This window comes from Capsicum annuum, chromosome 1, assembly GCF_002878395.1.
Source record: "Capsicum annuum cultivar UCD-10X-F1 chromosome 1, UCD10Xv1.1, whole genome shotgun sequence".
NCBI classification, from domain to species: Eukaryota; Viridiplantae; Streptophyta; class Magnoliopsida; order Solanales; family Solanaceae; genus Capsicum; species Capsicum annuum.
This window is the reverse complement of record NC_061111.1, coordinates 234,810,801-234,871,291: the sequence shown is the minus strand read 5'-3', so window position 1 is coordinate 234,871,291 and position 60,491 is coordinate 234,810,801. Positions and strand designations below refer to the sequence as shown.

At 36.0% G+C, this 60,491-nt stretch overlaps 1 pseudogene; it reads left to right on the top strand.

The window, feature by feature from the left end:
- The first annotated feature begins 19,258 nt into the window (after positions 1 to 19,258).
- LOC107841063 lies at positions 19,259 to 23,388 on the top strand (annotated as a pseudogene).
- Positions 23,389 to 60,491: the final 37,103 nt, after the last annotated feature.

The window sequence follows — 60,491 nt, the reverse complement described above, 5'->3', positions numbered from 1 at the left end:
AGATTTTCCATGTTTATGTTTATGCTTTGCTAGACCCAGGTGCATCTTTTTCTTTTGTTACTCCATACATAGCAAGCAATTTTGAAATCAGTCCCGAAGTCCTAGCAGAGCCCTTCTCAGTCTCTACCCCAGTGGGTAAAACCATCATAGTCCGTCGGGTATACAGGAACTGTTCGGTTATGATATCTCAGAAATCCACATCAGCAGATTTAGTGGAGTTAGAGATGACTGATTTTGATGTCATTCTCGGCATGTATTGGATTCATTCCTGATATGCCACAGTCGACTGTAGAAATGGGATAGTTCAGTTACAGTTCCCGAATGAGCCCATCCTAGAGTAAAAGGGTAGCATTTCAGCGTTCAGGGGTCAACTTGTTTCCTACCTTCGGACAAGGAAAATTATTTCTAAGGTGTATGTGTATTATCTTGTGCATGTTAAAGATTCTAGTTCTAAATCTCCCCGCCTCAAAATAATCCCGCTTGCTAACGAATACTCAGATGTCTTTTCCGAAGATCTTCCAGGCATTCCTCCCGAAAGGGAAATAGACTTCGACATAGACCTTCTTCCAAATACTCAACCTATTTCTATTCTGCCATACAGAATGGCACCAGCAGAACTCAAGGAACTAAAAAATCAGTTGAAGGATCTCTTAGATAAGGGATTCATTAGACCCAGCATTTCCCCATGGGGTGCGCTAGTATTATTCGTGCGCAGGAAAGACAGTTCTCTCAAGATGTGTATTAATTAACGTCAACTCAACAAGGTCACGATCAAGAATAGATATCCTCTTCCCAGGATTAATGATCTATTCAACCAACTTTAGGGCGCTAGTTACTTCTCCAAGATAGACCTCAGATCAGGTTATCATCAGCTCAGAGTTAGAGAATGTGACATTCTGAAGACAGCTTTTTGTACTCGGTATGGTCACTTCAAATTTTTAGTCATGTCATTTGGTCTTACCAATACCCCAGCAGCTTTTATGGATTTGATGAACCGTCTGTTCAAGCAGTACTTGGACATGTTTGTCATAGTCTTTGTAGATGATATTCTGGTCTATTCTCGCACAGAGCATGATCATGCAGACCATCTCAGGATTGTTCTTCAGACTCTCAGGGATCACCAGTTATTCTCTAAGTTCAGCAAGTGCGAATTTTGGCTAAGATCAGCAACATTCCTTGGTCATATTGTTTCTAGTGATGGAATTAGAGTAGATTCTCAGAAAATTGAGGCAGTAAGAAACTGGCCCAGACTCGTATCTCCATCAGATATTAGGAGTTTCTTGGGTTTGGCTAGCTATTACAGACGGTTTGTCGAGGGGTTTTCTTCTATTGTATCTCCCATGTCCAGATTAACTCAGAAGAAGATTTAGTTTCAGTGGTCAGATTCATACGAGAAGAGCTTTCAAGAGTTAAAGACTCGACTCACCTCCGCTCCAGTTCTAGCTATTCTAGATGGTTCAGATAGTTTGTAGTCTATTGTGATGTATCCAGAGTGGGTTTAGGTTATGTCCTCATGCAGCATGGTAAGGTCATAGCTTACGCCTCCAGATAGTTAAAGCCACATGAGAAGAATTATCTTACTCATGATCTTGGTTTAGTAGCAGTAGTTTTTGCCTTAAAGATTTAGAGGCATTATCTCTATGGAGTTCATGTAGATGTCTTCACAGACCATAAAAGCCTCCAGTATGTCTTTTTCCAGAAAGATCTCAATCTTCGCCAGAGAAGGTGGGTAGAGCTCTTGAAGGATTACAACATGAGTGTTCTTTATCATCCGGGTAAAGCTAATGTTGTGGCCGCCGCTCTCAGTTGACTCTCCGTGAGTAGTATTTCTCATGTTGAGGATAGTAAGAAAAAGATAGCTCAGGAGATCCATCAACTTGCCAGACTAGGTGTTCGTTTAGTCGATTCTTCATAGGGTGGTGTATGTGTTCATAGTTGTTCAGAGTCATCTCTAGTTTCCGAGGTGAAAGAGAAACAAATGAATTCACCAATTTGTGAATGAATATTTGTTGTCAATTACTATTTAATTTAAACTCATGGTTGTATGGTTTACCAGCATGCATGGTTGTATGGTTTACCAACATGCAGGTCATCAATGGCAATGATCACCCTCCAATTCAGCCAAGAATCATGTGACTAAGCTTACTGCTGCTTCTGCAACGTGTAGAAAATATGCCTAAAAAATAGTTGTCATGGGTCATGGCAAAACCCAGCTTAAATCAACATATCTGGTAAACAATTCTCCTATGTCTTTGCATGTTCAATGAGATTTCTTTTGATGATTAAGAAATTCATCTAGAGCAGATTATTTGGATCAGTCGTGACCATAGAAGCTCTAGGATAAGGGCTACGCCCTTGTACCTCCACTTAATTACAAAATATAATTCATTTACTAAATATAATTCTTCATTATTTGTTTGTTAGTTTGTAGTTGTTTATCAGAATGCAAGTAGTTTAATCCCTCAATGTTCTAACATATCTACACCTTTTGCAATTCATATTCTTAGTTGTAAGATAATTGATTGAGTTAAAAAATTTTTAATCGCATAAATGAGTATTTCAAATTGATTCTAATTCATTTCTCCTCTTCTTCCGCAGGTACTTTTTGTCAGATGCTACCTCTTAACACTATAAAGAAGACAAAATGAAGCACTATGTAATAGTGTAGGATGTAGATAAGTAATGTGAAAAATGCAACCAAAGGTAAATTAACGATTGCCAATCGTATAGTACCTCCGTGTAAATAAATATATATGCATTTATCTAGCAAAAGTATTTCAATAAATAATATATTCACATTAAGCTAGAGAAAAAGTCTCACCGTTGGGACATAGCAAAAATATTTTAACTTCTCATCCATGTCAACTGCATCAACCATGAAGGTGTTGACTTTCGTTGAAGTTGGAGAATTCGTTAAGTTCTCAGATTCTCCAAAGTTACAGACAGATTCAGACAGTTCATATGATAATTTAGATGCAAAGTTGCTCCATAAATAATATATTGGAGTTTAGCTAGGAAAAAGTTTTCAATGTTGGGCCCTAGCAAAAATTTTTCAATAAAAAATACATTGACGTGTAGCTAGAAAAAAAGTCAATCAGTGACGAACCCAAGATTTAAGGATTGTGGGTGCTTACAACAAAAAAAAATTCACCTCAAATTGGTTCGAACTTAGGGCACGCCTACTAATAGAGACCCTTAAGATCAATCTAAATGTTAATACATCCAACCAACTTCCTATTTTGGTGGATGCTTTTATATAATTTATATCTATTTTCGTATATCTTCTATGTAGTTATATCTATTCCGTATCGAATTTAATGGGTGTCAAGAACCCCGAAAATATGACCGCCCCTAGTCTCAATGTTGGGCCCATACCTAGTATGGAAATATGAGTTATAATTTCAACATGTCTGTTCTCAGAAAATGTTAAAAAAGCCAAGGGCATATCTGACCCTTCACATAATTGGTTACTTTACGTGTCTTTTACCTTGCAAACCCAATATCACGTATCACTTTCTCCCATCTTTGACGGCTACTCTATTCGATTCAGGTGCTTTGGATTTTGGCACATCTTTCACATGAACATTTATTCCACCTTCTAGATTTTCAAAAATTTCTCTCTTCTCGGCACTTCCAATCGTAAGCTTTACCAACTCTTCTTTTGATATTATTTTTCCTCTTCGATCCTCATCCTTGCCCCCTTTTTTGCTTAGTTTTATCTTCAAAAGTTAGATTGATTAAGTTTGATATCTCAAAACAAGAAAGTAGGATTTGACCACTTCATATTTTCCCTACTCAAGGTAATTCCATCCTCAAAGTTAAGTTAGTTTTTCTATCAATTTTATCACTATAGATTGAAACTGCAATCATACCGAGTAGAGTTTTGCAATTTTGGCCTAGGTGTTAAATATTGAATTATTTTTGTTCACTGTGGTGATTTCCTCTATTTGTGCATGTTCTGATTGGTTTTAAAAAACTTTTAAATATGTTGTGTGTATACTATCAAGATTGCCTCTAATGTTTGCTGCTGAATCTGCTTATAGGAATCAAATTTAATAATGACATATAGGTTAAGCATAACTACGCAAGCGAAGCTTCTTTATCAGCAACAAAAATCTACCCCTGCATTTTCTTATTTTTATAAGGATAATGATTGCTGATGATCATAAGAACCCTGAACTCAGTTTTGAAAATTAAAGAATTCCCAATTTTTCCCAACTTCGCTGCGTGGGAAGTGTAAGTGGAGTTAACAACTTCATTAGCTTAAGAAATCCATATCAACACATGAGGTTTTGTGCTTCAGGCCTTATGATTCCAATGAGTTATGAGTCCTTTCTGACCTAGAATATGTCAATTGATATTGATGGTGGAGCAGATAAAATAGATTACATGACTGATGTTGCCAAAGTACTTGCTGATAAGGTTGTGTAGGCTATAGTTTCTCAACCTCCAGCTATGAACGAGGTGAAAATTTTTGTAACTGATTGTTATTTGCCTGTGAAATCATTGATGTATTTGGTGAATTACAACCATATATTTATGGTGTTTAAATGATAAGAGTAAATGTTGTTGCCTCTAATTTTTCCTGTTATCACATCGTGGTGTCTTTTTATAGTACATTTGGATTGGCTTAGTAGGAAAGAGAAACAAGAGTATGGTTATCAACTTTTGATTATATTTAGGTAGAGAGAGTGATGACTAGATGTATAATCAACTTAATGTACTCTTGGCTTGGGATGGAAGGGGTGGAAGAATCATGATTTAACTCTTTGTTATTCTCGAAGTCCTTTTATTCAATATATATACATTTTTTAACTAAAAGACTTCATAGAACCTTCAAATAAAAAGGTTTAAGTTGAGGTTATCATTGGAATTTAGTAGCATCTCACATGTACTCAATTTGGCTTGCAGAGTTTGTTCTTTTATAATCTGCATAAACTTAGTTGGGCTCTGAAGCTGCAAATCTATTTCATTTAAAATACTTGAAATTGCATGGAGTTAATGTTGGTAGTGGTTGTAGGTCAAGGAAGTTGGTGACCTAATGACAGGGGAGTCGGTTAGACGATGAGCAAAGCCCTGGTAAGTGACGGTTGTAACTATAAGCAAAGCCCTGGTAAGTGACGGTTGTAACTATACTGGTAGTAGTTCTCGTTTGAGAGATATGATTAGAAGTTTGATTTTTGCATTTTAGCTGAATCTTTAGGACCTTTAGGTCCTTAAGAGTTACTCTCTCTCTCTCTCTCTCTCTTTCATTCTATCCACCTCACTTGCATCCAAATTTCTTTGTAATTCTTGTTTGTAGAAGTTAAAAATTATGTAATTGTGCTTTGTTAGTTATTAAGTGACGACTCTTGGGTCTTGACTTCAGCTTGAAAATTTGATGTTTTAGGTGGGTGTCCATAGTTGCCCCAAGTATTATGATTCGGTTATTCACTCTGTATCATGACCTGAGTCGAGACCCTGGCCGAGACGGACATCCCAAACTATTAATGCCCGAGAGACCCCTTAGGATGTAATTATAAGCATGAGCCATGAGAGATAAATTGCAGAAGATAAATGCAACATAGCAATCCCATTATTCAATATTAATACTTCAGGACATAACCCATAAGAAAAAAACCCAAATCCAAACTGAACAAGTCTACGAAGTCTCTACTGAAATGAAAATATCAACTTGTCAAAGCCAGGACAAGGTCCCCGACTGGACCATTAAGCCAAAACAAAATAACGCATGGAATAGATGCCTTCCAATGTAAGGGGGCTCATCAATCTCTGAAGTCTGGAAGTAATCTACTAGTTTGCAAGACCACGGGATTGGGCCTCAAAACCTAAAATATAGAGGGTGGTCAATACTCGAAAGTACTGGTATGTAGAATAATCCAAAAATATAATATAATTTGTATAACATTAGTGAGAACATTTCATAAATCAAGTTAGCATAGGACATTTGAAAATACATAGGCATGATTTGATAAGATTTAACCATTCTTGTAAAACACTGACTCAACTCATTATTTTACTTCTGAGCTAGATAGTATACCCTATAAAATAAGAATACCCACAGGCTATATGGATCCGCCCTTGATTCGGTGGCCAAACCCCCAATCCAAGTTTGCCGCAAGGATTGGAATATCATGAAAAAGTATGCCCAACTTGCCAACATACCATGTTATCCCACTTGTCGAATAGCATATATAAAATTTGTATCGGTAAAACACGGTTTTGAGCTAAGAGTTATCTAAACACAAGCCTTCTTCTGGTAACAAACTAGCTCTCTTTAAGCCCAATTTTAGTCCTTTAAAACTATGATTCATGCTTTTAAAAAGTTTATCTCTTTCATCATAAGGGCTTCCTTGATAGGTATCATCATATCTAGACTTGGAAGTCATATCATGTCATGTCATAATTGAAGCTCCTTTCACTCAAAATCAGGTAGATGGCCACCCAAAAGTTTAAAACATTACACAAGAGAGTCCTTATCTAAAAACACATAAAGGCATATGCAAAATCCCTTTTAATTAATTTATCATGTGGCAGCCAATCCTTTCATAAACACATGCAATTCTTTCCATTAATAGGATAGACCATGGTAAGTAAGAAAGATACCCTCTCATCGTATCACAAACAATGTCAATCCATAATAATAATAAAGCATTTACTCTCAAGCTAGTAATTCATGTATTTGAACAATCCACAAAACATTAAAGCAAAGGATTTTATAACAAGAGAGGGAAGTTCGTAAAATCTTGCTCTCATACAACTTGTCAAAACTCATAACATTCATACATATGAAAACAATTTAAGTTCAGGGAAAACAACCTCATGATTTATACCAGATTTCATCATAAAATGGATTCACAATGCACGCTCTTAACCATTTCAAAACCCATCTCATGTATGAAGTTGTATACCTTAAAAGCTTGATTAAATGAAAAATTTATGCCCTCGGAATTTAGGGTAGTCCCACATACCTTAAGCATTTTGATTTGTGAAGAAAACTTGAATCTTTTGGGACTTGAATGATGAATTTGTGAAAGGAACCCTATTCTATATGTTTTCTTAAAGATTCTAGAACTTGAAAGTTTGAAATCTTGGATCCTTGGGGAAAAATGTTTGAATTTTGTTCTTGGGAAGGATGAAGATTTACGTAAGGGTTTGGAGATGAAAAGTGGGAAAATAATGCCCTTTTGGGGGTCTTAAGGAACTTCACCAATCCTTCTCGTAATTTGATAAGGGCCTATATAATAAGGACTGAGCTTTCCTTTCTTTCCAAATCTCTTGACTTCCTTAATAAGGGAGACTTTTAGAAATACACAATCATCTACCACAAACTCTTAACTCTTTTCTCCTAAAATCAGCGTAAGACTTTTGGCAACTTTGATCTATCTTAAGTCGCTCTCTAATGACTTTCACCTTCTAAATCGCCTGATGAACAAGGTCAGGTCCAAAAAAATAGATTTCACCCACTTCATACTAACCAATCAGGGACCTACACCTCCTCCCATATAGAGCCTCAAAAGGAGCCATCTGAATGCTATAGTGGTAGCTATTGTATAGGCGAATTCAATCAATGGCAAGTGATCCACCTAACTACCCTTAAAATCTATCACACAAGCCCTCAACATATCTTCTGCGTTTTGTATGAACATCCGTTTGAGGATGGTAGGTGGTGATAAGGTTTACTTGTGTACCTAAACCCCTCTGAAAAGACTGCCAAAACTAAGAAGAGAATTGCGTACCTCGATTGGATATAGTAGATACTGGAGCCCCATGCAAATGAACTATTTCCTAAATATACAACTTAGCATAATCATCTCCTGAATAATTAGTCCGCACTAGAAGAAAATGGGTAGACTTGGTTATCCTATCTACAATCACCCAAATAGAGTTGTATTGGTTTCGGGATCTCAAAAGTCCTGTATTAATGTCCATGTTGATCATCTCCCATTTCCATAAAGGCAAAACTATCTCTTGGAAAGTGCCACCTTGTCTCAAAGGTCCACCTTAACTTGTTGACAAATTAAGCACTTAGCCACAATGTTAGCAACATCTCTTTTCATATTATTCTACCATCCTTGAGATCATGATACATTTACTAGAGCCAGGGTGAACCCATACCTAGAAGTATGAGCTTCATCAAGGATCCTTTCTCGCAACTCATCCACATCTGGTATACATAACCTACCTTGGTATTAATTGTAAAGGTCGTGACCTTTTGTTGACCAACATCTTCCTTAATCTGCATCAAAATGAGATTTCTAGTCTGCTTTTCCTTAACTTCTGCACAAATGGAAAATTTATCTACCTCTTGTATAAATACCCTTCTATCCCCAGAATCCAGGAGTCGGACTCTCAAATTTGCAAGCCGATGAATGTCCTTCACCATATTCCTTTTTCCTTTCTCTACATGAGAAAGACTGCCCATGGACAACCTGCTAAGGGTGTTAGCCACCCATTGGCCTTACCCGGGTGATCATGCAGGCTCGTGTCATAATCTTTCAACAACTCCAACCACCGCCTCTGCCTAAGATTTAGTTCTTTCTACGTGAAGACATACTTCAAAACTTTTGTGATTAGTAAAGATGTCAAAATGCACCCCCACAAAGATAATAATGCTAAATTTTGAGTGCAAACACCACAACCGCCAACTCTAAATCATGGGTGGGATGGTTCTTCTTATGCACCTTTAACTGTCACTATGCTGCATAAGTATATACCTAGTCCCACCCAGGACACATCACAAGTACACAACAAAACCCTTTGTGCCCTTAGGAAGGGTCAAGATCGGTGTAGTAGTCAACTTGTCTTTCAGTTTCTCAAAACTATTCTCACAAGAATCAGACCACAAGAATTTTACCTTTTTTTGAGTCAGTCTAGTAAGTGAAGCAGCTAGCGATGAAAAAATCTCTACAAAACTCCTATAATACCCTGCCAAACCCAAGAAGCTCCGGATGTCGGTTGGAGTCATGGGTCTGGGCCATTTTCTCACTGACTCAACCTTTTGGGGGTCCACTTAATCCTCTCACTAGAAATAATATGCCTAATAAAAGCAATAGTACTAAGACAAAATTCATACTTGGAAAACTTCACATACAACTCATGGTCCTTAAGAGTCTGAAGGATGATTTGGAGGTGATTGACATGCTCCTCCTTACTCTTATAGTAAATCAAGATGTCATCAATAAAGACTATGATGAATAGATCTAGAAATTAATGAAACACCATATTCATTAGGTCCATAAACGCTGCAAGGGCATTTGTCAGCCTGAAGGACATAACTAAGAATTCACAGTGACCGTATCAGGTTCAGAAGGCCGTTTTGGGAATGTCAGCCTCCCTAACCTTCAATTAATGGTACCTTGAATGAAAGTCTATTTTAGATAAACATTTAGCACCTTGGAGTTGGTCAAAGAGGTCATCAATTCTGGGAATAAGGTACTTATTTTTAATTGTGACTTTGTTCAACTGATGGTAATCTATGCACTTAGGGAGTGAGCTATCTTTTTTACACACAAAGAGCACCAGAGCACCCAGGGAGAGACACTAGGATGAATAAAGCCTTTGTAAAAAAGGTCTTTTAACTGTTCTTTTAACTCTTTCAATTCAGCAGGAGCCATTCTGTATGGCAGAATCGAAATAGGCAGGTTTCTGTTAATAGGTCAATGCCAAAATCTATCTCCCTATCTGGTGGTATCCTAGGGAGGTCATCAGGAAAGACTTTAGGGAATTTACTGACTACAGGGGCTGACTGGAGAGAAGGACTTTCAGTGCTATAATCTTTGACCCGAACAACATGATACAAACAACCTTTAGATCTAAGCTTACGAGCTCTAAGATTAAGATATGAACTTTTCTTTAGGTGCAAGAGAATACCTTTCCCACTCTATCACAGACTCATTTTGAAAAGAGAAAGTGACCTTTCTGGTTCTACAGTCTAATGTAGTATAACAGTAATGGATCCAATCCAATCATAGAATAGCATCAAAATTAATCATGTCCAGCTCTACAAGATCAGCTAGAATATCACGACTAGAAATAGACACCACACAATTTCTATAAACTCTCCTAGCCACAATAGGTTCCCCAACGGGGGTGGAAATAAAAAAGGGTTTAGAAATATTTTTGGGTTCAAAACCAAAGTTGGCTGCCATGTAAGGAGTCACATAAAAAAGAGTAGACCCGGTATCAAGTAACACATACACATCACGGGAGCAAATATGTAACATACCAACGACAATATATGGTGAAGACTCTGAATCTTGGCGTGTAACTGTTGCATACAACCAGTTACGGCTACCCCTAGAGAAAAAGTAGTGCCCTTAGCTGAAAGAGTTACTGGAGTAGTTTGGGTCTTCAAATTCTTGGGGTTCCTTCTGTTCACGAGATAAAATCTCTGGATATGGCCCACCTGACCATAATTATAGAACATATACTTCCGAGATAGCATCTCCCCAGTTGATTATTTCCACATAAACTACAACAAGGGTGTGACCTAGTAGGCTGAGTCACACTTTTGTGGGACTGAGTACCCTGAATTTTCAACCCACTGTTGGGTTAGAAATTATAAAACTGTTGATCGACTGGAGGCCTGGGCGTCGGGGCACTAGCTGAAGACTAAGCGTTGCTACAAAATTTCTTCTTATACCGCTTCTTATCCTATTTGCCACCTTACTGCTGACTGACATTCTGATCTATAGACCTAGCTCTTTAGCCTATCTCTCTCTTTCCCCTCTAGCTGCCTTTTCTTATTCTCTTCCACTTGGTGCATATGAACTGATAACCTAGAGATAGCCATGTCCTTAATCAGCATTGTCCCTTACATTCAAATAACAAATCATCCAAAACACCAGAAGTGAATTTTCTCATATGATCCCTCATATTGACCACCAATTCCAGGGCTTAACTAGATAACGGGGTAAATTTCAGCGCATATTCTTTGACGGTCAACTTCCCTTGCTTCAGATTAATAAATTCTTTAGATTTTGATTCCCCCAGGAGTTAGGAAGGCCTCAACATAGTCACCCCATATAGCAGGTTCCGCATCCTCACCCCTACAATTTTCCCATTCATTGTACCACTATATAGCTTCGGTCTTCAGCTGATAGGCTGCCAACTCAACCCCTTAACCTCACTAGCATGCATGACTCTGAATACTTTCTCCATTTCATTAATAAACCCTTGGGGGCCCTTCTTAACCTTGGTGCCCAGAAAGGTGGGTGGGGAAATAATAGAAAAAGAGTGCCATCTATAAATCTTTTGCATCAAAAGTCGAACCCATGTGATTTCAGATGAACTAGGCACAGAACTCACATCTCCAGAAAGATGAGACTGAGAAAACAAAAGTTGAGAAATCATATGGATGGGATGATGGAACTTGACATTTGAGAACTCTTAGAGGAGACTTATAACGACCCGAGACTACCCACTAGTTATCATAAGGTGCTTAGGACCACAAGTGATCCCAAGCTAACCCTTGTACTGGCATAATTCAAGAGCAACTGAAATAAATGCACGTCTGAAAGAATAACGCGGAAGATGAATCTTATATGAATATGATCAAGACAAACTATATTAAAATGATACAACTCTGATTATACAAAACAAACTGTAATCAAATATATCAACTTCTACTAACTGTCTATGAAACCTCTACTTGTATTGACTATAGGTATCCGGGACATGACCCCCCCGCCCTCCGCGCTATCTCAAATTAATATCACTGAATGAAGATAATAAAATACTGTACATTCTCTAATTGATGCAAGCCCTTGAATAGAAAGGACTCATCACCTGCTGACTTGAAGCTGCAACTGTCTGATTATGATGTGCATGCTACAACTTATACCTATATTATTAAACATTGTAGCACATAGACATATATGTGGATCAGTACTTTTGGAATGTACTGAGGGTGAATGCATAAGTAAAATAATAGATGCAATAATTCAAATAAACTTTAAAATAACATGCTAAATGTGAGTGACTCATAATGGCAGGAATAATAAAAACTGAGAAATCATAAGTCATGAGAAATAAGGCATAATGAAATTATTGTGATCCACCACACTTAGTGCAAGATAAGTGAAAAGGGCTCACTTTTATTAATCTTAACACTTTAATCTAAAATTTGATAACTGTAGTCTTTAAGAAAAAAAAACACTGTTTGAGTAAATTTGAGAGCCCTTACACTTTGTTTTCTCAAAACTGTTCTGACATTTTGATTTAAGACTTAGGGACTTTGGGAGGTTCTTCTAACCGACATAAACCATGTAATCCATCATGGAGTCCAACGTCTCATTCCCCTAAGGGAAAAACCTCACGTTGGGTAGAGGTGTCTTACTCTTGCCAAAGAGTATGACCTTCTCTTAGTGATCACTATCTTAGCCCAATATGGGCACTCAATATTAATATTATGGTGGCACATAGTTTTGGGGAATAAGACCTTAGAAACATGCCCAACTTGGTGCTAAATACTACTCTTATTCTTTTGCTCAGAACTTTAGGAAATCCATATTAAACTAGCACAAGTGTTTGTAATGAAAACCAATTATGCTTTTACTTACTTTAAATCATAAACATTCTGATTAATGTGGATTTCATAATCTTATATTGGGATCAAAAGATCTATTTTTTGCTTTTGAAGAACTTTTCAAAGCTTGTCTTCTTATAAACTCATCATTTGCAATTGGGACTTAAAATGTAAAGCTTTAATGCATCAATAATCATATTTAAACTTTATGCTCAACAATCATCTTAAAAGCTTTCAGCAATCTCAATCAAGATAGTAGAATATAACTCGTAATATGATTCTCATGATTTCCAACATGAATATATGTAAATCTTTTGCAATTGAAGCCTTAATTAACAGGATAATTTCGTAAACTAAAAATAATAAGAATTGGGTACTAACCCTATCTTCAATTTATGCAAAATTAAATTAAAATAAAGATTTGGGCACAATGGTGGAAGAAACCCCTCGTTCATACCCCACATACCATAATAGACTTGATTTGTGTACAAAACTTGAATTTGAAATCCTAGGAGATGATCTTGAAATCTTTCTTGAGATTCTTGAATTATGGAACTAAATTCTTGGTTTCTTTCTTGAAGAGGATGAATTGAATTCTTGGATTCTTGGGGAGAAACCCTAATCTTGACACTTTTCTTGGGAAATCTTAGATCAAAAGGCTTGAATTCTTGCCTTGAAGAAAACTCTAATTTCTCCTTGATCTTGAGAGTGGAGAGGATTATGAGTGATGATAAACTGATATTTTATTAGTTAATAGTGTTTAATGCTGGATTTAAGTCTTCGAATGTGAGGAAAAGAACAAAATACCACTCCGAAACTATTTAAGGGTGATGTAGATCGAGGGAGGTCATAGGTGACGACTTGGATTGATAAGTCATCACTTAGGTGATGGACCGTCACCCCAGGTCATCAATTGGAAGTTGCAATTGATGTTTTTATGCCCAAGGCTGATGACTCGGGATGATAAGTAGTCACATAGGTGACGGCCCGTCAGCTCTGGTCGTCACTTTGTTGATAGGCTGACATGCTAGAGTAAAATGGGTATAAATTTTTGCTTCGATATCAGATTAAGGTGAAACCAAATGCGTTGGAAATACGATTCAAATATATTTCATTTGATATAAGGTAGGACATTTAAATCTTTATGTACAAGGATTAATGGTTGTTTAAAGTTTACCCAAGATGAATCATTCTCTAATACTTAATCAACAGAAGTGTTCTCAACTCGTCTTTGAGTTAGGAGGATATTATGACCTCGATCATCATACAAAGATATTACCAAATCATATATATTTTATAATAACACATGTATATACATAGAATAACTGGTTTCAAGTCCATACGTATAGGAACAACGATTTAAATTCTAGCCCGAAAATGTGGGGTGTTACATTATCTCTCCCTTGGAATCATTCATCCTCAAATGATGGGTAGGAATTTGTTGAAGCATTAGAGGTATGGAATAACGTGGACAAGATATGTTTTCTAAGAAAGGATATAATTGAGTTAAAATGTTAAAACCTTTATCATGAAATTGATTTCTGAGCTGACTTGCCTTTACTTACTATAAGAAGCTAATTTATGCTAAGAGTTTAGAATTCGTTTGAAGGGTTCATGATACAGTCATACATATAGAACTGTGAAATGATAATTATGCAAGCATGAATCATGAGACAACGAGACTAAGATCGTACAACTGGTATTACATTATCTGAGCTGGAATACTTGGAAAACTAAGATCATTTACTAAACACTTATGAACTAGATCATGACTAAATATCTGAATCTAAAACTGATACATGATGCATGAACTGATCTAAATTTTTAATTTGCATAAATACGAACATTTTACCTCATGAAATGGCCTTACTCGTGAAACTTTTGGTAGTAAGAATAGATGGAAAGTTGAAAATCTATAAGAGCTTATCTGCTTGATTGCTAAACTAGATTGCAGGCTATACAACTAAATCACACTGAGAGATTATACTCAACTGGAGTATTTCTTTAACATTCTTTGCAAGAAGTTCTAATAAAATTTAGAGAGCAAAGAATTTTAGGCATGATCTGAATATAATATCTGAATAAGGAATCAAAACATTGATACAGCTCTCTAATATGGAACATAGACGTTTAACCCATAAGCTAGGATAGAATTACTAGGCTTTAGGAAATGCAACTTCTTACTTCCAAGTTCAAAAACACTTGTCAAATACTCCCTTAACTGTACTATTCCCCTTAAATATCATACTCATTTGATTCAACTTATAATTCTCACATGGGCATTGATAAATCCATCTACTAAAGTCTAAACTACACTAAATCCTCTCACCATGATCAAGCCTAACTCGAAATCACAAGGTACAACACATACCATAATACTAGTCTAAACCACATGATTCAATCTCCTATGTCTTTTTAGAGCTCACAGGTTAAGCATAAAATGCCTTACTACTTCAATGACTAACTCTGAACTTATACTATGGATTCACTAGCGCATACTGTATTCCTCCACTTACATCCCAATATGACATTCAAGCCTATCCTTATATCCATATATGAACTTCAATACAACCACCCATAAAAGCACTCTTTTTGTAATACCCCATATTTTCGTGCTAGAATTCTAACCGTCGTTCCTGTGCGTCTAAGCTCTAATCCAAGTGATTATCACATGAATACAAGTTTCATGATCATTATACTAGTCTATAGAGTAGTTTATAGGTGGAAAATATTTATAGCAATGACATAGAACAAGGTTGAGCTAAGACCAATTGATTCATCCAAAGTTTGACATTCGATTCTACAAGGGTCAACTTCAAATGTGAATATCTCTTAATATACATGGAATTTTTCATTCCAAGACCTATATAATTTTAGATAATTGAATTATCTTTCCAACAATACCAATTTTGTACAAAACAAACTGGAATTAAATACATCAACTTCTATTGACTGTCTATGAAGCCTCTACTAGTATTAACTATAGTTAGCCGGTACATGACCCCCTCACTATATCGAATTAATATGACTGAATTAAGAAAATAAAATACCACACAAACTCTAACTGACTCAACCCTTGAATCAAAAGGACTCATCACCTGCTGACTGGAAGCTGCAACTGTCTGATTATGATGTGTATGCTATAACTTATACCTACATTACTAAACAATGCAGCACATAGACGCACATGTGGATTAGTACTTTTGGAATGTATTGAGCATGTAGGGTTGAATGCATAAGTAAAATAATAAATGCAATAATTGAAATAAACTTCAAAATAGCAAGCTAAATACGACTAATAAAAATTGAGAAATAATAAGTCATGAGCAATAAGGCATAATGAAATTCTTGTGAGCCATCACACTTAGTTCTAATAATTTGTACTCTTGTTTTGTTCTTCAAATCATGCAAGCTAAGTGAAAAGGTCTCACTTTTATCAATCTTAAAACTTAAAGATGAAATCTGATAATTGTAGTCTTAAGAAAAAAAACACTGTCTAAGTAAATTTGTGAGCCCTTACACTTAGTTTTCTCAAAACTGTTCTGACATTTTGATTTAAGACATAGGTACTTTGGGAGGTTCTTCTAATCGACATAAACTATATGAGCCATCATGGAGTCCAACGTCTCATTCCCCTAAGGGGAAAACCTCATGTTGGGGAGAGGTGTCATACTCTTGCCAAGGAGTATGACCTTCTCTTAGTGATCACTATCTTAACCCACTATGGGCACTCAATCTTAATCTGACGGTGGCACATAGTTTTGGGGCATGATACCTTGGAAACATACCCAACTCGGTATTAAATACTACTTCCATTTTTTTTACTCAGAACTTTAGGAAATCCATATTTAAATAGCACAAGTGTTTGAAATGAAAACCAATTATGCTTTTCTTTACTTTAAATCATAAACATTCTGATTAATGTGGATTTCATAATCTTATATTCGGATCAAAAGATCTATCTTTTACTTTTAAAGCACTTTTCAAAACGTGTCAATAGATTTGTGATCATAATCTCCTTATAAACTTATAATTTGCATTTGGGACTCAAAATATAATGCTTTAATTCACCAATAATCATATTTAAACTTCATGCTCAACAATCATCTTAAAAACTTTCAACAATCTCAATCAAGATAATGGAATATAACTCATAATATGATTCTCATGATTTCCAACATAGATATATGTAAATCTATTTCAATTGAAGCCTTAATTAACAGGATAATTTCATAAATTAAAAATAATAAGAATTGGGTATCTATCTTTAATTTATGCAAAATTTAACTTAAAATCAAGATTTGGGCACAAGGGTGGAAGAAAACCCTCGTTCATACCCTACATACCTTAATAGACTTGATTGGATGTAGAGAACTTGACTTCGAAACCCTAGGAGATGATCTTAAAAGATTTCTTGAGATTCTTGGATTATGGAACTAAATTCTTGTTTTATTTCTTGAAGAGGATGAATTGAATTCTTGGATTCTTGGGGAGAAACCCTAATCTTGACACTTTTCTTAGGAAATCTTGGATTGAAAGGCTTGAATCCTTGCCTTGAAGGAAACCTTTATTTCTCCTTGATCTTGAGAGTGGAGAGGATTATGAGTGATGATAAACTAATATGTTATCAGTTAATAGTGTTTAATGCTTGATTTAGATCACGAAAGGTGAGGGAAAAAACTAAAATATCCCTCCAAAACTGTTTAAGGGTTATATTGATCGAGGGAGGTCATGAGTGATGTCTTGGGCTGATAAGACATAACTTTGGTGATGAACCGTCATCCCAGGTCGTCACTTGGCATCTAGAATTGATGTTTTTATGCCTAAGGATGATGACTTGGGCTGATAAGTCGTCACATAGGTGATGGCGCGTCAGCTCAGGTTGTTACTTTGTTGACAGGCTGGAGTAAAATGGGTCTAATGTTTTGCTCCGATATCAGATTAAGGTGAAACCAAATGCATTGGAAATAGGATTCAAAGATATTTTATTTGATATAAGGTAGGACACATAAATCATTATGTACAAGGAGTAATGGTCATTTAAAGTTGACCCAAGCTGAATGATTCACTAAACCTTAATCAACAGAAGTGTTCTCAACTCGTCTTTGTGCTAGGAGGATATTGTGACCTCGATCATTATAAAAAGATATTCCCAGTTCATATATTTGATTATCACACATGTATATACATAGAATAATTGGGTTCAAGTCCATATGCATAGGAACAATGATTTAAATTCAAGCCCAGAAATGTGGACTAGTTTGGACTAGAGAAACTCCTAGAGTAGAAACAGATTATGGTCTATTGGCTCTGTAACGGGTCTGCATCCCATGAGTAGGTCGAACATCATTCGCATGGGTGTTCTGCTCATTGGATCTACGGGGAGGCATGATCTGAAATATATAAAATCATTAGTTATGGAACATTTAGACTCTATAGCACGAACTATAACATGAAGAAAAGATAAATATTCCTAAATGTCAAGTAGTCTCTCCCTTATAAGTGTGACGCATTACACACTCATAAAAAGGACTCTATTCGACACGACTTCATAGACACCCTGGGACCCTAAATTATGCTCTAATACCAAGCTTGTCATGACCCAATCCAAGGCCCTGGCCAAGACGGGCATCCCGAACTATCAAGGCCCCAGAGACCCCTTAGCATGTAATCTTAAGCATAAGTCATAAGAGATAAAATGCAGAAGATAAATGCAACATAGCAATCTCATTAGTCAAACTTAACACTTTAGGACATAACACATAAGAAAACCCAAATCCAAACTGAACAAGTCTACGAAGTCTCTATTGAAATAAAAAATCATAATCTGTCTAAGCTGGGGCAAGGCCCTAGGCTGGATCATAAATACAAAAAAAACACATGGAATAGATGTCTTTCGATGTAAGGGTGGCTCACCAATCTCTGAAAGTCTGGAAGTAATCTATTGGTTTGTAAGACCATAGGACTGGGCCTCAAAACCTAAAATATAGGGGGTTAATACTCGAAAGTACTGGTATGTAGAACAATCCAAAAATATAATATAATTTATATAAAATAAGTGAGACCATTTCATAAAGCAAGTAAGCATAAGACATTTAAAAATACATGATCATGATTTAATGAGATTTAACCATTCTTGTAAAACACAGGTTTAACTCTTTATTTTATTTCTTAGCTAGATGGTACACCCTACAAAATATGAATACCCACGGGCTATATGGGTCCGTCCTTGACTCGGCGACCAATCCCTCAATATAAGTTTGCCACAAGGATTGGAGTATCATGAAAAAGTATGCCCAACTTTCTGACATACCATGTTATCCCACTTGCCGAATAACATATATAAAACCCGTATCGACAAAATACAATTTCGAGCTAAGAGTTATCTAAAATCAAGCCTTCTTCAAGTAACCAACTAGCTCTCTTTAAGCCCAATTTTAGTCCTTTAAAACTATGCTTCATGCTTCTAAAACATTTATCTCTTTCATGATAAGGGCGTCCTGTGATAGGTATCGTCATACCTAGAATTGCAAGTCATATCACGTCATGTTATAATCGTAGCCCCTTTCACTCAAAATCATGTAGATTGCCACCCAAAAGTTTCCAACATTACACAAGAGAGTCCTTATCTTAAAACACATAAAGGAGTTTGCAAAATACTCCTTTTTCATTAATTTATCATGTGGCGGCCAATCTTTTCATAAAACACATGCAATCCTTTCAATTAACATGATAGACAATTGTAAGTAATATAGATACCCTCTCATCGTATCACAAACATTGTCAACCCATAATGATCATAAAGAATTTACTCTCAAGATTGTAATTCATGCATTTGAACAACCCACAACACATTAAAGCAAAGGATTTTATATCAAGAGAGGGAATTTAATAAAATCATGTTCTCATACAACTTGTCAAAACTCATAACATTCATACACATGAAAACAATGCAAGTTTAGGGAAAATAACCTCATGATTTATACCAAATTTCATCATAAAATGGATTCACAATGCATGCTCTCAACCATTTCAAAACCCATATCATTTAGAAATTATATACCTTAAAAGCTTGATTAAATGATTAATTTATGCCTACGGAGTTTAGGATAGCCCCACATCATCTTAAGCTTCTTGATTTGTGAATAAAGCTTGAATCTTTTGGGACTTGAATGATGAATTTGTGAACGGAAATCCTATTCTTGACATTTTCTTGAAGATTCTAGAACTTGAAAGTTTGAATTCTTGGATCCTTGGGGAAAAGTGTTTTGTTCTTGGGAAGGGGAGGTTTACGTAAGGGTTTGGTGATGAAAAGTGGACAAATAATGCTCTTTTGGGGTCTTAATCCGTCACTTGGGTGCTTGGGGGCAAGGGAAAATGACTAAAATGCCCTTTGGGGTTGTATTTACGGATGTAGGAAATCCATCCTCTGAGTCGCGGATGTTGGCACGGTGACTTAAGCCCCCGTCGTAGGGCTATCACGACAGCCTAATACTTCTGACAAAAATGGTTATAACTTCTTGCTCGGGTGTTGGATTAAGGGAAATTGGTATCATTGGAAAGTTAATTCAATTATCTACAACTTGGTGGGTATTGAGATGCAAAATTCCATATATGTAAAAAGTTATGCACGTTCATCATTGACCCTTGGAGAATCGAATATAGAAATTTAACTGAATCAAAGGATCTTAGCTGAACCTTGTTCTAAGTGATTCCTATGAACATTTTTCACCTCATAAGCACTTCACACGTATTAAAATATAAATCATGGGACTGAATTTTACACATATAGGAATAACGGTTCAATTTTACTTAGCCAGAAAAAAATGTGGGTTGTTATATTCTTCCATTTATGATTAATCAGCTTAAGGCTACTTCAAAACTTACGGTAAGCTTATGTACTACATTTTGAGCTACAAAAACACTACATATTTCTCCTTCTTCATTTGATGTATGTGATGTTAAAATGATAAACTTATCAAATTCATTTTCTTTTCATTTATTAGGTGAGATATTAGCCAAATTGATCGGCTCCCTGATTACATGAAAATCAGTTACAAAGCACTTTTAGATCACTACAACGGTTATAAAACAGAGTTGTCAAAGTATTGCAGATCCAATGCAGTTTACTATGCAAAAGAGTATGAACCATGACTTGTACCAGTTAATTCAATATTATTCAGTTTATCAACCAGTTGTAAAGCTTTTTCTTCCATTTTTTTGCTTAAAATGAAATTTATTTTTTGAGTATGTACTGATGGTTGGATGTCTTTGCTTGTTGTTGATGGATAAAAGAAATAGTGAGAAACTACTTTGTGGAATAAAAATGGTTCATAAAAGGATGTGTTCCGCCTTTTTCCGAGCATCATAGCAATGCATTAGCATCTAGCACTTATTACTTGCTTACGATTACTTAGGTGTGAAGTGTGCTTCCTGTTGCTGTTTATCCTGACTTTCTTACCATATTTGGGTTTTTCTTTAGGTACCATAATTGGGTTTTCCTTTTGGGAAAAGGAAAATATATTCTCAATATTTGGCTAATCCTTATTCTCGTAGGAAAAGGTTATAAACTCTATAAACAGATACTCCTCTCTTCTAATTTTATAGCATTCACAATGTAGTCCTTGGGGTTTGAGAGTTTCGTTTGGGGAGAGATTTGTGAGACACAAGTGTTGCGGGATCGCTTGTGTGAGCCTCTTTTATTCTGAATGAATTGTGTGAGGTTGTCTCTCTTGACAGTTTGTACTCTCTTTTATATAGTGGATTGCTCATCTCCTTTTGTTGATGTAGGTCGACTGACTGAACTACGTTAAATTATTGTGTCTCTTTTGGTGAATTTCTCGTTTATCTTCTTATGTGGAGTCTTTCGAGGTTTGATTTGCTAGCTTCCGCATGACACCTGATTATTTCGGTCCTAACAAGTGGTATCAAAGCGAGGTTAAAATCGGGTGTTCATCTTGGCAGATTCAGTTCTAGTCACATCCTATTTGACGATAATGAAGATTTTAGTTTGAGAAATTTTATCAGAGTGTTACTCTATGTAGAAGCAAGAATTAATGGAGGAAATTTTGGGGATGGAAATTGAACTTATTGAAGACTACATGAATAAGGTGGAGTAAGTTTATTTTATCAGAAATTCAGGCCAAGGGAGAGAATTGTTAGTGTTAGTCCTAACTTTCTTACCCTATTTGGGTTTTCCTTTAGGTACCATAATTGGGTTTCCCTTTGAGAAAAGGAAAATATATTCTCTATATTTTGCTAATCCTTATTCTCATAGGAAAAGGTTATAAACTCTATAAATAGAGACTCCTTTCTTCTAGTTTTGTAGCATCCACAATGTAGTCCTAGGGGTTTGAGAGTTTCGTTTGGGGAGAGACTTTGTGAGACACAAGTGTTGTGGGATCACTTGTGTGAGCCTCTTTTATTCTGAGTGAATTATGTGAGGTTGTCTCTCTTGACAGTTTGTACTCTCTTTTATATAGTGGATTGCTCATCTCCTTTTGTGGATGTAGGTCGACTGACTGAACTACGTTAAATTATTGTGTCTCTTTTGGTGAATTTCTCGTTTATCTTCTTATGTGGAGTCTTTCGAGGTTTGATTTGCTAGCTTCCGCATGACACCTGATTATTTCGGTCCTAACAAGTGGTATCAAAGCGAGGTTAAAATCGGGTGTTCATCTTGGCAGATTCAGTTCTAGTCACATCCTATTTGACGATAATGAAGATTTTAGTTTGAGAAATTTTATCAGAGTGTTACTCTATGTAGAAGCAAGAATTAATGGAGGAAATTTTGGAGATGGAAATTGAACTTATTGAAGACTACATGAATAAGGTGGAGTAAGTTTATTTTATCAGAAATTCAGGCCAAGGGAGAGAATTGTTAGTGTTAGTCCTAACTTTCTTACCCTATTTGGGTTTTCCTTTAGGTACCATAATTGGGTTTCCCTTTGAGAAAAGGAAAACATATTCTCTATATTTTGCTAATCCTTATTCTCATAGGAAAAGGTTATAAACTCTATAAATAGAGACTCCTTTCTTCTAGTTTTGTAGCATCCACAATGTAGTCCTAGGGGTTTGAGAGTTTCGTTTGGGGAGAGACTTTGTGAGACACAAGTGTTGTGGGATCACTTGTGTGAGCCTCTTTTATTCTGAGTGAATTATGTGAGGTTGTCTCTCTTGACAGTTTGTACTCTCTTTTATATAGTGGATTGCTCATCTCCTTTTGTGGATGTAGGTCGACTGACTGAACTACGTTAAATTATTGTCTCTTTTGGTGAATTTCTCGTTTATCTTCTTATGTGGCGTCTTTCGAGGTTTGCTTTGCTAGCTTCCGCATGATACCTGATTATTTCGGTCCTATCACTTCCAAGGTAGATTTTGAATGGTTGGCCAAGAACCCTAAAATTCTTGAAGCCAATGTGACCTTATGCGGAGTCATTTGATGAAATAGCCACATATGAGGTATACATTGCATTGAATAAATTAAGATATATATGTTTACCTAAGTTGCAGCCATAGATTGATTTTATACTTATACCAACACATTTTGATGTCCAATCCAAGTTGAGAAGGGTAGAGGTCAGATTGGAACCGGAATTGAGTGTTACATGAGAGATTATGGTGTATCAATAGAATAGGCAATTGAAAAATGTCAAGAGATGGCTCATATAGAATGAAAGGATGTAAATAAAGGAATTCTACGAACAACTCCTGTCTCTACTAAGATTCTCACTCATATTCTCAATCTTGCTCGCATTATTGATGTCACTTGCAAGCACAGCCAAGATGAATACACTCATCCTGAAAAATTACTAAAACCTCATATTATAGCCCTTTTGGTGGACTCTATTGAAATTTAAATCATCATTTATTGTGTACATTTGGTCACTTAGTTCCCAGCCCATTAAATAAGCATTTGATCAACTGATTTCTTGTGTGTAAAAAAATAAATTTACCAAATTTTCTTGACAATCTCATCCACTTGTATTCTCTTACTTTTATTCCTACGAGACGAACATTCACAAGCGACTGTGTAGGTACTCCATCTTGCTAAATGCTGCCAAGAATCTGTACACACTACCCTCTTCTATATGTATATCTGTATAGCATGTGAATATATGATGTAAATAATGCATCATGTATGTAAACACTATAACACTTGCAACCATATATTATCCACGTGTAGGAATAATTTGTTGTTTAGTTAAGAAAAATGTTCCAACGTTAGGTCCGTGCCTAGTATTAATATAAGTACAAGGTAGGTTGGCAGCAGAGCCGTTATCATCACAGTACACAGTTAATTTTGTTGAAAAATTATAGTCATTTTACTAATGAACTGGCTACTTCAGTCTTACAAAAATAGTTCCCGCTTTGTCTATTTCCAATGCGCAGATAATAAAAAAAGGCAAAACTAGCCATTCTACTATAATACCGTAGCGTCTAGTCTATGTTTCTTTTTTAGCTAGGACATCTTCCACCTGATTTGCTTCCCCAAAAATATGTTGAATGGGGTGGGTGAGTAGGGGTGAGAGCAGATACGAATCTAGAATTTAAAGTTTATGGGTTCTTACGGAAAAAATAAAATTTAATATAGTGGTTGAAGGGGTTAAAACCCATAACAAAGAAGTTTACAAAGCTTTAGCATTCTCTTCTCTTCCACTAGACTAACAATACATTTTGTTTATGGGTTCCCAACTTATTATTCTTATATATTTCCTAAATTTCTTAATATAAATATGATATCCGCACGAAAGTTACCGGATTCTGAGGAACTCCCACTTATACCCCTAAATCCGCCCCTGGGAGAGGGAGAGGTCCTAGGCCTCACACAAGTTCCCTGCATTCAAAAATTATATTAGAGTAGGTTGGATGATCCAGTTGGTTAGTAATATGATTACCTTTGAACCAAGTTCAATTGTTAAGGGCCACAGAAAGCGTTTGACTACAATCCTTCGACCATATAGAAGTGTCATTAATTCTACTCTAAGGTTAGTATTTTGAGCATAGCTGCCCATATAGCCTAGCACCCAATTGCCATTTGAGCCACGTATTCCCCCCCCCCCCCCCAAATCTCCCCCAGCCCTCCTCGATGAAGATTGCCTAGGGAGGAGCCATCTGTATTAAGTTTTTATCCTATTATTGAAGAATTTCATTTAATGTACTGACAGGTGGAAGCTACGTAGTTCCAACAAAATTTGGTCTTAGGCTATACTAATTCTAGACAATACTTGAAAAATTTTGCCAAAAGTTTATACTCTTTGTGTCTCTACCAAATATCGTTAGGACTTGTGAAGTTTTATTGATTGACAAGAGGTCATGGAACAAGTAAGCGTAGTTGGTTCATGAAAAACTGCTTTAAAAGAATTTAACTTGCAAGAATACTTTTTGTTGATAAATTCATATGAGCAAAAATAAAAGAAAGAAATTATGTTACTTCAGATCTGCTACCAACATGGGCAAAAGGAAATTTGATTAATCTATTTGATCATAAGAAAGGACCCAAGCTTGTCTGGGTATCTAAAACTAGCCTTTGATTCAGTTGCAGGAAAAAGTGAGAGGAAGCAAGAAAAATTGGTACATGATAGTGCTTGCTCAAACCATATTCTAGAGATAAATAAAACTTTATCTCACTTACCAAAAAAAGGAATGAAAAAGGTAGCATGTGAAGAAGATTGAAGGATGAAGATGTTGACACTTAAATGAGTACACTGGAATAGGTTGTGTCACCTGTTTCACCAAATAAATAAGAGAAAATCTCATTGAGAGGGGGAACATCAAATCTATATGCAGGGTCACCAAGCACATCATCGCATGTTTACAAGAGTAACCCAGTACTTCAGAAGAAAGGGCATTAAGAAGACTGGAAACGTTATGATGAGGGGAACTATAAATGGAACATGTGATGAATCTAGTCTATTGAAGGAATCTAATTGGAGACGAATAAGATTACATGAGTGTCCCCCAAATATTGGTTAAAAAACACTGTACAAAATGCACATTAAGTTTAATTTTAGGTTCAGTCTTGTACATTTAGTTGTACATGTCTATACAATTTTCAAGTTCAAATAACTCATGCAATATAACATTATATTTGCCTATATTACATGAAAATGGCTTAAAACTAGAAACAAGATCAATTACTGGAATACTGATTGAGGTATGTGCACCAAAAGTTTTTTCAAATATAAAAAATATTATAAAACACTTGTACCTCTTTCTTTCAAAATGTCCAAAACAGACTGACTCCTATAAAAACTCCATAGCCATCACTTTTTTCAAAAATAAAAAGTCCAAAATAATGATAACCTTTTTATCAAATTATCAGTCTCATTTCATCACACCTCTTCTCAAAACCAGACTTGATTTATGACTGAAAAATTGTTCATATGAATAGTAATTCTGAGAGAGTAACTACTATTAGAATTATTGTAGACAAACGTGCTCTTATTGTGTATGATTGATAGAAAATTGAGGTATCAAGTGAAGGGGAATCGTCTGGACAGTGAATTAGGAAGAATGTGTCTATGAGACTGTTAATATTATTGGGGGAGTTAAGAGGGATGTATTTTGTCGGTGGAATATTTGAGTGACCTCATAGTTGAATTAGATTCATCTGTTGAGATCAATTTTATTGATGCATCTATTTAGGAGAAATTGTTTAAAGACCCCCCAGTAGAACCAAATTCTCATACAGAGCTCATTTTAGAAAGAGATTTAGGATTGATGAACAAGGATGGATAATTGAGGATTGGGTATGAAATATCTGCACATATGAAATAGATTGAGGCACCTGGTTCTTTTGTACCAGTGAACAAAGTTGGTGGAAATGGCACTATTATTTGCACATTAATTTTAAAACATGTGTTATCTCATCTCTTATAGAGGAATTTTAATGCCTTAAAGATGAACCAAAAAAAGGAAAGGCTACAAACTCTACAGTATACAAGGCTTTGACTGACTCAAGAAAGATTCACCTTCATATCTCATGCTCCAACTTTATCAAAAGCCTAAACCTCCTATCCTTAGACTTTTCCAAACCTTTTCTACTCTCATCACAAGTGATTTAATATTATTTTTAATTTTGTTAAGAATCTGTGGTCTATCTTATGAATGTTCAATAAAATGTTTGGTTTTAGTCTCTTGCTTTTGGCTATTTTTTTGTCTTTGCAATACTTTGCTATATCTAACTGAGTTTTTGGATTTTAAGTATTTGTATAGATAATAGATCATGTGGCCATGAGCTTTGAATTTCTAACTTGAGATACTTGCATTGTGTAATTGATGCAGTATTTTTTATGATTCCAAAAGGGGTAAGTGTGTATACTGTGTAATATTTATAACCCATGATTCTGACCTAGTTCATTTAATGTGTCTTTTGATACTTTGTTTAGACTTTAAACTGACTAAAATAGGTTGAGCACAGTACATAAGGTTCATTAGTTTGTCATCATCAAAAAGCGAGAAATTATTGAGCTCGTGTATATTTTAATGATTGACAAAACATTGAAACACACACATGAAACAGGTTTATCAACATGTTCCTGCATCTAGAGTCTAGTTGTATATGGAATTTTTTAAATAAATAAAGTCTCGAAAATAAAAGAACACAAAGTCTGTATAAAGCATATGTCATGACCCGAGACTACCCCCAGTCATAACACGGTGCTTGGAACCGCAAGTGATCCCCAGCTAACCCATGAACTGGCATACTGTTGAGCAACTGATTTAATATGTATGTAACAAAACATAATTTGTTGAGATGAAGCATAATCATGAGAAAATATATTTGAATGTAAAACTGACTAAGTTTACAAAATGATATATCTGAAGAAAGAACTTGGTTTACAATATCATGACTATGACTGACTATTTATGAAGCCTCTACTATATTGACTATAGATAGCTTGGACATGCCTCTAACTACCACTAATCAATATATATGAATAAATACAATATAGTACATAAATTACAACTGACAGGATTCCCCAAAATAAGATAACTCATCCCTTGCTGGCTGGAAGCGACAACTATCTTATTATGATGTGTAGGCTACAACTGGTACCTATATTATGAGAAAATATAGCACATAGACATGTATGTGGATTAGTACTTTGGAATGTACTAGGTAAGTGAGGGATGAATGCAATACGTAAAACTGAATAGGTACATAATCTTAAAAACATGCATGCTAAATGTTAGTAGACTCACAAAGAGACTGAGATAAACTAAACTGAAGTATCTTAAAACATGCATAACAAATATAATATGATAAAATGGTGAATCACTACTCTTAGTTTCTTAAAACTTCACATTTTCAAAATGAATAGAACTGAAGCTGGGAAGCGGTAAATCATGAATATTGTATATAAATCTCATGTAAAGCTGAACATATTGTAGAACTATACTAAGGATCATGTATGAATTCTGGGTCTGAAATTATGGGATGGAAACTGACATAACATGAGGATTTGAATATACTAATACACTGAGTATGAATGCATGAACATACAAAACCAACATAACATGTATTGAGCTGAATTGATTAACTAAATAACTGATGTCTGTGTGACAAAATAATTGAAATCTAAGTAAAGGGATAACTAATATTTATATACTGAGTAGCTGACATATGAATATGGACTAAATAATTTACGAACACTAAATAATTGATAAATGAATATTGAACAAATGACATTTGAATACTGATCAACTGACATTTTAATACTGATTAACTGATAACTAAATGTTGATCATATAATACTAAACTATACTTAGTCTAAATAACTGGACTTAAACTGTGGGAGGTATTATCTAACCGGCATGTCCCAATTTGAGCTAATCAGGGTCCAACCTATAACCCTAATTGGAAGGGTGTCTATACCGTGCCACAGGTACTAATATTAGTTGTATGGATCCACTAAACTATTGTTTCAAAGGACTAAGGAGTCACCCTCTTCTTGCAGGTACCCTAAAGGAGTGTCCACTCTCTACTGGCAGGAAGACCTCCCATACCAATGCTGACTACATAGTTTTGGAACTTACGGACTACTACTAAAGGTGTAATAGCCCAAAAGTACATCCTGAATGACACATGATACTTACGGTCACAAGTGACCACAAGCTAACCCATAAACATGTACCTATAGTGAGCACTGAATAATATACTGATAATAAAGACTTTTGTGAAAAGTAGTTGAAAATGCCAAAAGGTTTTAGGAACTGAAAAATATAATTGAAGTCATAAGTCTAAGAAAAAAGAAACATCTACAAAAATAGTGCAACATGACTGATAAAACTAATAAACTAATTGACTGTCTAAAATGTCTAAAAAATCTCTAAGACTAACTGACTGGGGAGTTGTTGGGACAAACCCCCAACTAACTCCGACTGACCATATAACTACACTGCTAACTCAACTGAATAAAGGTAAACTCATCCTCAAAGTTTGAGGACTCACCACTGCTGCTGATGCTCTCTAACGGATCCTATCTAGGTCCGATCGAGAAACTGAGTGTCCAAACCTATGATATAAGACATCATAGGGCAAAAATAAGTATGCAATCAGTATTTTGAATGTATTGGTATATGAGATGAGGTTAGGCTATAATGTATGGGTTAACTGAACATAAAGTAATGACTGGATGAATAACATGAGATAACTGTATAAGTATGCATGAAAACTAAAATACTACAAGTGCAAGGCCAGACATATAATGTTTCTAAAATGATCTGTAAGACTAACATACTGAAATACTAAAATACTGAAGTATGATAACTGAGTAACTGATCATATATATATGCCTTGGTCAAGCAATCTATACTGAATTCTTTACTGAGTACTGAACAAAGAATGTGGGATGTTATCATCTAACCGACATGCCCCATTCTAAGTTGATTAAAGTCCAACCTATGACCCTAGTTAGAAGGGTGTCAGTACCATGTCACGAGTACTAATAATGGTCGTATAGATCCACTAAGCTACTGAAGAACCAGGGTATCAAGCCTAAACTGACGGTTGATCCCTGGGCAGATTCAAGCCTAAATTGACAGTTGACCCTTGGGAGGTAGTTAAGCCTAATATGATGGGTGAATCCTCATAACCCATGTGACTACATACTGTTGGAATATAGGGACTGCTACTAATGACTTCGCCTAATTGATGGGGAAACAGCTATCCTGCATTCGCTCGGGGCTAAATCCTACTCCCAACAAAAAAATACTGATTACTGAACTAAATTGTGCTTATCTAAGATACTAATTGAATGAAAAGGCTCATGGTTTATCTGAAACCATTATGAAGATTCTTAAAAGTAGGTAAACAACTAAGTTTCGGATGTTCATAATCCCCAACACTGAATGAAAATAATAATAATAAAGGCATGTAAAAAGCCTCAAAACCATAATGGGGAAATCATTCTACAAAATCATTCTCTTTGGCATTTCATCAAACACTTGGAATTCATAGACTTGAGCATGGGAATAGTTAAAACATGTGCTACTAACATAATTGCAAAACTAAAATCCTAGTTTAAGGATGCAACATGCAAAAATCACCATTCAAATGTGTCACAGATAAATTCCAATGAAAACACATGGTAAACATGATTTGAAATCAAAGTTCATAATAGCTTCATGTAGATAATTTATAACAATATATAAAAATCATAAATTTAAACTTGAAAATGGATTCTTGGACTCCATGGGTGAAAAGGGTCTATGGATGAACATCACACATAGCTTCAATACTTAAATCTATAAAGAGAACAACTTTCTTGGAAGCTTTCTTAAATTGGAACACTTGAGTTCTTGGTTTTCTTGAAAGGAAGATAATTTAACTTGATAAATTTGGAGGAAGGTAAGGGTTCATTTGAGAGAGAAATTAGGAAATTTGAGCATATAATGCCCTAACAGCAGTTTAATCCTGTGTTTTTAGAAATTGGGGTACTGGAAAAGACAAAACTACCTCTCTGGAGTTTAAATTCATAACTGGAATGTCGATTGAAGCCTTGCTGCGATGCAATGAACCCTTCATCGCTATACCCACCGCGACGTAGAGTAATCGCATTGAGTTGCTAGAAACAAAATCTAAATGTGCCTTAATCCTCATCCGAGAAATCCAAAACTTAACTGAGACATGCTCCTAACACCCCTGAACATGAATGAACTCAAAAAATTACATCTCGGATTCGGGAAGGTCACTTTAAAAATCATCAAAGTTAAGGGGCCAAAAAGAAGGCTGTGTCCCCAACACGTAGCTAAATTTTTAGGTTTTAAGTCTCTTATGCATGCACTACGGGCTGAACTAAACTAGAAAAATATAGGGTATTATACTATCTCCCTGTTAGGAATATTTGTCCTAAAATAAGACTGATTAAGCTGAGAATACTAAGGAACTAAGATTACATACTAGACATGCATAACTGGAAACATGATTACATGACTGAGCTATAACATGGTACATGACTGAATTGATTAGTGAATTTATGTAATGTCATGAGTACAATTATATGGATGAAACTGAGAATGTAAAAGATACAACCCAGGGAGAAATTTTAACATAAGCTGTCTAAGTTTGCTGAGAAAATGTGAGGGTACTTGGTTTGTATATCTGTTTCTTCTTCCAAAGTGGCTCCCTCTACAGACTGATTTCACCAAAGAATTTTGACCAAGGAAACTTCTTTGTTCCTTAATCTATGAATTTGTTGATCGAGAATTTCAACTGGAATTTCTTCATAAGAAAGGCTATCCAGAACATCTATATTTTCTAAAGGAACAGCAACAACTGGGTCACCAATACACTTCTTTAACAAGGGCAAGTGGAACACTAGATGCACTGATGCCAAATCTATAGGCAACTTAAACTCTTAAGCTAGCTTTCCATAACGACTCAAGATCCTATAAGGGCCAACAAATCAGGGACTAAGCTTCCCCTTCTGGCCAAATATCTTCATTCCCTTCATGGGAGATATTTTCAAATAAACTAAATCTTTATCTGCAAACTTGAGATCTCTCATACGCACATCTGCATAGGATTTTTAACGGCTTTGGGCTATCTTAAGCCTCTCCCTAATTAACTGAACCTTCTCCATTGCAATAAATACTAAAACTGGCCCTATCAATATGGTCTCACCTACCTCAAACCAACCAATAGAAGATCTACACCTTCTTCCATAGAGAGCCTCAGATGGAGCCATCTGAATATTGGAATGATAACTGTTATTGTAGGCAAACTCAATCAAAGGCAGGTAATCATCCTAACCACCCTTGAAATCAATAACACATGCCCTCAACATATCCTCTAGGGTATGAATAGTCCTCAATTCTTGACCATCTTTTTAAGGGTGAAAGGTTGTATTGAGATGAACTTGGGTACCAAGACCGTTCTGAAAAGTTTTCCAAAAGTGAGAGTTAAACTGAGTACCTCTATCAAAAATAATAGACAACGAGACTCCATGCAATCTAAAAAACTCTCTAATATAGAGCTTGGCATAGTCCTCAGCTGTATAGGAGTATGAACTGGTAAGAAATGGGCTAATTTTGTCATTCTGTTAATAATAACCCATATTGAATGATGTTGACGATGCGTATGGGGAAACCCTGTCACAAAGTCCATGTTCACCATTTCCCACTTCCAAGTGCGAATGCTAAACTCCTGCATCATGCCACTAGGCCTCTGGTGCACAAGCTTAACCTGTTGCTAATTAGGACACTTAGCTACAAACTCTGCAATATCTCTCTTCATGCCACTTCGCTAGTAGATTTCCCTTAAATCATGGTACATTTTAGCGGCTCCTAGGTTAATAGAATAACTTTCACCATGCGCTTATCCCAAAATATGTTGTCTTAAACCATCAACATATGACACACACACCTACCCTAATATCACAACACGCTATCTCCACCTTGGGAGAAAACGTCTACTTTCTGATCTCTAATTGATTTCCTTAACTAAACCAAACTGGAATCCCTGTCCTAATTCCCATTTACTTTAGAAACCAATAAAGATTCTAAGCTATTCTAAACCCATACACTACCCTCAGCTGAATCGACCAAATAAATGCCTAATCTAGCCAACTGATGAACCTCTTGAACCAACTTGTTCTTATCATTCTCGACATGAGTAACACTACATATAGATAACCTACTAAGGATTTCTGCCACTACATTGGCCTTGCCAGGATAATACAACACACTCATATTATAGTCTTTTAACAACTCTAACCACCTTTTCAGGAGAAGATTTAAATCTTTCTGAAAAAATACATATTGTAAACTTTTATGATCTGTGAACACATAAACATAAATCCCATACAAATAGTGCCTCCAAATTTTAAAGGCAAAAACAATAGCTTCTAACTCAAGATCATGGGAAGGGAAATTTTTCATGGGGTTTAAGGTATCTAGAGGCGTAGGCTATGACCTTACCTCTCTGCATCAAAACACAATCCAAACCAACTCTAGAAGCATCACAGTAAACAACAAACCGATCTAAACCATCTGGCAACGTCAAAACTAGGGCTGAGGTGAGTCGAGTCTTTAACTCTTAAAAACTCTTCCCACAAGAATCTGACCACTAAAACTTGACTTTCTTCTGAGTCAATCTGGGGGATGCAATAGATGAAAACCCTTCAATAAACCATCAGTAATAGCCATCCAAACCCAAGAAAATCTTAATATCAGATCAAGAGATGGGTCTTGGCTAATTTTTCACTACTTTGATCTTTTGAGGGTCAACTCTAATTCCATCACTGGAAATAATATGGCCAAGGAAAGCTAAAAATCTTAGCCAAAATTCACACTTACTGAATTTAGCAAACAACTGATGGACTCAAGAGCCTATAATACGATTCTAAGATGGTCTGCTTGATTATTTTCACTATGGCAATAAACAAGAATATCATCAATAAAGACTATGATGAACATGTCTAAGTACTACTTGAACACTCGGTTCATCAAGTCCATGAAAGCTATTGCGGCATTCGTTAGTCCAAAAGACATAACTAAGAATTCAAAATAACCATACCGGGTTCTATTTTTGGAATGTCATATTCTCTGACTCTAAGTTAATGATAGCTAGATCTGAGGTTTATCTTAGAGAATAACTGGCACCCTAAAGTTGGTCAAACAATTCATTAATTTTGAGAAGTAGATACTTATTCTTGATTGTGACTTTCTTTAACTGAAGGTAGTCAATGTACATTCTGAGTGAACTGTCTTTCGTTTGCACAACAAGGGCTAGAGAGCCCCATGGGGAAATACTGGCCTAATAAATCCTTTACGTGAGAGATTTTTCAACTGTTATTTCAACTCCTTAAGCTCGACTGGAGTTATTCTATATGGCAGAATGGAGATAGGCTGGGTATCTATAAGGATGTCTATTTCAAAGCAATTCCCCTTTTGGGAGGAACTCTGATAAGATCTTCAAGGTACACATCTAGAAATTCCCTTACTACTAAAACTAACTCAAGACTTGGGGTCTCAGAATTAGACTCTTTGACTCGAACAAGATGATAAGCACAACCCTTGAAAATCATTTTTCTTGACTTAAGGTATGAAATAATTTTACCCCTAAGCACTGAAGTACCACCCCTCTATTCAATTACTGGTTCATTAGGAAACTAAAACTGAACGATTCTCTTTTTGCAACTAACTATAGCATAACATAAGTGGAGCCAATCTTTGTAGAGAATGACATCAAAATTAGTCATCTCTAACTCTATGAGGTCAGCTGAGGTGACTTTCTGGATATTATGACAGGATAGTTCCTATATACCTACCTGGCTACAATAGAGACACCTACTAGAGTAGATATTAATAAGGGTTCTACTAAAGACTTAGGACTAACACTAAAATTAACAGCTATATAGGGGGTTACAAAAAAAAAGCGAAGCTCCGGGGTCTAACAAAACATAAACATAGAGGTAAAAGACTTGTAATGTACCAGTAATCATATTAGGAAAACTTTCCTAATCTTATCGAGACTGAAGTTCCTAAAGCCTATTTTGAATCTATCTACTGGTGGTATTGAAAGTGGCACCCTACTGAGTTGGGCGACCTACTAGAGCTAAGGACTGGTTAGACTAACCTTTCTTTCCTTCTGAGAAACTAATTGACACTCTCTGAACTTGTGGCCTGGCTTTCCACATCAAAAAAATACATCACTGCTAGTTTTACACACATCTTGTGATTTCTACCATAGTTCTGGCAAAGAGGATTAGTGTGATCACTGTTCATACTACCCTGGGGCTTAGAGCCTAGCGCCCTATCCTGATTGTCATCCCTAAACTTTAGTACTAGTGTACCAGATGAAGATGGAGGTGGGGCTGAAAACTTCTGACAAAACTGAGAATGGTTACCACCCTCTGACTTCGGCTATGCAAAACTAAAGCTACCTGTTTTTTCTCTCTTATTCCTCATTTATTTCTCCTTAAAATTTTTCTCCTCAATCTATTGAGAATCTAACATAAGCCTTGATATGTCCATATCCTTAATCAACATCGCGGTCCTACACTCCTTGACCACATTATTAGATGTGTCAAACACAAAATTACTCATTCTAGATCAGTTATCAAACACCACATGAGGAGCACACTTTGCCAGCTGAGTAAACTTAAGTGAATACTCTTTGACACTCATATTTCCCTACTTTAAATTAATAAACTCTAGAACCTTAGCTTCTCTCAACTCTAAGGAAAAGAATCTATTTAAAAAGGTTATAGAAAACTCCTCCCACTCTTAGGACCTGTATTTGTGCCTCTATCCTCTTCCACTACTTAAACTAGATGTGAGATATATCCTTCAAATGGTAAGTAGCCAACTCTGCACTCTCACTAGATGTAACACCCATATATCAATCACCTTCTGAACCTTGTCAAGGAACTCCTGTGGATCCTCATCATACTTAGATCCCAAAAGCTGAGAGGGATCCATACAAGTGAAGTCCCAAATCTTAGTTGTGGTTGTATTAGCTACTAAAATGGATGGAATAACAACCTTCTGGTTGTTTTGAGATGCTACTGAATGGGATAAAGTTATGAACACTACTCTGAACTTGGCATGAGAGACATGCTCATTCAGGTGATCTTTATGAACAGGCGGAGGTGTGGGATAATTTTTGTTTCATTTTTTGTTAGTCTTTTTAGGAGGCATTTTCTATAATTAGAAGGAAGAGTAAATTATAAAGAGATTTATAATAGAGCTAATGCTCATTTGTACAACATGAATACTAAAAGAAGGGAAACTTTTCCTAATACGTCTTGAAGCCTCCTGTCCATGAGTGTGGCATGCTTCACACACATGATCAAGACTCTACTCAATGCGGCTTAAAACCTTAGGATCTTCTACTAAGTTTGTAATACCTTGGAAGTACACCCTAGATGCCACACAATGCTTATGGTTACAATTGACAAAAAGCCAACCCATGAGCTGGTACCTACTACGAGCACTGAATAATTTACTGATAATAAAGACATTTGTAGAAAGTTGCTAAAATGCCATAAGGTTTTAAGTACTGATTGATAAAACTAATAAACTAACTGACTGTCTAAAATGTCTAAAAAACCTCTAAGACTAACTGACTGGGGAGTTGATGGGATAAACCCCCAACTAACTCCGACTGACTATATAAATGAACTGCTAACTCAATTGAATAAAGATAAACTCATCCTCAAAGTTTGAGGACTCACCACTGCTGCTGATGCTAGCTAACTGATCCTGTCTTGGCCTGATTGAGAAACTGAGTGACCAAACCTATGATATAAGACATCATAGCGCAAGAAATAAGTATGCAATTAGTACTTTGAATGTACTGGTATATAAGATAAGATTAGGTTGTAATGTATGGGTTAACTAAACATAAAGTAATGATTGGCTGAATAACATGAGATAACTATATAAGCATCCATTAAACCTAAAATACTACAAGTGTAGGGCTAGGCATATAATGTTTTTGAAATGGTCTATAAGATTAACATACTGAAATACTAAAATACTAAAGTCTGATAATGGTGTAACTAATAATTTGTATGCCTTGGTCAAGGGATCTGAACTGAATTTTGTACTGAGTACTGAACTAAGATATGGGAGGTATCATCTAATCGGCGTGTCCCATTCTAACCTGATTAGAGTCCAACCTGTGACCCTAGTTAGAAGGGTATCAGTACCATGCCACGGCTACTAACAATGGTTGTGTGGATTGACTAAGATACTAAATAACTAGGGTATCAATCCTAAATTGATGGGTGATCCCTGGGAGGAGTCAAGACTAAAATGATAGGTGACCCCTTGGAGGTAGTCAAGCCTAATCTAACGGGTGATGCCTCATAACCCATTATAGCTATGTGGTTTTGGAATACAGGGACTTCTATTAGCGACTTCGCCTACCTGACCGAGAAGCCGCTGTTCTGCATTCACTCAGTGCTAAATCCTAGTTCCAAAGACACTGATTACTGAACTAAACTATGCTTATTTAAGTCAATAATTGAGCAATGATACTAATTGAATGACAAGGCTCATGGTTTATTTGAAACCATTTTGAAGATTCTAAAAACTTAGTAAATAGCTAAGTTTCCCGCAACACTGAATGAAAATAACAATAAAGGCATGCAAAAAGCTTCAAAACCATAATGGGGTAATCATTCTACAAAATCATTCTCTTTGGTATTTCATCAAACCCTTGGAATTCATAGACTTGAGCATGGGAATAGTTAAATCATGTGCTACTAACATGATTGCAAAACTAAAATCATGGTTTAAGGATGCATTATGCAAAAATCATCATTCAAACATATCACGGAAAAATTCCAAAAAAAAATACATGGTAAACATGATTTGAAATCAAAGTTCATAATAGCTTAATGTAGATATTCATAACAACATGTAAAAATCATAACTTTAAACTTTAAAATGGATTATTGGAATCCATGGGTTAAAAGGACCCATGGATGAACATCACGCATACCTTTAATACTTAAATCTAGAATGAGAACAACTCTCTTAAAAGCTTTCTTGAATTGGAACACTTGAGTTCTTGGTTTTATTGAAAGGAAGGTGATTTAACTTGATGAATTTGGAGAAAGGTTAGGATTTATTTGAGAGAGAAATTGAGAAATTTGGGAATATAATGCATTAACAACAATTCAATCTCGTGTTTTTATGAATTGGGGTGCTAGAACGCCGATTGAAGCCTTGCCGCAATGCGATGAACCCTGCATCGCTATACCCGCTACGGCGTGGTACAATCGCATTGAGCTATTGGAAAAAAAATCCCAACATGCCTGAATCCACATCTGAAAAATCTAAAACATACCCATGACATGATCATAACATACATGAACATGAATGAACTCAAAAACTTACGTCTCGAGGTATTAAGACTTATGCATGCACTATGGGCCAAACTTATCTATGAAAATATGGGGTATTACAAAAGTTCACACCTTCTACTGGCAGGTGAGCCCCCATCCCTAGGATTGCTCAGTGCTAAATCCTACTCCTAACTGAACTGACACAGGTACTGAACTAAACTAAGTTTAACTGAACATCATAATTGATAGTGCTCAACATGATCATAATGACTGAGTATAATGATAAGAATCATGGTTTAACAGACTTTTTACTTGAAAATCTAAAACATGAGTAAACACATAGGTATGAGGTGTTCATAGCCCACCAGAATTGAATAACACTTTAAATATGATAAAATCATCTAAAATATTTGTAGGAAGTTATAACTTGGGGAAACCAAACCATAATGCATTTAAATAACTAATAATCTCATAACTCACAACATGGAAGTGAGTGAACTTGAAAAGGGAATCATGTTTACAGGCTAAATACATGAGTTTAATGATTTGACTTGGTATTGACTAACCATGACATATAAGTTTGGGGTTTGAATCACATATAACCATAATTTACGTAATAAATCTAACAATATAGCTTGAATGTAAAATTAGTGAGGAAACATGGATATAAGTAAATCTTGATGCACTTAAAGCCTTTAATCTTATGAAAATATCATAATTCAAGAATATGGCTAATTATGTATGAACCCTAATTGAAAATCATGAACTTTAATCTTAAAATAAGTTTTATGCACAAGGATGAGAGAATCCTTGTTCATAAAACCCACATACCTCACTAGATGAATTCTTAAAGATTCCTTGAGGATTTCTTGAACTTGAAGCTTGAATTCCTTGTGTTCTTGAGAGCAAAAACTTGAAATTTTTGTATGGGGAAAAGGGAAGGGATTTTACATGAGTTTATTTTAAAAATATGGGCAAATAATGCCCTTTGGGGTGCTTTAATTCATGCTTTGGACGTTTAAGGTTGAGGGGAAAGGACCAAAGTGCCCCTTGACCCGTAAGGAGTTGAAACAATGTGGGAATATACTGGGCATCATGCCCCTTAACCTAAGTTCGTATCCCCCACAACGCCCGCCTTATTCTGGGGGAATAATTAGGAGGCGTGAGCATATTGCCTTCCCTTACTACCTCTCACAAAAAAGGCCATAACTTTTTACTTGGGTATAAAATTAAGGCAAAATTGGTATTGTTGGAAAGCAGACTGAATTATATATCATTTGGGGGGTCTTGATCTTAAAATTTTCACAGATATTAAATGTTATATACATTCAAAGTTGACCCTTATAGAATCAAATACAAAGATTTGGCTGAATCAAAGGCTCTTAGCTCAACTTTGCTCTAAGTGATTTCCAGGAACATTTTTCACCTCAAAAGAATTATTAAAACTAGGATAATGATCATGGCGCATTAATTCAAATATAAATCATTAGATTTGAGTTTACACGCGCAGAAATAATGGTTAAAATTCTAGCCCAAAAATATGGGGTGTTACAGTATATTCAATACAGGAGTCCAAAAATGTACAGACTCAAGCATCGAAGTAAGATGGGAGTTTGTCATGCAAGAGTTCTATTTAATTTGGACAAATCATATCCACATAAGGAATCCACAAACATGTAGGCTAAATAATCCAAGAAGATAAGAGTCCTTGTTCAAGCCCATAATTCTTTATCATCCATACGATAGAAATAGTTTTTTTATGATGCCAAAAGGAGAAAGATAAGGGTTGTGCAAATTTTATAATCTTGTTCACTAATCTAGCTCGTTCAATTGTTCCTTGTTTTAGCTTTCAAAGTCAAGATGTCTGTATTGAAATGGGTTGCACAAGAGCATGCGTTTTTATTCAACTATTCCATGCCTTAGTATTCACAAGTTAAGATGTTGATATCCTAATGAAATACACAAGGGCCTGAGTTTGTCATCATCAAAAAAGGATAATTGTTAGAACTTGTAAAGTTTTGATGATTGACAAGAGGCCATGGAATAAGTAAGCATAGCTGGTTCATGAAAAACTGCTTTAAAAGATTTCAACTTGCAAAAGGACTTTTTGTGGATAAATTCATATGAGACTTTTTAGATAAACATTAGGAAATCATCATGGGTTGAAAAGAAGAGTTAGTGTTTGACTAAAACACTCAACAAGAAAGTCCAAGAAGCATGAGAGTCCTTGTAGAGTAGAAAGTCTACTTGGTTGTGAAGAACAATAGAAGTTATAAATATTCAAGGACTTTCAAAATGAAATTCATGTACATATACTGGGAATAAAAAGGAGAACATGAGCAAATAAGTAAGAACAATTTTTGAGAGAGCTCTACCTAACTATCGAAGTATAGCCTAATATAGTGAACTATATTGAAGAACCCTTTTCATCTATGTGTTAAACAGTCTTCTATTCTAGCTATTATGTGTTTAGACGTTTATTGAGTTATAATTTTCATGCTTTCTTAGTGCCAGTATGTTATAAACTGATTTAGGAGTTTAGTTTTTGAGTTGGGATAACTCAAAGACTTGAGATCATAAACCTTGGGAGGTTTGTGTTATTAGGAACTAGAATTAGTTCCTAGGTTTACTGCAATTTTGTAATTTGATTTTCAAGCGGGGAAACTTTAAATGGGTTCCAATAGTCTGAGGAGATTGTTGAACATTAGGAATTAGAGTTTATAATTCCTTAGGTTAAAGAATTTGTAATTTTTTGTTGAGAGGCTCATTGTGTTAAGTGATTTTAAATCCTATAGAGGTACAGGTTGTGGTTTTTTTACACCTTTTGTGAGTCGGGGTAATTTCCACGTAAAACTATCATGTTCATTATTTGCTGTCTTCATTTCTTTTATTGGAACACATTAGGAAATCTCGTTCCATCCGTAGGAAGAAATCAATCATAACTCACGTGAGATATTAGGACGTGTAGAAATAACAATTATGTACTCGATCGCTCTGATAAATAAAAGGTGGATGGATGTATTAGTGTTAAGTTTGTTATGAAAATTGTCATTTCTAGTTTTATTGAGTTAAAATATCTATTTGGGACAACATATATAAGAGGTATAGTCTATGACTAATATTTGTTCTAAGAATCAGGCCCATTCAAATTCTTAGTTCACCAATATTGGACCCCCATATTATATTATTCATGTTCAGTTAACAAGTTCTGGGTGTGGAGGAAAGTGTTAAGAGTCCCACATCGAAAGAAGGATGGGTATATGGTCTCTTTATATGGACTTTGGCAATTCTCCCCTCATGAGCTATATTTTGGGGTTGAGTTAGGTCCAAGATCCATTTCTTAAGATGATATCAAAGCAGGTAGAGATCCTAGGATTGAATGTCACCGTCACTCATTACTAAAAAAAAATTTCCACGTGCTTGGCCCATGAAAATAAACTAGGCCCGCACATGAGGAGACGTGTTGATAATATAATTAAATAAAGATATATTCTCTCTAAGAACTTAAATTTTCTCATTATATGGTCGCACACTTCAAAACTACTAAATTCTTGACCCCTAGTGTCCTTTAGTACTCTTTGCCTTTTTCACAATATAGGAATATATGTTTGATGGTTTCAGTCCTACCACAACTATAGCAGATGGAGTTAATGTCTAGTACTATTGACTTTTTATAATTACAAATAGTTAATCTCTTATGACTACAAAGCCATGCAAAGTATTTAATCTTATCAAGGAAACAAAGTTTTCATATCAAGTTGAAGGAGTGGCCTTTATTGTTGCCTGTGTCATCAAAAGTTTTGATATGCTAGTAGGCTTAGGTTATAGAAAATAGTCTTGTGGATGTATTTTTCCATAAAGGTTTGTCAGCAGTAGCAGGGTGTGGTGCTATTTAACACCCAAAAATATTTAAGTAAGATTCGTATCATTCTTTAAATATATATATATATCTGAATCAAATGATTCCTAATTGTATATAGGTGTTAAGTTTAATTCTTTTGTGTGGAAAGATCTTTAGATATGAATTAAGGTCATAAGGAACCTATAGCACAAAGTTAAGTTGAAAGATTCTTTACCAATTAAGTTTTTGGTAAGTTCTTACTAGGATCAATTCAAATGATCATCTCTCCTAGAATATGAAGATTTTTGCAGCCCAAGACCCATCAAATTAAAGATCTTCAAGTGTTCTTCTAATGCAACTGTTGTTTGTTGATAAAATTTTGAAGTAGAAAGTTATGATTATTTTATCAAAGAGTGTCAGTCTTCAGAGATCGATGGACAAAGTGACGAATAGTTACTTGGATGATGGCCCATCACAGTGAATCATCAAGCTTATCTATTAAGCTAAAAACATATGCACATAACTCGATAATTCGATCCATGGTCCATAGGGAGACCCACGATTCATCACTTAGACCATCTAGTGGGATTTTTATACACCTTTGAATAGTTTTTTAATGAGTAGTTTAGTCCTATCCTTACCCCAAGACCTCTCCCCACATCTTTACTATAAGACCCCGTAAGTTTGAAATCTCAAAATTAAATTTTATATATTATTTTGGTGGATAATATTTTTACTCGAGTTGGATCTCTTAATAATGACTTGATAAGTATGATCTTAAATGATTATTAATAAATATTTTTTTAGGCTCATGATAGTTATAGAAGTATTTTGTTAGTTACTTCACTAGAGTAGTATTAGAAAAATTATTTTTACTTGGAATATTAAATATTGGTATTCTTTTATGCTTATCCATATAATAAAAAGGTTAAGAGAAAATAGGAAGAGGGTACAGTACTTACCCACATATCTATTAAACATTAGATATGTACTTATTGATATATCACCGCCTCTTCATTTTCTTTCAAGTAACAAGTATAGTGATTCCTATTAGCTCTACATGGATCCAAAGAATTTCCAAGATCTAGTAAATTTGATAACTAGTTAGCTATTATACACAATACAAAATCCCTTATATAATTCTATGATTCAAACTCAAATAAAGACATAGTGTGGATTGGATGCCCTTTAAGCAACAATCAGATGAGATCAACTTTAGTGTTAGCCAAGGTAAGTTAAGTTTAAGATTAAGCATGGTGATCCTTCAATCTATAACGTAGTGTTATTGTTGATTCTCTTCCATATTATAGCGAGAGTTAAACATAAGTTTTGTGGAGAAGCATATCAATTAAAAGGCCTTGCAAGTTTGTCACTTCCCTAGTGTTCGATCTATTATCGTTGTGACCCGAGCGTGTTGTTGAACAGGTTGTAATAGCTATTGTAATTGAAATTTATATATATTTCATGCCCTAAATTAAGGAATTCTCAATAATAAGTGTTGCAAGACAAGGCCTAGAGTAAGATCCTTTTATAGTTTAGGTTGGATTCTAGCTCGTTATTAATATATTGCTAATGAAAGCTGCTCCTTTTTTTTCTAGTTTTGGAGATGAGATTTGCAGCAATTTTTTAGTAAGGAAATTAATAAGATTGACTAAAAAATATAAATTTTGGCTATAGGGTGAAGGGGGATTGGTATGTCATGATATTGAGGAAAAACTCGAGGTATGTAAATGTAATGCCCTGGGATTTCACCCTGGATGCCACACGGTGCTTACAGTCACAAGTGACCACAAGCTAACTCATGAGATGGTACCTACTGTGAGCACTAAATAAAACTGATAACAATTATATGTGCAGAAATTAATTGAAAAGCGCCATAAGGTTTTAAGTTCTAAAAACCATACTACTAAATCCACGAAACTGAAACATAAGCAGAAATATTGAAATCTGACTGATAGGACTGACAAACTAACTGACTGTCTGAAGTATCTAAAAGCCTCTAAAAAGACTAGGGAGTTGATAAGACAAGCCCCCAACTAACTCCAACTGACTACTGAACTAAAAGACTGAAATAAACATAAACGGTCCTCGATATATAAGGACTCACCATTATTGTTGCTACTGATGCGCTGGAATGTCTAAGTATGGTCGGGAACCTGAGCGTCTGAACCTATGATATAAGACATCATAGCTTAAGAAAAAGTATGTGATCAGTACTTTGAATATACTAGTATGCTAGATGAGGTTAACCTAATATGCATAGGTTATGTGCATGAGTCATAACTGACTAAACGAATAGCATAAAGTAAATGAATAACTGATATGAATGCGTGAATGCTGTAAAATCTATGAATACATGACCAAGCATATAACATGATTCTGAAATAGTCTATAAACTAAAATACTGAACTATGATAACTAAATAACTAATAAATTTATGTTATGGTTAATGCAAACCTAAACTGAGTTATACTGAATATTGGACTGAGACTGTGGGAGGTATCATCTAACCGACATGCCTCAAAACTGAGCTGATAAGGGTCCAACCTATGTCCTGCTATGGGTACTAACATATGGCTACATGGATCAACTAAGTTACTAAAGAACCAAGGTATCAAGCCTAAATTGACAGGTGATCCCTGGGTGGAGTCAAGCCTAAAAGGATAGGTGACCCCTGGGAGGTAGTCAAGCCTAAACTGATGGATGACTCCTCATAACCCACACTGGCTATGTGGTTCTAGAATATAGGGACTGCTACTAATGACTTTGCCTAATTGATGGGGAAGCCTCAGTCCTACATTAGCTTGGTGCTAAATCCTACTCCCAACTGGAAGACATAGATTACTGGTCTGAACTAAGTTTAACTGAATATGAAAACTGACTGACTGATATTGCCCTTACATATTTGTAAACGTTTTGAAAATATTAAGACTAAGTAAACAACTAAATTTTGAGGTATTCATAACCCCCAGGATTTGATAGCAATAGCAATAGAAACACATGAACACCTTTAGAAATAACTATAATAGGGATCATTGTTCAAAACTATCTCTACGACATTTCATCAAACATATGGGGGTCATGAATTAAAACATGGGAATAGTTTAAAACATATATAGTACTGACATGGCTATAATACTAAACCATAAATTAGGGATTCAACATGAAAATATCATTATTCCATTGTGTAAGGTTTAATTTCACCAACAATTACTTGTAAACATTAGGTAAAAATCAAAATTCATATGGATTCATGGAGATAATTTATTGTAAATATGTAAATTCATGAATTAAATCTTAAAAATGGATTCTTGAACTCCATTGATGAAAAGGACCCATGAATGAACATCACACATACCTTAATTGAAGAATTTTTTAAAATTCTTGGTTGCTTCTTGAAGCTTTGAGCTTAAATTTTAAAGAGGCTAGCGTTTGTTCTTGGGAGAGGATTGTTTTCTTTTAAGAGAATTATGAATAGAATGATCATTTTTGCATTTTAGGACCATTAATCCCATGTTATGGACCAAATGGGTGAAGGGAAAAGAAACAAATGCCCTTGGAAAAATGTGAATGAAAGCTGGAATTTAAGAAGGCTGCAATAGAGCACGCGACGCAGGCTCTAGTCCGCCGAACTGGAGCACGCGACATGGGATTATCCCAGTGGTGATACTATTTTATAAGTCTAAACACACCCTTACACTAGTCCAAAAATACCAAAACTCACCTTAGATGTACTATTGACCACCCTAATCATGAATCAACCTAAAAATTAATGTTCCGATATCGGGAAGGTCAAAAATAAAATCATCGAAGTTTGTAATCTTTAGAAATGAGTAAGTCCCAACGGGAAGCTGAATTGAGCTAGGATCTAGTGGGGTCTTACAATATCTCCCCCTTGGTAACATTTTTCTCAAATGAGATTGATTAAGCTGAGAGTACTAAAGAACTGGGATTACATGCTGAATATGTATAACTGAAAACATAATTACATAATTGAGCTTGAGACATGATGAATGATTGAATTGATTTATTAATGTATGCAATGACATGAAGATAATTATATGGTTGGAACTGAGGATAGAAAAGAGATAATCTAAGGATAACTGTTACCTCAAGCTGAGTCTGAGTTTGCAGAGAAAAGATGAAGGTAGTTGCTTCGCTTGTCTAATTCTTCTTCCCAAGTGGCTCCCTCAATGGATTGATTCCGCCAAATAACTTTGACCAAGAGAACTTCTTTGTTCCTTAGTCTACGAATCTGACAATCAAGGATCTCGACTAGAATTCTTTCATAATAAAGACTGTTCTGAACATCTATGCTTTCTAAAGGAACAAACACAGTTGGGTCACCAATACACTTCTTCAATAATAAGACATGGAATACAAGGTGTACTGATGCTAAATTTGCAGGCAACTCAAGCTCATACACCACCTTCCCATAGCGACTCAAGATCTTGTAAGGGCCAACATATCGAGGAATGAGTTTCCCTTTCTTACTAAATCTCTTTACTTTTTTCATGGGAGAGATTTTCAAATACACCATATCTCCAAATGCAAACTCAATATCTTTGCTATGCAGATCTGGATAAGATTTCTAACGGCTTTGGGGGTGTCTAAAGCCTCTCCGTGATCAACTGAACTTTCTCTAATGCATAAAATACCAAATCAGTCCCTATAAATACATTCTCAGTAACCTCAAACCAACCAATAGGAGATCTATATCTCCTCCAATAGAGAGCCTCAAACTGAGCCATCTAAATACTAGAATGATAACTGTTATTGTAGGCAAACTCGATCAAAAACAAGTGATCATCTTAACTACCCTTAAAGTCAATAACACACTCTCTCAACATATTTTCTAAGGTCTGAATGGTCTTCTCTACCCTACCATCTGTCTGAAGGTGAAGGGTTAAACTAAGATGAACTTGGGTACCAAGACCCTTCTAAAAGGCTTTTCAAAGTGAGAGGTAAACCGAGTACCTCTATCTGAAATAATTGACAATGGGACTCCATGTAACCTAACCAACCCTCTTTAGTAGAGCTTGCCATAGTCCTCCACTGAATAAAAAGTATGAACTGGAAAGAAATAAGATGACTTGGTCATTCTTTCTATAATAACCCATATCGAATCATGCTGATGACGCATACGGGGCAACCCTGTCAGAAAATCCATGTTCACCTCTTCCCACTTCCAAGTGGTTATGCTAAACTTTTGTATAGTACCATTAGGCATTTGGTTCTCAACATTAACCTGCTGATAATTGGAGCACTTAGCTACAAAATCGACAATATCCCTTTTCATACCACTCTACCAATAGATCTCTCGCAAATCATGGTACATCTTAGTGGGCCTGGGTGAATTGAATAACGTGCACTATGCGCTTCTACTAAAATCCATTATGTCAAACCATCAACACATGACATACACAACCTACCCTGACACCATAATATGCCATCTCCCCCTTGGGAGAAAACCTCTACTTTCTGATCTCTGACTGACTCCTTCAATTTAACTAGTCTGGGATCGCTATCTTGCTTTTCTTTCATTTCGGCAACCAAAGAAGATTATGAACTCTTATGAACCCATACACTACCCTCAGCTGAATCAACCAAATGAACACCTAGTCTAGCAAGCTGATGAACCTCCCTGACTAACTTCTTCTTATCATCCTCAACATGAGAAACACTACCCATAGACAATCTACTAAGGGTATTTGCCACTACATTGGCCTTGTCCGGGTGATACAAAACACTCATATCATAGTATTTCAATAATTCCAACCACCTTCTCTGATGAAAATTTAGATATTTCTGTAAAAACACATACTGCAAGATTTTATGATCCGTGAACATATCAACATGAACCCTAGAGAGATAGTGCCTCCAAATTTTCAAGGCAAACACAACAGCTGTAACTCAAGATCATGGGTAGGATAATTCTTTTCCTGGGGCTTAAGTTGTATAGAGGCATAGGCTATGACCTTACCTCTCTGCATCAACACATAACCAAGACAAACTCTGGAAGCATCACAGTAAATAACAAACCTATCTGAACCATCTGGCAATGTCAAAATTAAGGTCGAGGTGAGTCAGTCTTCAACTCCTGAAAACTCTTCTCACAAGAATTTGACCACTAAAAATTGACTTTCTTCTAGGTCAATCTAGACATGGGGGACACAATAGACAAAAATCCTTCAACAAACTGTCGGTAGTAGTCGGCCAAACCCAAGAAACTCTTGATATCTGACGGAGAGATTGGTCCAGGCCATTTTCTCACTACTTTGGTATTTTGAGGTTCAAATCTAATGCTATCCCCAAAAATCATATGACCAAGAAAAGCTGCTGATCTTAGCCAAAAGTTGCACTTACTGAATTTACAAAACAATTGATGGGCTCTAAGAGTCTGCAATATAATCCTGAGGTGGTCTGCATGATTTTTCTGACTATGGGAATAGACAAGGATATGACTAAAAAGTCAAAGTGATCATATCAAGTTTTGAAAGATATTTTCAGATTGTCACACTCTCTGACTCTAATCTTATGATAACCGGATCTGAGGTCTATCTTAGAGAAATAACTGATACCCTGAAGTTGGTCAAATAAGTTATCAATTCTGGGGAGTGGAAACTTATTCTTGACTGTAACTTTGTTCAATTGACCGTAATCAATGCACATTCTGAGTGATCCATCTTTCTTTCATACAAAAAGGACAAAAGCGCCCCATGGGGAAACACTGGCCTAATAACTCCTTTACCTAAGAGATATTTCAACCATTTTTTCAACTCCCTAAGCTCTACTGGAGCTATTCTATATGGAGGAATAGAGATAGGCTAGGTATCTAGAAGGATGTCTATTCCAAAGTCAATTTCCCTTTCTATAGGAACTCTGAGAAGATCTTTAGGGATTACATCTGGAAATTCCCTTACTACTAAAATTGACTCGAGTCTTAGGGCCTCAGAATTAGAGTCCTTGACTCAAACAATATGGTAAACACAACCCTTATAAATTATTTTTCTTGCCTTAAGGTATGAAATAATTTAACCCCTAAGTACTGAAGTACTACTCCTCCATTCAAGGATTGGCTCATTGAGAAACTGAAACTGAACAATTCTATTTCTGCAATCAACTATAGTATAACTTGTGTGGCTCTAATCCATGCTAAGAATGACATCAAAATCAGTTATATCTAACTCAATGAGGTAAACTATGGTGACTTTTTGAGATATTGTGATCGAACAGTTTCTATATACCTATCTGGATACAACATACACAACTACTAGGGTAGATACTAAAAAGGGTTCTGCTATAGACTCGGGAGTGACACCAAAATTAATTGCTATATAAGGAGTTACAAAAGAAAGTGAAGCTTCGAGGTCTCATAAAGCATAAACATAGAGGTAAAAGATTAGTAACGTACCAGTAACCATATAAGATAAACTCTCCTGATGCTGTCAGGACTGAAGTGCATAAAGCCTATTTTGACACTGTATACTGGTGGCACTAGAAGTAGTGCCCTACTGAGTCTAGCAACCAATTGAAGCTAATGACTAGTTGGACTGACCCTATTGGTGCAAGTTCCTTCTACTCTGAGCAACTAGTTGACACTACCTAAACCTGTGGCCTATCTTGCCATATTTAAAACATACATCACTACCAGATCTCCACACACCTTGATGATTCCTACCATATTTATGGAAAAGAAGATTAGTGTACCTACTATTCATACTACCCTGGGGCTTATAGCCTAACGCCCTATCCTGATTGTCATTCCTAAACTTTGGTTCTGATGTACTAGTATAAGATGTAGCAGGGGTGGAAATATTCTATCAAAACTAAGAACGGTTACCACTGTTTGACTTGGGCTGAGAAAAATTAAAGCTGCCTATTTTGGCTCTCTTATGCTCCCTCTCTTTCTCCTTAAACTTCTACTCCTCAATTTGTTGAGCATGGACCATAAGCCTAGATATGTCCATCTCCTTAATCAACATCGTAGTCCTACACTCCTTGACCATATTATTTGATATGCCAAAAATGAACTTACTCATTCTATACCGTTTATCAGACACCACGTGAAGAGCATACCTCACCTGCTGAATAAACTAAAGCGAATACTCTTTCACACTGATAAACAATATATGATGAGCATACCTCACAGGCTGAGTAAATTTATGCGAATATTCTTTCACACTTATATTGCAATACTTCAAAGTAATAAACTCTAATATCTTAGCTTTCCTTAACATTAAGGGAAAGAATTTGTCTAAAAAGGCTATAGCAAACTTCTCCCATCCTATAGGCCCTATATCTACTCCTCTATCGTTGTTCCACTACTTATACTAGTGTGAGCTATATCTTACAACTAGTAAGCAACCAACTCTGTGCTCTCACTAGACGTAACACCCATAATATATGTCACCATGTTATAACGCCCCAGATTCTGATCCTAGATGCTATGCTGTGATCAAAATCTCAAAGGACCATAAGCTAACCCATGACTAGTACCTACTGCAATATCTATACATTAACACTGTAATCATATGTGGAATAATGGGTTGAACTTCCATAAGTTTAAAATATTTGAAATAATACTAAAGTATATGGTATAACAATACAAAAACAAACTAAAATATAAATACTGAACATACTAAAGTCTAAATATCTAGTCTGAAAGTCTCTAAACTGTCTGAATAAGGAGTTGATAGGACATGTCCCCAACTAACTCCAGCTGTTGAAATAAACTAAGTACTGAAATATTGAAATGATAAAGTATCCTTGCATGATGAGGACTCACTGCTAGTCTACTACTACTGACTGAAACTTGAAGCTGCCTATGCACGGCCGAGAACCTTAGTGTCTGAACCTATGGTATAAAATACCATAGTGCAAAAAAAATTAAGTGTTAGTATGTGTGAATGTACTGGTACGCAAAGTGATGTAAGGATGAATGCATGGGGTTCATATGAATGAACTATAACTGTCTAATAACATGAATATGACTGTGTGAGAATACATGCATGATTATATAACTTTAACTGAGAATATAAGGATTCTGAATACTAAATATACTTATAACGTGCATAATGATAACTAATATGCTATTTACTGAGTGATTGTATCTGACAGTCTTGATTCTGATGGAACTAGATGAGTTCCATACTGAGCTGAGTGACTGTATCTGACAGTCCTGAAATCTGTAGAACTATCTGAGTTCTATTCTAAAGATTGAGACTGAGACTGTGAGAGGTAGTCATCTAACCGACATACCTCGAATAAAGCAATATAGTTGAGTTGGGGTCCAATCTATAACTCTAATTGGAAGGGTGTCAATACTGCACCATAGGTAAGGAAAAACTATGAGTGACCCTTATCTGGCAGGTACTCTAAGTAAAATGGTGGGACCCTTATCTGACAGGTTAAGACTCTTCATCAACCCTCATCTAATAGGTTTTTTATATCTCAACCTAGGCTGGATACATAGTTCTGGAATGCAGTGACTGCTTCTAAGAATCACACCCTCTGCTGACAGATGAGTTCCCATTCTTGGGTTCACTCGGTGCTGAATCCTACTCCCAACTGAATAGACACTGAACTGATTATACTAAGCTAAACTTGACTGAGTTCACTAAATTCTATTGACTAAAAGAATACTACTGTGTTCTGTTAACTAACTGAGTTTACTGAGATTACTGAGTAGGACTGGACTGGTACTGAATTTACTGAGTTTTCCTGAGTCATGTGACTGATTGAATTCTACTGATCATGGCTTGACTGAGAGTATCTAGAAAACTAACACTGGCTCTAGGCACATAGCTAAATTGTTGGGTACAAGTACCTCAGGACTCGATAGCATGAAACAGACAAGACATAACACTTCTTGAATACATGACCATAGTCAACAATTCATAGTACAATTGTTGGGGATTTTCATGAACTATTTGCTTCTCATAAGCTTACACATGAACAGGAATGCATATAAATATGTCATAATTTCATAAGTCAAATCTCATAAGCATTACGCCAAACCATTATAATGCATAACAATAACATGGAGGTCATTGTAAACATAAGGATAAAGCATGGATTCATTAATTTGGTCACAATTGAGTCATAACGCATAATTCTTATTATTTTAGGCATTTTATCAACACCTTGCATGCATAACTAGAGTTTGAAGGATTAAAATGAGACTAAGTCCTTAACACTTGGCCAAAATTTTCCAAGTGTTGGATCTTTTATTGAGCTTTAAGGAGTTTAATTTGACTTAGACTTTTATGGGGTCTTACAATATCTCCCTCTTAGGAACATTCATCCTTGAATGAGACTGACTGAGAGGGGAGAAATGATAATTGAAGTACCCACTAAACATGAAAAACTGAAATATGATTACATAACTGACATGATTGATTTACTAGAACTCATACCAAACATGCATATCTGATTCATGGTTTCATGGCTAAACTGACTCATGAATGCATAACTAGTATTTTTGATAAACTGAGTTTCTCAGAAGGAGAATGCATACCTGATGCATGAATACATGAATGAACATATAACTGAATATGCAATGGTATTTGATACCAGGTTTATGATGGGAATCTGAGCATAAAACTAGTTTATAACTGAAATTTGAACATAAAATCGAATCATCTTGAGGAAATCTATTACCTTGGGTTGAGTCTGAGTTTACAGAGAAGAGGTGAGGATACTTGGTCTGTATATCTACTTCTGCTTCACAAGTAGCTCCCTCAACGGATTGATTCCACCAAAGAACTTTAACTAAAGGGACTTCTTTGTTTCTCAATCTTCAAAAGAGGGGTTGTTCTGAGTGTCTATGCCCTCTATAGGCACTATAACTTTTGGGTCCCCTATGCACTTCTTAAGCAAGGAGACATGAAAGACTGGATACACTGAATCTAGATCTAAGGAACCTCTAGCTCATAGGCTACTTTGCTGAAGCGACTGAGAATTTTGAAGGGACCGATATATCGGGGACTAAGCTTTCCGTTCTTGCCGAATCTCCTTAATCCCTTTATGAGAGAGATTTTTAATTACACATGATCACCAATATCAAACTCTAGATCCTTTTTTTTGCATATATGTGTATGATTTTTGTTGGTTCTGAGCTGTCTAGAGCCATTATCTGATCAACTGAACTTTCTTTAAGGTATCGAATACCAAGTCAGGCCCTATCATAGCGACCTCACCGATTTAGAACCAACTGATTGGAGATCCGAATCTCCTACCATAGAGAGCTTCGAATGGAGCCATCTAAATACTGGAATGATAGTTGTTGTTGTATGCAAACTCAATCAAAGGTAAGTGGTCATCCCAACTACCTTTGAAATCAATTGCACACGCCCTTAGGATATCTTCCAAGGTCTTAATGGTCCTTTGTACTTGACCATCTATTTGAGGATGAAAGATTGTATTGAGATGAACTCGGGTACCAAGACCCTTTTAGAACACTTTCTAAAAGTGAGAGGTAAATTGGGTACCTCTATCTGAGATAATGGATAATAGAACACTGTGCAATCTAACCAACTCCCTGATATAGAGTTTGGCATCTTCCTCGACTTAATAAGAGGTATGGACTGGAAAAAAATAATTTAATTTGATCATCCTATCTATAATGACCCAAACTAAATTATGCTGATGACGAGTACAAGGTAAACCCAACATAAAGTCCATGTTAGCTTCTTCCCACTCACTTCTAAGTGGGAATATTGAACTCTTGTATGGACCCACTAGGCTTCTGATGCTCAAACTTAACCTGCTAACATATAGAGGAAACCTGCTAACATGTAGAGGACTTAGCCACTAGCTCTGCAATATCTCTTTTCATCCCACTCCACCAATAGATCTTCCATAAATTATAGTACACTATGTGTCCCCTGGATAAATCGAGTAATACACATCATCCACTTCAGCAAAAATTCATTGCCTTAAGTCATCAACACCTGGCACACACATACAAGCCTGGCAATGCAATATATCATCTCCCCCTTGGGAGAAAGCCTCAACCTTCTGATCCTTGAATGATTCTTTTAACTTGACTAGACTGGGATCTCTATCTTGTTTTTCCTTAACTTCGAAAACTAGAGATGATTATGAACTATTCTGAACTCATATACTACCTTCTTCTAAATCAACTAAGTGGACACCTAGTCGGGTAAGCTGATGGACTTCTTGAGCTAATTTCTTCTTACTGTCCTCAAATTGAGCAACACTACCCATAGACACTCTACTGAGAGCGTCAGCCACTACATTGGCCTTGCCCGAATGGTAAAGGACACTCATGTCGTAGTCTTTCAAAAACTCTAACCACCTTCTTTGATGGAGGTTAAGATATTTCTGAGAGAATACATACAAAGGCTTTAGTGGTCTGTTAACACATCTACTTATACCCCATACAAGTAATGCCTCCAAATCTTTTAGTCAAAAACTATGGCTGCTAACTCAAAGTCGAATAATTCTTCTCATGGGGTTTAAGCTGTCTAGATACGTAGTCTATAACCTTACCATGCTGCTTGAGGACATAACCCAAACCTACTATGGATGCATCACAGTATACTACGAACCCATCTGAATCATCTGGAAGAGCCAAAATTAAAGCTGAGGTGAGTCCAGTCTTCAACTCCTAAAAACTCTTCTCATAAGGATCTGACTACTGAAACTTGAATTTCTTCTGAGTCAATCTGGATATAGGGTATTCAATCACAAAAATCCCTCAAAAAACTGTCTGTAATAGCCAGCCAAACCTAAGAAACTGTTGATATTTGATAGAGAGATAGGACGAGGCCAGTTTCTTACTACTTTGGTCTTTTGAGGATCAACGATAGTACCATCACCGGAAATGATATGACCAAGAAATTCTACTGACCTTAGCCAAAATTTGAACTTACTAAATTTAGAGAACAACTGATGATTTCTGAGAGTCTGCAATATGATTCTGAGATGGTCTACATGCTCACATTCACTGCGGGAATAGACAAGAATGTCATCTATGAAAACTATGATAAACATGTCCAAGTACTACTTAAACACATGGTTCATCAAGTCCATCAAAGCGGTTAGTGCATTCGTAAGACCAAAGGACATGACTAAGAATTCCAAGTGACCATACCGAGTTCGGAAAACTATTTTTGGAATGTCACATTCTCTGACTCTGCGATGATGATAGCCTGATCTGAGGTGTATCTTGGAGAAGTAACTGGTAGCCTGAAGTTGGTCAAATAAGTCATCGATTCTAGAAAGTGGATACTTGTTCTTGACTGTGACTTTGTTGAGCTAATGGTAATCTATACACATTCAGAGAGAACTATCTTTCATGCGCACGAATAAGACTAGTGCACCCCACAGACACATTGGGTTTAATGAATTCCTTGTCTAGGAGATCCTTTAACTGTTCTTTCAATTCTCTAAGTTCGGCTGGTGTCATTCTGTATGGCGGAATAGATACAGGCTGAGTATCTAGAAAAAGGTCAATGCCGAAGTCTATTTCCCTTTTAGAAGAAATTCTTGAAAAATCTTTGGGAAAGATATCTGAGCTCACTATTAGGACTGATTCAAGACTGGGAGTTTTGGAACTAGTTTCTTTAACTTGAACAAGATAATAGACACATCCCTTAGATATCATTTTCCTAGCCCGTAGGTAAGAAATAAGTTAACCCTAAATGCTGAAGTACTACCCTTCCACTCTAGGATGGGTTCATTTGGAAACTGAAATTGGACCACTACCCTTCCACTCTAGGATGAGTTCATTTGAAAACTGAAATTGGAGCACTCTATTTCTGCGGTCGACTGTGGCATTGTAGGAATGAAGTCAATCCATGCTGAGAATGATATCAAAATCAGTGATCTCTAATTCGACTAAGTCTGCTAAAGTGAATTTTTGAGATATCATAATCGGATATTTCCTGTATATCTACTGGGATATGATGGTTTTACCTATTGGGGTAGAGACTGAGAAAGGCTCTGCTAGAATTTTAAGACTAACTTCGAAATCAACTGCTATATAAGGAGTAACAAAAGATGAAGAAGCTCCTGGATCTAGCAAAGCATAAACATGTACATGAAATATATATAACGTACCAGTGACCACATCAGGAGAATTTTCCTGATCCTACCAGGAATGAAGAGCGTAGAGTCTATTTGGGCGCTGCCCACTGGTTTCACTAGAAGTGGCACCCTACTGATTTGGGCGATCGAACTAAGCTGAGGAATGATTCAGCTAGCCCTGAATACCCTGCTAAGGACAATCTATGACTTTGTGGCTTGGCTTACCACATCTAAAACATATATCACTACTAGCTCTGCAAATACCCTTGTGGTTCTAACCATAAGTCTGATAAAGAGGGTTGGTTTGGGCACTACTAATGCTGCCCTGAGATTTAGAGCTTGGCGCCCTATCTTGGTTACGATTCTTGAACTTAGGAACTGGAGCACTAGCTGAGGAAGGAGCTGGAATAGATGACTTTAGGCGAAACTAAGAATGGTTGCCACCCTCTAACTTAGGCTGACTAAAATTGAAGCTACCTATTATAGCTCTCTTATTCTACTTTTCTGTCTCCTTAATTTTGTGCTTTTCTATCTGTTGATTATGGATCATAAGCCTGGGTATGGCAATCTCACTAATCAATATGGAGGTCCTACACTTCTTGGTCACACTATCATTCACCCTAGAAACAAACTTACTTATCTTAGCCGTGCTATCTGCCACCACATGAGGAGCATATCTAGCTAATTGAGTAAACTTAAGGAAATACTCTTTCACCGTCATGTTGCCCTGCCTGAGGTTGATAAACTCTAACACCTTAGATTCTCACAGTCTAGGGGAAAGAATATATCTAAGAAGGCAGTGGCAAAATCCTCCCACTCAATAGGCCATGCATCTATAGCCCTCTCTACTTTTCACTGCTTGAACCATATGTGAGCCATATCCTGCAACTAATATGAAGCTAGTTTAGCATTCTCACTAACGATAACCCCCATGATATTTGTAACCTTTTGGACTTGATCAAGGAATTCTTGAGGGTCCTCATCTAACTTAGACCAAAAAAAGAATGGACGATTCATCTGGGTGAAGTCTCTAATCCTAGCTGAAGTAGTGTTGGCCACTAGGTAGTCCAGAACAGTAGCTGGACATTCATTCTGAGCAACAACTGAATTAGCAAGAGTGGTGAATGCAGCTCTAAACTTTGCATGAGAAATATGTTCATCCAGGGGATCTGCTTGGATGGGTTGAGGGGCTGATTGATTTCCATTAGTTCTTTTAGGAGGCATGTTCTATAAACAAATAGGAAGAAACAGATTAGACTGAGAGTTGAGTTTGATCTCATGCTCACTGACATGAAATGAATACTGAAAGAAGGGAAACTGTTCCTAAGACATTTTATAGCCTCCGGTACATAAATGTAGTGCACAACACACCCATGCACAAGACTCTACTAGATGCGGATTTCAGACTTCCTTGGACTTTATTGAACCTTAGGCTCTGATACAAAGTTTGTAACGCCCTAAATTCTGTACCCCGAATGCTACACGGTGCTCATAATCCTGAAGGACCATAAGCTAACCCATGACTAGTACCTTCTGCAATATCTATACATTAATACTATAATCATATGCGAAATAATGGGCTGAAATGTCATAAGGTTAAAATAGCTGAAATAATACTGAAGTATGTAGTATAATAAGACCAAAACAAATTGAAATATAATACTGAACATAGTGAAGTTTGAATATCTAGTTTGAAAGCCTCTAAAATGTCCGAATAAGAAGTTAATGGGACATGTCCCCAACTAACTCCAGCTGCTAAAATAAACTAAGTACTAAAATACTAAAATGATAAAGTATCCTCACATGATGAGGACTCACTGCTAGTCTACTACTGCTGACTGAAATATGAAGCTGCCTATACACGGTCGGGAACCTAAGTGTCAAAGCCTATGGTATAAAACACCATAGCGCAAAATAAAAGTATGCATTAGTACGTGTGAATGTACTGGTATGCAAACTGAGGTAAGGCTAAATGCATGGGATTCATATGAATGAACTATAACTGTCTAATAACATGAATATGACTGTGTGAGAATACTTATATGGATACATAACTGTAACTGAGAACGTGAGGATTCTGAATACTGAATATACTGATAATCTGCATACTAATAACTAATATGCTATTTATTGAGTGACTATATCTGAAAGTCATGATTTCGATGGAACTAGCTAAGTTCCATACTGAGCTGAGTAGTTGTATCGACAGTCTTGAAATCTATAAAACTATCTGATTATATTCTAAAGACTGAGACTAAGATTGTGGAAGGTAGACATCTAATTGATATGCCCTAAATAAAACAATATAGCGGAGTTGGGGTCCAATCTGTAACCCCAATTAGAAGAGTTTCAATAACATGCCACTGGTAAGAACAAACTGTGAGTGAAACTCATCTAGCAGGTACTCTAAGGAGAATGGTGGGACTCTTATATGAAAGGTTAAACCACCTCATCAATCCTTATATGACAGGTTTTTGATGTCTCAACCTAGGTTGGCTGCATAGTTCTGGAATGCAAGGACTGTTTCTAAGAATCACACCCTCTGCTGACAGGTGAGTTCCTATCCTTGGGTTCACTCGGTGCTGAATCCTACTCCCTACTGAATAGACACTAAACTGATTATACTAAGCTGAGCTAGACTGAGTTTACTGAATTCCGTTGACTGATGGAATACTACTGAGTTCTATTAACTAACTGAGTTTACTGAGATTACTGAGTAGGACTGAACTGGTACAAAATTTACTGAGTTTTCTTGAGTCATGTAACTGAATGAATTCTACTGATCATGGATTGACTAAGAGAATCTTGAAAACTAACACTGGCTCTAGGCACACAGCTAAATTGTCGGGTATAAGTACCCTCAGGACTCGATAGCATGAAACTGACAAGACATGGCACTTCTTGAATGCATGACCATAGTCAACAATCATAGTACAACCATTGGGGATTTTCATAAAGTATTTGCTTGTCACAAGATTACACATGAATAGGAATACATATAAACATGTCATAATTTCGTAAGTCTAATCTCTTGAGCATTCCACCTAACCATTACGATGCATAACAATTACAAGGAGGTCATTGTGAACATAAGGGTAAACAATGGATTCATCAATTTGGTCACAATTGAGTCATAAAGCATAATTCTTATTCTTTTAGGCATTTTATCAAACACCTTGCATGCATAACTTAAGGCTTAGGTATGAACATTAAAATAATACATCATGGAAATATTTTTCACTTCAAATACAAGAATTTGAACCACATGCTAACATAATTTCATTATATGTATTAAAGATTTCAACTTGGTAATCATACAACAACATAAACATGGATATGATTCAATTCATAACATGGAATTCAAAATTTATATTTTTTAAAGGGTTTCTTGAGATTCATGGGTGAAAGGAACCCATGAATCAACACTTTATATACCTTAGAACGTAAATCCTTAAGGATTCTTAAAGGAATCCTTGAGCCTTGTTCTAAAATTTTGAAACTCAGGTTTCTTTCTTTTGAGAGAGAATGATGAACTTTTGGGAAACATGAGTGAATAATGAAATATTTAGGTTATTTAGGGATTAATCTCATGTTTTAGGGCTGAATAGGGTGGGAGAAATGACCCCTTTCCCCCCAAAACCCATAGTAAAATTTTTGCAAAATGGGATTGGCCTCGCGATGCATCCCACAGAAATATGAACTGGCTCTCGCGACGCGACAACTACAAATGGGATTGGACCTCATGATATGGGGCTATCGCTAGACTTTACTATTTTCGGCAACCAAACTTTCTCTTACGCTATTTGAAAAATCTCAAAACTCACCCAAGATGTACTATTAACTTGCACCATCATGAATCAACTTGAAAATAGACAAACGAAGGTCGTAAAGGTCATGAAATAAATCCTCAAAGTTTGAAGGCTTAAAATGAGACCAAGTCCTTAACACTTGGCCAAAATTTTCTAAGTGTTATCTTTTATAGAGATTTAAGGAGCTTAATTTGACTTAGACTTTTACGGGGTCTTACACTTTTGAACCATGTAAAGGAAATCCTATGGATCCTTATCATACTTAGACCCTACAAACTAGGGGGATTCATACGGGTGAAGTCCCAAATCCTAGTTGCGGCTATATTAGGATTTGGGACTTCACCCGTATCCTGGTACTGAGTTGTCTAAATTAGTGAATGCAGCTCTAAACTTGAAATAAGAGATGTTATCTTATAGGGGATCTTCCTAAACAGGCGGAGGTGCGGGCTGATTTATGTTTCTTCTTTCGTTGGTCTTTTTGGAAGACATTTTCTATAAACGGAAAGAAGAGTGAATTAGAAAGAGAGTTCAAATAGATCCCATGCCTATTTTCACAGTATTAATACCGAAACAAGGGAAACTTTTCCTAAAACGTCTTATAGACTCCTGTAAAAATCAAAATTAAAATGGATTCATAGAGATAATTTATTGTAAATATGTAAATTCATGATATAAATATTAAAAATGGATTCTTGGACTCCATGGGTGAAAAGGACAAATAAATGAATATCACACATACTTTAATTTTAGAATTCTTGAAAGCTCTTGGTGGTTTCTTGAAGCTTTGAGCTTGAATTTTGAAGAGGTCGGGGTTTGTTCTTGAGAGATGATTGTCTTCTTTTCAGAGAATTGTGAATAGAATGATCAATTTTGCATTTTGGGACCCTTAATCCAGTGTTATGGACCAAATACGTGAAGTAAAAAACCCAAATGCCCTTGGTAAAATATGACTG